General features: G+C 32.6%; 3 protein-coding genes and 1 pseudogene across 3 annotated transcripts; 3 read left to right on the top strand and 1 right to left on the bottom strand.

The window, feature by feature from the left end:
- The first annotated feature begins 3,218 nt into the window (after nt 1–3,218).
- On the top strand, nt 3,219–8,127 carry LOC133288306 (plastidial pyruvate kinase 2-like). The gene is made up of 12 exons (XM_061486033.1): nt 3,219–3,622; nt 3,756–4,043; nt 4,162–4,327; nt 4,549–4,683; nt 4,833–4,943; nt 5,021–5,109; nt 5,306–5,368; nt 5,725–5,900; nt 6,193–6,295; nt 6,416–6,564; nt 7,043–7,151; nt 7,720–8,127. The coding sequence occupies exons 1-12, from the start codon at nt 3,392–3,394 to the stop codon at nt 7,825–7,827; spliced, it is 1,728 nt and encodes a 575-aa protein (XP_061342017.1). The 5' UTR covers nt 3,219–3,391; the 3' UTR covers nt 7,828–8,127.
- Nucleotides 8,128–8,655: 528 nt separating this feature from the next.
- LOC133288328 (hevamine-A-like) lies at nt 8,656–9,558 on the bottom strand. The gene has a single exon (XM_061486058.1). It carries the CDS (start codon nt 9,556–9,558, stop codon nt 8,656–8,658), a length of 903 nt encoding a protein of 300 aa, XP_061342042.1.
- A 13,690-nt stretch (nt 9,559–23,248) lies between these two features.
- LOC133288336 (acidic endochitinase-like) lies at nt 23,249–24,251 on the top strand (annotated as a pseudogene).
- A 16,565-nt stretch (nt 24,252–40,816) lies between these two features.
- On the top strand, nt 40,817–41,812 carry LOC133288330 (acidic endochitinase-like). Its single transcript, XM_061486060.1, has one exon. It carries the CDS (start codon nt 40,817–40,819, stop codon nt 41,810–41,812), a length of 996 nt encoding a protein of 331 aa, XP_061342044.1.
- The last annotated feature ends 19,136 nt before the right edge of the window (nt 41,813–60,948 follow it).

The raw sequence follows: 60,948 nt of genomic DNA, 5'->3' as shown, positions 1-60,948 counted from the left end.
AAGAGCCAAAAATGGTTCAACAAAAATAATTTTAAGCATTGTTGTAAGACCCGATCCGACTCGGGCGGGTCGACTTGAGATTCGATGACCTGGTAGAGTAACCAGTTTGGGTTGCACTTTGGAGTTTGAACCGGCCATGCAATCAGCCCAGTACGACCCGGTCAGGTTTGGACGGAACCCGTTGGCCCTCTGGGTCTTGTGAACCGGTGCGGGTCAAATACTCAAAATTTTAAAAAAAATCAAACTCCCTTAAAAGAACATAGGCATGTCGTCTCACCAGCGAAATCCCTAACCTAAGCCATAAATGTAAAAAGAATAAAATTCATCTTTGTTCGTTTTCACAGGTCCGTCTTCTCACCTCTTCTGAAGAAAAATGTTGATTGCTTTAATATATGTTCAGATACATAAGCGTGAACGATTCTGAACTATCTATTACTTCATCGAGTCACAAGGAAACCCTCAAGAGGACCCTTTATTTCTTTGATTAACGGGAGGCCCTAGTTGTTGTTCTCTCTTTGAAATTCTTTATGAAATAGGTATCTTTTTCAACATTTATCTCTAGCCAAACTTAATGAAAATCATAAGAGAGTCAGCATTGCTCAGAGTATTATGTGAACTAGCAGGGTCCCAAAGTCCCAAAAAATTTTGTTCAGCTCTTCATATTGAGCAGTGAGCACAAAGCATGAGGCTGAAAAATCAACAAATATAATATAAGAAAATCAACAATTGAATATATTTTTTCTGCATGTCCTATAGAATTCGATATTAGTAACTACATTGGGGGATTACCAAAATTGGCATATTATTACCCATATACATGGACAAAGGTAGAATATTTTAGTCTTTTAGGTGGTGTTTGGTTGATGGGTTTTTGAAAAAACCTCGTGCAAATGAAGATAGCATTTTGAAAATCATGTGTTTGGTTCACAGAGGAATGGCTGAACACCCAGGCATTTATGATGCATATCAATTTCAAATTTGTGCCCTTTTGCTAGGCTTCTACACTGTTCAAAATGCATTGTATGAGGTGGTTTTTTTCAAAGAAAGATGGGTAAACCACATGGCCCCACAACAAATGAGACCATTATACCCTGTGATTATACCCTTTACCTCTTCATCTTCTTCACCTTCCCAACCAAAACCTTTGACAGGCCTAGATACTGGAGGTGGGTTTCTTGCCTCTCCCACAATTTTCATTACGTCCTCCACACTCTGAACATGAAAGCTAGAAGAACAACAAAGCAACACAACTAGTGATGAGTACATGTTTGATTATAAAATAAATACCACCTGCCAATCCCGTCCACAAACACACAAAAAAGAAGCTTCTGGTGACATGCAGCAGGCTAGAAAGATGATATATAAATAAATCAGATGCACGGAACTCTAAAGAACCTAGTCGATTTGGAGCAAATAGAGTACCTTTCCATCATATTCTCGCCTAGAAAGAACCTCTGGTGCTATGTAAGCCGGTGTTCCAAAAACAAGGGTATTTTCGTCGTAGCACATTATTTCCCCATCTATATTTTATGAAAAGCCAAAACATAGACTTTACAAAAGTTACCTAATTTTTCCGGTAAATTATTTTCATATCAAACAACTTTTTTTACATTTCCCTACCAAACTCACTTTTCAGCCATTTCCCTACTAATCTCATTTCCCTATTATTCATAAAAATTTCCCTTCAACCAAACATCACCTTAGTTTTCTTCAGTTTTTCTCTACCCTTGTTTGATATTTTCTCCAAATTTTTCTCTACCATTGTTTGATCACTTAATGTTTTTTCAGTAACTTACAAAAACTTATTTGTCATAGATCAATTAAAGAGTAAATATCATTTTTGGTCCTCAGCAAATTTAACGATGCCTGTTTTAGTCCCTAACAAATAAAAAAGCTATTCTTGATCCTTAAGAAATTCAAAATGGACCCATTTAGTTGAAATCGTGGTCCCTCACAAATTTAAAAAAAGACCCACATTAGTTCCTCAAAAAGACTAAAATAGGGCCATTTTGAATTTCTTAGGGACCACGAATAGCCTTTTTATTTGCTAGGGACTAAAACGGGCATCGTAAAATTTGCTGAGGACCGAAAAAAATATTTACTCTCAATTAAATTTGGACGAGTACGAGGATAATGATGCAGATGTACACAATGTGAAAATTACATACCAAAATGCAAGCAATGTTGGTCAAGATTTATATGAGTTTGGTGGAGAAAGAGAGGTAATTGACACAACTTTGGCACTATGGGCATAATGATAGCATGCAGTTTCATTTATTTGTTCTTATTTTGTGCAATTTACTGATTAAGTTTGAACTTGTAATAATGTGATATGGTATTTTTTGAGCTTATTTAATAGATCTTGTTTATCTGTTTTAGAATAGAGAATATTTTAAATTTATATATTTATTATAAAGATATCCAGATCAACCGGTCCGACCAGTGACCCAATAACCCAGTACTCCGACCGGGTCGATGCCCGGGTCGGGTCTGACAACAGTGATTTTAAGTTCAACTGCATCTTGGTTTTTAGTTTGAATCAAAAATGTAAACTTTTTTTTTTCTCGTTGAGTAATAAACTAATAATTATTACATTAGGAAAATATTTATGCAGTTAATGCAGATAAATTATCTGTGTTTATTCTCAAAACGACATCATTTTGAGATTGAAATATTAAAAATTAAATTATAAATACTATAATAACTCTGAAATAAATTAAAATTATAAAAATAGCATGATTTCCGACGTCATTTTGAGATTGAAATATTAAAACATTATAATTATAAATACTATAATAACTCTGAAATAAATTAAAATGATAAAAACCCATTCCAAAACGATGTCATATTACACTTACTTAAACTTAATACAAATAACTTATCTTGTGCAGAAAAAAGCGAATCCTTTATTACATACTCTTTTATGATGTTTTCGTACTGTTTGGTGTAAGCTCATTGCATTGGTAAACCATGGCAAATATTGACTCCAAGTCTCCAATGCTGTTAATGATGCAGACATAAAACGTAACTTACTTATATAAGGTATAGCTTTATCTGCAAAGCATGGAAAATGAGTATTGCCTTATTTTTTAGAGAGAGAAAAAATACCCAGAAGACTAAACTCCAAAACCAAAAACGACGTCGCAGGATGCATCCAACTACTTTCAACAGCGTAGTTTAAAGAGGAATTCATTTGTTGGTCCATTCGATACAAACGAAGAGAGTGTCTTGTGTTGTGTCTCTCCCACTTTATATTTGTCTCTTAACCTCCGCCCCAATATAACGGCGGTTTCTCCAAACCTTCAATTTCACTCTCTTTTCTTTCCTTCTATTCTTCACACCTCACCTCATTCTCTCTCATCACCTTTCAACTCTCTCTCTCTCTGCAGCAATGGCTCAGGTAGTAGCCACTCGATCCATCCACGCCTCCCTCTTGCACCCCACCACTGGATCTTCACACGACAGGGCTCAAACGTTGTTAAAGCCTGCAACTTTTGCTTCCAAAGTGTTCCTGCCACAGTGGAACAATACCCCCAAAGTCAGCTCCAGAAGCTGCCTCATCAATGCAAGGAAATCTGCACCCGCCAAAGTTGTCCCCGTCTCACCCGAGGATGATTCAAAGGTTCGTGCTTTTTGTTTCTCTTACTGCAATTTGAAATTTTGGGAAGGACCCAGATGCTAAAATTGAAGTATATGGTGGTTGCCAGGTATTGAGAAAATTGTTGTAACCCTTTTTTTCGTGTTGTGGTGAATAGATTGAGGAGGAGTTGCAGCACATGCGTGGTATGCAGCAACTTGGTGACACTTCTGTTGGAATGTGGTCCAAGCCCACAGTTATGAGAAAGACAAAGATAGTTTGTACCATTGGTCCTTCTACCAACACAAGGGAAATGATTTGGAAGCTAGCTGAGGCTGGGATGAATGTTGCCCGTTTGAATATGTCTCATGGAGACCATGCTTCTCATCAGAAAGTTATTGATTTGGTTAAAGAATATAATGCGCAAAACAAGGACAATGTAATTGCAATTATGCTTGACACCAAGGTAAATTCTTCCTTCAAGTATTCTTCAGTTTTTTCTAAAGCTACTTTCTTAATATTACATTTTCGTGATCACAGTTTTGTTTTTGTGTCAGCTGATAATTCATTTTCTGTGTTTTCAGGGTCCTGAGGTTAGGAGCGGGGATTTACCACAACCAATCATGTTAACAAGTGGGCAGGAATTCACTTTTACTATCAGGAGAGGTGTTGGAACTGCAGATTGTGTTAGCGTGAACTATGATGATTTTGTCAATGATGTGGAAGTGGGGGATATGCTTCTTGTTGATGGTATGGCAACCAACTGATCAGTTAAAATGTTCAAATTACTACCAACTTTATGTTGTATTCGTCGATTGATAAATCGGCAGATACGGGAGTAATTTTGTCAGTGATGATTTATTATTGCCTATTTATCTTAGAAAGAGTCAATACCAAGTCTTGGATATATGCTATTGCCTTTGGTGTTATGCTGTCTTTTGTGATCTTCTGTCTCGTGATGAATGATGTAGGTGGTATGATGTCTTTGGTGGTTAAGTCTAAGACAGAGGATTCTGTGAAATGTGAAGTTGTTGATGGAGGAGAACTCAAGTCAAGGAGACATTTGAATGTTAGAGGAAAAAGTGCAACACTGCCTTCCATCACTGGTTAGATTTTGGATTATTATTCCTATTATTGGCAATTTTTTATTAATTGTTTTATGGTTTCTGCATGCCACTTTGTGTCTGCTCGTCTGGGTGTGGATTGAGGTTATGGTGGTTTCCCAAGAACTAATATTCATATTGATTTCGTGCAGAGAAGGATTGGGACGACATTAAGTTTGGAGTGGATAACCAAGTTGACTTCTATGCTGTTTCCTTTGTTAAGGATGCACAAGTAGTTCATGAACTGAAGAATTATTTGAAAAGTAAATATTTAAGATACACATCTGATTAATTTTTCCTGTATTTATAAATATGATAAATTTCCCGCTCAATACTGCAGGCTGTGATGCTGATATACATGTCATCGTAAAAATTGAAAGTGCGGACTCTATACCAAACTTGCATTCAATTATTACAGCGTCTGATGGGGTGCTTACTTAATCCTTGCATTATTTCGTTATGGTTACTGCCTGATACTGGGGAAAAGGGATGATTTAGCGCATATTGTAAAATCAGAAATCTTTAATTTTGAATGTATTTTGCTTAGGGGTTATGGGTTAAGTTTGTGGCACACTTGTTTACTGATTGTTGATGTTGACCTCTCTACTTTTGCCATCTTGTTTAGGCTATGGTTGCAAGAGGAGATCTTGGTGCAGAGCTCCCTATTGAGGAGGTTCCACTTTTGCAGGTAAAGTCCTTTTAAACAGAACTGAGATTAATGGCAAAGATATTTATCAGTTGGTATTGCTACCTTAACTCGACATCAATTTCAGCTCATCTTAATTAAAAGACTCTGTCGGTATTTGTTATCTAAGTAATAATAAATGTCACAAGTAAGAAATCAGGAGAAGAATGTAGTTAATTAATGTTAAATCATAAACAAATTTAAGAATGAGATGACTAAAACAAAATCAAATTTTAATTAAATTTAAGTTCTATTATCTAATTTCAGTTGGATGTAAATTCTTCATAATTAAATTGCAACCAAATTCTACCTTAACTGGATAGAGCTCATCTTAACATCCATAATGCCTGCTAATGTAGGAAGAGATAATCAGGATATGCCGTAGCATGGGAAAGGCTGTTATTGTGGCAACAAATATGCTGGAAAGCATGATTGTTCACCCAACACCAACCAGAGCAGAGGTATCTGATATTGCAATTGCTGTACGAGAGGGTTCTGATGGAATAATGCTTTCTGGAGAAACTGCCCACGGAAAGTAAGTAAATAACACCCAGCCTCTGAAGTGTCCAATTACTTTGACAGATTGATATTTATCCTATTTGATTTTTTACAAAGGAAAGGAAATATGACAATCAAATTGGTAGCCTTAAAAGTTTATATTTTAAAGATGTGCATTGTTGACGGTATATAACTGTGATTTTGCATACTTGAGAATCAATATCTGGTTACTCATTAGTAACAGTAGAATCTTAGTGACTTAGAAGACAAATCGATAGCAAGAGTATTCACTGAATGTGACAATAATGATTAAATTTATTATAATGCAGGTTCCCACTAAAAGCTGTAAAAGTAATGCACACAGTAGCATTACGGACAGAAGCCACCATAGCTGGTGGTCAAATGCCACCTAATATTGGTCAAGTATTCAAGGTTGAAACTTTAAACTTGATGCGTTTCACTGCCATGCTAACTTTTTGTTTAATCATCGTGTTCTCCTCATTTAACTATTGGCACTGAAATGTGTGATTTATTTATTTTGGTTGTATGTAGAACCACATGAGCGAGATGTTTGCATGCCATGCAACCATGATGTCTAATACCCTAGGAACCTCAACTGTTGTCTTCACTAGATCGGGCTTCATGGCTATCCTGCTGAGCCATTATCGACCTTCAGGCACCATCTTTGCTTTTACAGATCAGTGAGTTCTTTTTTCCCTTTCTCTTATTGATAATAAAACTTTAAAAAAAAAAAAAAACAGAAGATACTAGATGAACATGAGACTAATTTAATCAGTAGCCAATTGCATGTGTGCCTAATTGCCTTTAAGAGATTCTTCTAAGATGTATTGGGTTATATTTTATGCATATTTTCTCTTAATTAGTTTTATCATTTTCTTGGTTGGATATCTATGCTTAGTAACAAATAAAACCGATTGATTAGTGATCGTATAAAATATGATTTCCAGAATCCTAAGGTTGGCAGATAAATCTAATGAATCAGCTACTTCAAATGTTCGTGACGATTTTTTTTTCAGAAGCTGTATAAAATAGCACTAAACCAATGAAACTGATTTCTTTTATTGAAGTATGTATTCAATTGATAACTAATTTGTATTTATCTGCCCTTAATATAACTAGGACAGCTTTGTTATCTATCTAATTTTATTGGCCATGCAGGAAGAGGATACGACAGAGGCTGGCTTTGTATCAAGGAGTCTGTCCAATTTACATGGAATTCTCTGATGATGCTGAAGACACTTTTACGAGAGCCTTGGATATGCTGCAGGTAATGTTTGGAGGATATCTTCAATGATTAAGATGTTACCTATAGAAGCCATAACCATAGTTGTTTAAATGGTTTTAAAATTCTAACACAGTTTTCCTCTCACCCTCATATTATCCATGCATGCAAAGGCAATACTTTGACCGCGGACCTTTATGCTTTATATGAACTACTTTCTGCTGGTATATAAGCAAATGCTTCATCTCGCACTTACTAAAAGAAATGTCGACTGATTCTATTAGAACTAAACCATTAGACTTCATATTTTTGCGTTATGCAAGTAGTGACTAGCAAGAGTTGGGTATCCAATTGCTTTTTAAAAGGATTGTTAAACTTGTATTGAAATTGGACTATAAAATTTGCTTGGTTAAGTTTGTGGTTATGAAACGAAATTATTGTCATACACACATGGAATCTGATGGCTAAATTTTGTTGCCCGGGATGCCAGTTATTTAATAGATTCTCTTGACGCCAAAATGCTTCACATAACTGCTTAAACAGAAACTTGTCCTAATATTCCCAGTTTCATTTTTAGTTTCTTCATAATCATACGTATTGTTTCCATACGCAGAAGCAAGGAATGGTTAAAGCAGGAGAAGAAGTAGCACTTGTACAAAGTGGCAGGAAACCCATATGGAGGTTCCAATCCACACACAATATCCAGGTCCGAACAGTGTAAACATAAAGAAAGGTGGAGAGTGGCCACGGATTAAGTTTCAGCCTTTCAGGACACACTGCATTTAATTTTACAAGAGCATGCTCCCCTTTGGTGGGTTGGTGCCCATTTTGCTTTTTGGTTGTTTGTTTGCTTCTTAGGTTTCAGCTTTTCTTCATTTATTGCCCTGTTCTTATTCTTATTCTTTTTTTTGTAAACTTTTCTATGGTTCTACATTTAGCACGGATAGATGTTAGTATATGTCATTGAAATTTTAATGTAAACGAACCTGTTACTGATAATGAGTAATTATGAACGAGTCTATTGAGGAAATTTTTTTCTATCTCTTCTTGCAACTTTCAGTGTCGACAATAATTAATTTTGAATATTATATTATCAATCTTAGGACTTTAAAAGATGAAATATAGTTTTTTATTTTCAGTTTTGAAACCTTACTCAATTTTTTTTATTTGATCTTCTAAACTCTAAGTCCATCGTAAAGGTTCAAAATCAAGACTAGCCGCTAATGAAGCTGGAGTCGCATAGAGAAAATAAGCTCTTTAGGTGTCCAACTTGTTTTAAAATACTTTTAACTGAGTTTAAAATAAGGACAAATTCTTTATATAATAAATTAATATTAAAGAGAATAAAACTACATTTGTTTTCCATTGTTTTTTTTTTTTTCTCTTTCAAACTTCTTGATTGTGCAATATTCATGTGCGCGCACGAAGCACAATTACAGGTAGCAACGCACTACTTTCCAAGGTGCAATATTATTATTTTTCTTAATTATTAATTTTAAAATCACAACTTGATAAAATGAAATCATTGATTAATAGAAAGTACGACTCTTCACACGCTGCTAATGATGGAAGTGCTATACCCATTCTGGCCATCAAAGAACCTTGACCACAGCATCACCCCTCCATACTTCGGTGACTTCTTGATCACCGGCAAGATTTGAGACGTCAACACATCAGCAGGGATGTAACCGCTGCCAGCCGCCGCCGGAGCTGCCGGCAAGCCCAAAAATATCTGGCTTGCAGGCACTGAAGTTGTCCACCGGTTCCATGAATTCACAAGGTTAGTTATGTTACCATTAGCATACGCACACGGAGGATTATTATAGAACTGAACCCAAACAAAGTCAAATAGCCCTGTGTTAAGGGCAGTGCCCAAGAATTCATCAGGAAAAGGACATTGAGGGGCAGCACCTAGGTACACCCTTCTTCCTTTACGGCTATATGACTTGAGAAAGCGTGCAAGGTGCTCCCAGTTTGCTGTGGAACCAAGTTCAATGTCAAAATCTATGCCATCTAACACAGCATCCCCTAATGGCCTTGAAGATGACTTGCCACCCAAGAAAGTGTTCCACAAGAATCTTGAAACGTTTCTAGCATCCTCAGGGGAAGATAAAGAGTAGCTTCCAATTCCACCACCAATAGAAAGCAACACTTTGATTCCTTTGCTTTGGCAATCCTTGATGTCTGCACTAAACTTTTGGCAAGAATTGGTTGCAGGGTTGCAGTGACCAGCAAGGTTCATTTCAGGGGTTTGGCCATTGCCAAACTTGTTGAGAAAAGCTATGTTTACATGAGTGTATAACCCAGTGGCACATGCTTCAGATAGGGTTCCCTCGTTTCCGTTTTGGCCCCAGTAGATGGCTATGCCACCAGCATGAGAGGTTCCAACAAGAGCGAGGAAGAGAAGGGGAAGGAGGAGAAGAGACAAAGCATTATGAGAGTTTTTTGCCATCTTTCTAAAAGTGGGTTCGGGTTTTCCCTTTGAAATGTTGTGTGAAGTGTTCCTTGCATTTGTGATATTTATAGGACCAAAAATTCACTAGTTTGAAGATTGGAACGAAGGTTCGTTGATGAAAGAGTGGAAAAGGTCAAAGAGCTTAATGGTTTTCAACAACTCTCTTTTATAAATACACTTTTTGGTCCTCAACGAATTTTACGATGTCGGTTTTAGTCCCTAACAAATAAAAAGTTATTCGTGATTTCTAAGAAATTCAAAATGGACCCATTTAGTTAAAATTGTGGTTCCTCACAAATTCAAAAAAGACCAACATTAGCCCCTCAACAGGACTAAAATGGGTCCATACGAATAGCTTTTTTTGTTTTGCTAGGTACTAAAGTAGGCATCGTGAAATTTGCTGACCCAAAATGGTATTTAGTCTTAAATTAATTCGTAGGGTACGTGCTGTCTATCCACTGTCATTGTCGCTACTTGAATTCGTCTATGTTTATCAACCAATTATAAGCCAAAAGTTGACAAGAGGGGTACCTATTGAAGCTCAAAAGAAGAATATTAATCTTGTTTTTGTGTTATGTTTTATAATAACATTTGTGAATTTTAATTGCTTTAAAACTGAAACCAGAACATTCAATTACATTTACATGACGCCATGAGTCACTTAATTAACTTATAATATATACAGTTAATTACGTAACAAGTCAGAAGAAGCATTCACTGCAAGCATGCCATATTCCCCTATTGTATTTCTGCCAAAATATATGCTGAACAACAAAAAAGGAGAAAATTTATAGAGCCCCTACACTTCTAGATACTCAAGCTGAACTCTACTTGGAGTTTTTAATGTGTTAAGGCACCATGTGATAAACAAATTCATTTCAGTTAAACTTTTTTCTGATCAAAGATGCATTGATCTGAATTAGATGCATTCAAGTTATTATAGCATCGATTAAACTAGTAAAAACATTCGCTCACGGTTTACTACTCTGGCCGTAACTAATTCTGGTTGAACCGATAAAAATTAAATGTATTTTTTAATATTAAATGATAAACTCATACAAATTCATAAAAAATTGATTAGATAAAATTTTAAATTTATGTACAAAATTATATTTTATGTTGTGCAAATAAGAGGTTGAATAATAGTAATTTATACTTGAACTTCTAAAGTTTGACATTTGGTTTTTATTTGATTAAATTTTTTTTGATTGAATTAAAAAAATAAAGAAAATCGTTTCTCCTTTAAGTTTGGGCCAATTTAATTAATTATTTGATCATTTAATTTTTCAAGATGAGTGGGATTATAAACTTGGTGAATTCGCTGACTTTTTCAATCAAACTGACCAGTCCAGTTTGTTATCACGAGTCTGTGATGCATTTATAACATAGCAATATATGTATTTTTGCTTTATAAATAACAATAAATACATGCATATTATAAATTTCAATTTATGAATGTGTATATATTATAAAACTTATTTTATGGATAGATTATCATGTATGCATGCATAAGGTACGTTATGAATCTGAATTTGCGATAATCAAAACCTAGAGTAGTGCTAAAGAATAGTAAAGAAAAATATTTGCGTTAGCTTAGGAATTGAACCAATTAGCTTTTTTTCAAATTAATTCAAATGTTTAAATAAGATTTGATAATGATGGGTGTGATATATTAATGAAGAAATCCGATAGATATTAATTGAGTCGATTTTGTGGATTAATTTATAAATGCGTTTGGTACAGGAGAAATTTTTATTTATTCGAGAATCTTGATTTTCAAAAATATGATTTTTACATTCAGTTTATAATAATACCCGAAAATTTAAATTTTAAATTAATTCAGTTTCCCGAGAATCTTCCAAAATTTCGCGTAACACACACGGCCTAACGGTGTAGAGATAATATATAATCGTCTTAAAACGTCAAAATAATAATCCAGTCCGCAATGTCTGCAAGAGAGTGCTTTGTAAATGGGAAAATGAAGTTAACTTGTCAACGTCTGACTTCCTCATCCTCGATTCCCATTTGGTGTCAAAACCGCGGCATGGTCAACTCAGTGTATTCATTATTTTAGAAAGGAAAACTTTCCTTTCTTTCTTTTTTTTCTTTTTTTTTTCCTCTTCAAAAAAGAAAGGAAAAATGCTATAAGTGTATATTCATCGTCATATGAGTTGAAAGAATCGGAATGTGGGTGTGAATTTATATAAAATGAAGTGAAAGTAAAAGTAATTAAAAAAAAATATTGTGCATGAATAAAATAATATATGTGCAGTGACATTATTCTTTAAAAAGGAGAAGTTTAGGGGAACAAGTTTACTGCAAGAACAAATTGAAAGGAGAAGTTTTGAAGATGTCAATTAGTTGACATCGACAGAGAGTAGTAGAAGTGGTCTTCCATAAATGGGTTTTTATCTTCTAAAGTAGTCTTCCATAAATGTTTGACCAAAGTTAGATAGAAGAACAAGATAAAGAGTAAGGAATTTCTGAGTTTGACAGGTTTTTTATATTCTAGAGATTAGATCATTTTAGTCTATATATGTTTTTTTTTTTTTTTTTTGATACATTAGTCAATGCTTTTTTTTTTAAAAAAAAGGTGGTATATCGTATACCGTTGAAAATAGGGATCTCATATCACCAAGACACTAACTATGTCTTCCGAGCCTCGAAGGCAATCGCGGCTTTAACCTCGTCATGAGAGTGTGCATGTTGATAAATGGGTTAGGGTAGCTTATACGAGTCTATGAGCTAATTTATATTAGGTGAAATTTGACTTATTACAAATAATCAAATAGAATAGATCTAGATTTTTTTTAAAATCTATTTAGAAAATAAGTCATAGGTTTTTTTTTATATGTCGGACCTATAAATTCACAGGTCACTTATATCATATTATTTATTTTAAATAAAATAAATAAAATTATTATTTTAATAATTTTAAATAATAAAATAATATTACTTTAGTTATTTTTTTAATTGTTGAATGTTTAATATGTTTAAACAGACTAAGAGACCTAGGTCTAGACTTTTATTTTTTAAATATAAGTAAGACCAGACTTGTAATTTGGGCCTACACAAACTAACAGGTCAGGCTAAACATAAGGTCTTTTACATAGACCTAGCATATTTAAGTCAAAGTTCAGCCTATTTACACTCTTAATCCTCACTGTACGTATATACTGCAGGAGAGAGAGAGAAATAGGAAACAAAATAGTGAAGTAAGCGTTGGAAATTTGCAAAGAGCGTCCAAATACAATGCATGTAACAAAATTTAGTTTCTGAACATTGAGTTCTGTTCAGAACGTTGAGTATTTTTTTTTATATACAACTAAAAATTCAACACATAACGTAATCTAAACTATCTAAACCGCTCAGCATTAGACAGAAGCAAAAGTCGCACACGTGGTTCGGTGATTTGTCGATGATCCATTTCATTTGTCACCTCTGAATTAATGAACCATCACCAGAATTAGCTTATTCCATCCTTACGAATTGGATTCATGTGGATGTCAAAGATGGATTTTCAGTTTTTATTATTATTTCTTAGAGGTTTCAGTTTATTGTAAGCTTAAGATAAGATAATGTACATTTTCCAAATATTCGCGCTTTAATATATGGTTGAAAGTCCGTCACTAGTGGGAGTACTGTTACTTTACTTTTAACGGGTAATCAATATTGGACGTTTATTCCCCTAGCTTCTATTATTGCATGAGTTACATTAATCGAGTATTTTTGCTTTCCCTTTCGAAGGTCATTGTACTAGAATTTGAGTTTTCCATTCAGCCCGCAGAGGTCTCACCAATGGTTTGCCTCTTGCTAGGATTAGGAAAATAGTTATTCTCCATACTATAGCAGGGATGGTTAAAGAATCTTGCGGTGTTACCAGTTTCCTTAAAATATTGGGAGCATATATGGATACACCTAACAATAATCCGTAATTCAAATGACTTTCACATTTGATATTCATCATCTGTAACCTGTAGAACGTGTTATTTTGTGAAAGTAAAATTTATGAATTTTTCCTTAAAATAATGAATTTTTTTGCAAGTTCTTGGCAAAAGAAGTGAAATAAATGACGAGAAAAAAATTATGTATGTAGCATAGTTTCAAGACATAATGTATTGGAAATTTAATGTGTGTGTTTTCTCCCAATATAATTATGATGAGAAACAAATTCATTACATGTTTGTAATATATATATTAATTTATTTTTTCATTTTTCTAATTACTTGTTTATTTATACTTACCCTTATTTATTTATGATATGAATTTAACATGTTTATATTACTGTAATTAATATAATTAGCTTTAAGGTAATACTTATCACCCAAATTAATCTCTATTATAAAAACTATGCTATTTTATTTTACTTTTTAACTTGAAAGAATAACACCTCATGAAAGAGGTCGTTAATATGAGATAAATCTGTCGCGATCGAGTCTACTTGTTTGCCTATTAAAATTTGGTGGATTCAATTTTGAAAATTATTCACTTAATTAATTTATTTTTTGCTTAGTCTGATTAATTAAACACAAGTTAAATGGATCGAATTCATTTAATCTTGGGCTGGCCCATTTATCCGTGATATTTTTGGGCAAAACTAACGTTAGCTTTTCTTTTTCTCGAACAATACTAGCAACTACAAAGGCAACCAGCGACCAAAAAAAAAACAAAAAATAGTAATAATTAATATTTAAAATATAACAAATAAACAAAATTTTTAAGGTATTTTTATTTAAAATTAAAAATAACAAAGAAAAATTGGAAATAAAATATTCAGAGCGTGAAACACGTTCTTCTAATTTATTTTATTTTTTGACCTAACTCAACTCTAATTATCTCTTTGAGGCGAGTTGGTTTTCTTTGGTATCCCCACAAATTTTGACTCTTTGAACTAGTTACAAGACTAATTTGAAGTACGGGGCGGGTCAGAGATGATGAAGATTTTTAAATTACTCCCAAAGATAACATGTAGGAATCGAATCGAGGCTCCTTTCTTTCCAATGACTTAACTCTCTTGTTACTAACTGAGCTACCATTATTTGGTACGTTATTTTATTTTTTACTTTAAAATATTTGAATAAAATTTACCCAAAAAAATTATTTGAGCACTTCCTAATTAAGATATTACCTGACAGGGTTAATATATACGTCATGATTCAATATTTCAATATTGTTAATTTTATGGGCTTAAAATTGAGTCGGCCATGTCTTAATTAACATTGGGATAAGAATTGGGTCAATTCTATACTTTGATGCAAATATATAGAGGAAAATAAAATCAACTAGCCTACCTTTAGTAGGTTAAGGGAACTACAAATATTTTCATTGAGTAAAATTTATTTTGGAAAATCATTTATTCAAGTGTGCCCCCTTGAGAGTGAGCTCTAATTGTTATAAGGGTGATATTAATTTCATGTTAAAGGAAATAAGTTATCTCAAGTCCTAGAGATAAATATGTAAGTCTCATTAATTACCTCAAAAAGAAAATAAAAAGCTGCACAGTTATCAAAATATGTGTAGAAAAAAAAATTAATCTCATATAACATGAGAGTAGTTTTTTCCTTATTATAAAATTATCATTTTTCTTTACAATATTGTTTAACCCAATCACATAATGTGAGTTAATAAATTATCGTATGCAAAAAAATTCACAATTCAACGTGTAAAACGCAAGTAATAAATTAATCCGAATAATATTCACAATTTCATGATTAATCATGCTGATCTCTATCCTCGAAACTCAATTAAAATGCAACCAGTGAGTCGCGATGGTATATTTTTCTTGTATATTCTTAAGATACAGACGTTGACTTTCTAGCCTAATACATTTGTCTGTTATATTATTGAAAGGAAATTCTAATTTCTACCTTATTTTTAAAGCATTCTGGTATTACAAATAAGATATATGACATGGTGCATTACTATTAATTATTTTCAATAAATGGTAACAGATTTATAAACATCAACATGTGAAAAAACTATCAATTTAATATATATTTATTTAAAAAAACCAATTAAACTTAAAAATTTAAACGATTAGGTGAATATTTTTTTATTATATTATTCATCTTTTATGCATTTTCATAAAGTAATTTTTTTTTTCGCTGAATGCATTCTGGGGGAGGGGGCTGAACCTTTAGCCATCACTGTTCCCCCGCACTCCGGATTAGTCCCATAGCCGGCTCAAAGAGTCGAAGCTCGTGGGGATACCGGAGGGAGCCAACTCGTCTCAAAGAGATAATTAGGGTTGGGTAACTCCAAAAAAAAAAAAAGTAATTTTTTTTTTAATATTATACTATTTTTTAACACACTCAAACCCACGAAAATATTTTTTGGGTTTATAATATGAGTAATACACAGATTTTTTTATGGTTATTTTATTAACTTGTGCTTAAATTAAAAAAAAAATTATTAAAAAAAAGTGATAAGGATCGAATTCTAAACTTCTTGAATAAAAAAAATTCTTGTATTATATTAAGGAATTAATTCTCTCAAAAACTCAAAATATCATGTAAAGATATTTTTTTATATTATATTTGTTAGATCGTATTTTTTCTAAACATGCTTGCATTTTCTCTGTTTGCCTTTGGGCCATTGAATAATCGGTTGTCTACTAAGGCCCATATGTTGACAATTGATAATTCACCTGCACATAGAAACGGTGTCGTTTTGTTTAGCTGAAAATGAATGATAAAATATCTCACCTACTCTCTTATCGTGTCACTGAGCATTTTATACGGATGTTAAAATCTTTTAGTCTCTCTCTCCTCTTTCTTTGTGTACAATTCGTTATCTCTGAAAAGGTTGGAACTTAGGGTTTGGAACGGAGGTTTGAGAGTGAGATTTGAGTGAGAAATATCGAGTATCTCATCTCGGTGTAGTTGAGAGTTTTGTTCCTGGTGGTGTGGCGCTTCATTTAATCGGTTTTTCTTTGGGAGTTGCTATCTTCCAAGATTGACGGTGGTTCTGATGTTGAACTCTCTGTGCTGTTGAAGAGTTCTGGAGACCGTGTAGCTGATTGCACTGGTTTGGTGGTGCTTGCTTGAAGACGGTGATATCTTGCCCTTTTTCTGTATAGTTCTTTTGTATCTTGTTGAAAAACCGTATGTAAATGTGCTGGCTCCATTTAGGTATTTTTGGTATCTCTCTGTAAATAGTGAGTAGGTGATGTGTTTACCTTTATTTTTATGCATGTTGTGTTTACTGTTTGCATATGTAAATATCTGAACATATCTGTACCTGCTATCTGTTCTGAATAAAGTGTATGCTAGAGGGTGTTTGACCCTCTCTGGCCAACTTGGATGTAGGAAATTCTTGTACAAAGAATTTCTGAACCAAGTATAAATTTCTTGTGTGTTGTTTCTTATGTTTTCTGTTTCTGTAAGTTCGATCAGTGGGCTGATTCTTGGTAGCTTTATACCGAGAATTATAACAAGTGGTATCAAGAGCTTAGGTTCTTGGTTCTTTTTCCCTTCTGGTTTGTCTCTGTTTCTGTTTCGTGGTCTTTGTCTATTTCCCTCTGGTCCTCGTGTTTTCTGTTGCTGGAAGCTGAAGAGGATGGGTATCACCAAGGTTGAGGTGGAGAAGTTTGATGGGAGGGGTGACTTTAACATGTGGAAGATCAAGATGATGGCTGTCTTGGTCCAACAGAAGTGTGAGGATGTTGTTGGTCCTGAAAAGGATCTTCCTAATTCCCTAACACCTAAGGAACTAAAAGACTTAATGGCTCTAGCTCATAGTCTAATTGTTGTAAATCTGTCTGATAGTGTCCTTAGGCGTGTATGTAAGATAACTAATCCTAGAGAGCTTTGGGAAAAGCTTAAGGCTCTCTATCAAACTAAATCTGCCCCAAACAAGATGTTTTTGAAGGAGAAATTTATTTCCTTCAAGATGGATCCTTCTAAGTGCTTGGAGGACAATCTTGATGAGTTTAACAAACTCACCTTAGATCTGGATAACGCTGGGGCAACTGCCTCAAATGAGGATCAAATTTTGATCCTCTTGAACTCTGTTCCAGATTCCTATAGGGGTGTAAAAGATGCTATAAAATACAGCAAAGGGGGAATGGACTTAGATGAGATAACTGAAGCTTTGAGAGCAAGGGAGGTTGAATTACTCTCCCATAAAAAGTCCCATGCTGAGGGGCTGGTTGTGAAGGGTAAAGGGAACAAGAAGGGGAAATTTAAAAATAAATGGAAGGGAAACAATAATGTATCCCAACCTAACCAGAACACACAAGGCAATAAAAATAAAGAGCAGCCAAAAGGTAAATTTACCTGCTGGTTGTGTCATAAAGAGGGGCATATCAAGAAGAACTGCCCTGAAAATAATAAGGGAGCTGCAAAGGCAGCAACTAAAACTGAGTATGCAAATTTACTTAGTGGGTGTGAGGGTGCTGAAGTCCTTATGGTGTCTAATAAGGGCTTTGAGGCTGAATGGGTTATGGATTCGGATTGCACTTTTCACATGACTCCTATGAAGGAGTGGCTTGCTGGTTTAAGGTTCCAAAAGGGTGGAAAGGTCCTTATGGGGAATGACCAGGTCTGTCAAATAGAAGGGATTGGGGCTGTCAAGTTTCTAATGGCTGATGGCAGCCATAAAATCCTCAAAGAAGTGAGGTATGTCCCTGACTTGAGGAGAAATTTAATTTCTCTAGGTATGCTTGACTCAAGTGGGCTGTTATTCAAGAGTGAGCAAGGTTCACTCACTGTTCTTAAGGGTAGTGAGATTTTAATGGAAGGAAGGTTAATTAATGGCCTGTACATATTACAAGGCCATGCTGTTTCATCCGAAAGCTGTATAACAGCAGCCAAGGATGATGAATCTGTTCTCTGGCATAAGAGAATGGGTCATATCAGCAACCAGGGTCTGTCTGAGTTATGTAAACAAGGTATTTTAAGTCCTAAGAAAGTAACTTGTGTTGATTTCTGTGAAAATTGCATTTTAGGGAAAACACACAAGTTACCATTTCCTAGTTCTTCAAATTTTTCTAAATCAGTCCTTGATTACATACACTCTGATTTGTGGGGATCTCCTAATGTTCCCCCTTCGCTCTCTGGTTGCCATTACTTCCTTTCTATTGTGGATTCATATTCTAGAAGAGTATGGACCATGTTCTTGAAGCAAAAGGATCAAGCCTTTGATAGCTTCAAGAATTGGAAGACCCTTGTAGAGAATGAAACTGATAAGAAAGTCAAGGTCCTAAGGACTGATAATGGGCTTGAGTTTTGCAATAATCAATTTTTTGATTTTTGCAATGAGCATGGTATTAAGAGGCACAGAACTTGTGCTGAAACACCCCAACAAAATGGGGTGGCTGAAAGGATGAATAGAACCATCCTAAATAAGGTCAGATGTATGCTGGCTGAATCTGGTCTCCCTAAATCTTTTTGGGCTGAGGCTGTTTCCACAGCCTGTTACCTTATAAATAGAAGCCCATCCACAGTTATAGGTCTTAAAACCCCTATGGAGCTTTGGTCTAGTAAGCCACCAAGTCTAGGACACTTAAAACCATTTGGTTGTCTTGCATACATGCATGTAAAACAAGATAAGTTGAGTCCTAGAGCTGTTAAATCTGTCTTTGTTGGTTATCCTTCAGGTGTTAAGGGATATAAGCTATGGCTCATAGCTGAAAGGAAGTGTGTCATAAGTAGAGATGTGATTTTCGAAGAAAACACATTCTATAAAGACATATCCAAACTGAGTGACAAAGAGCATCTACCTAGGACTGTTGAGTTGGAGGTGGAGCTGCCCAACAATACTGGGCAGCAACCTGATGTGGCTGAAAATGAACAACAGCACACTGTTGCCGAAGTTCAAGATGATGGGAATGACATTCCCATTGAGGAGCATGATGTGGAACTGGATAGAGATAATCTAGAGGATTATTTGCTATCTAGAGATAGGACTAGGAGGAATATAAGACCTCCAAGTCGTTTTGCACATGCAGATGTCATAGCATTTGCACTCCAAGTTGGAGATGTGCTGGAGTTTAATGAACCCAGCTCATACCAAGAGGCTATGAGGCTGGATTCTAAAATTCATTGGCTAAAAGCCATGAAGGAAGAGATGGAGTCTCTTGAGAAAAATAAGACTTGGGTTTTGGTGGAGCATCCTAAGAACAAGAAGGTGATTGGATGCAAATGGATTTTTAAAAGGAAGCCAGAAATCCCAGGTGTTGAAGCTGCCAGGTTTAAGGCAAGGGTTGTTGCTAAGGGTTTTTCACAAGTTGAGGGGGTTGATTACAATGAAATATTCTCCCCTGTTGTGAAACATGTTTCAATTAGGCTCATACTTTCAGTTGTTGCAATTCATGATTTAGAATTGGAACAATTGGATGTCAAGACTGCCTTCTTGCATGGCAGCCTTGATGAGCTCATATTCATGGAGCAACCCGAAGGATTTATAAAAAAGGGGGCTGAGAACAAAGTGTGCCTTTTGAAAAGGTCCCTTTATGGGTTAAAACAAGCCCCTAGGCAGTGGTATAAGAGGTTTGATGATTTTGTTTTGTCCAAAGGCTTTAATAGGAGTAGTTTTGATCATTGTGTGTACTTTAAACAACTGCATGATGACTGTTTTATCTACTTACTGATTTATGTTGATGACATGTTAATTGCATCTAAGGACAAAAATGAAATTAATAATCTGAAATCATTGTTGAAAAAGGAATTTGAGATGAAGTTCCTTGGTCCAGCCAAGAGGATACTTGGCATGGACATTACAAGGAAAAGAGATGAAAGGATATTGACTCTCTCTCAATCTGAGTATGTGAAAAAGGTCTTAAAGACCTTTGACATGTACCTGGCCAAACCTGTAAGTGTTCCCCTTGCTGGTCACTTCAGGTTAAAGGCTGTAGATGGTGATTTAGCCTCGGATGAGGCTTCTTTTATGTGCAATATTCCATATTCTAATGCTGTTGGATGCCTAATGTATGCCATGATAGGTTCTAGGCTTGATATTGCTTATGGTGTTAGTGTAGTAAGTAGATACATGAGTAAACCATCTAAGGAACATTGGAATGCTGTGAAATGGTTGCTTAGATACCTTAGTGGCTCTGTTGATTGCTGCATTCATTATACTGCTCAAAACTCAGTTAATTGTGATATTACTGGTTATTGTGATTCTGACTATGCTGCTGATCTTGATAAAAGAAGATCTCTAACTGGTTTTGTTTTTTGTGTGGGAGGAAATGTGGTGAGCTGGAAAGCAAGCTTGCAACACATTGTGGCACTCTCCACAACTGAAGCAGAGTATGTGGCTCTCACAGAAGCTGTCAAGGAGGCAATGTGGTTACATGGAATTGTCTCTGAGTTGGGTCTAGGTAATGACCCTCCTAAGGTATTCTCTGATTCTCAATCTGCCATACACTTGTCCAAAAATGGTGCATATCATGAAAGGACCAAGCATATAGATGTTAGGTTGCATTTCATAAGGGAAATAATTAGTAATGGTCAGGTTAGTGTGAATAAAATACCAACTGAAATTAATCCTGCAGATATTTTAACTAAGACTGTTCCTCTTAGTAAATTTAGGGAGGCTCTAAATTTGCTAAAAATAAAACCTCCCTAAATTACATGCATTGCATAGGCCTTGGGTTAAACGCCAGGAAAACTCTGGTGTGCACTTTATTCTGTTGTATGTTTAGCAAATAGGTGGAGATTTGTTAGATCGTATTTTTTCTAAACATGCTTGCATTTTCTCTGTTTGCCTTTGGGCCATTGAATAACCGGTTGTCTACTAAGGCCCATATGTTGACAATTGATAATTCACCTGCACATAGAAACGGTGTCGTTTTGTTTAGCTGAAAATGAATGATAAAATATCTCACCTACTCTCTTATCGTGTCACTGAGCATTTTATACGGATGTTAAAATCTTTTAGTCTCTCTCTCCTCTTTCTTTGTGTACAATTCGTTATCTCTGAAAAGGTTGGAACTTAGGGTTTGGAACGGAGGTTTGAGAGTGAGATTTGAGTGAGAAATATCGAGTATCTCATCTCGGTGTAGTTGAGAGTTTTGTTCCTGGTGGTGTGGCGCTTCATTTAATCGGTTTTTCTTTGGGAGTTGCTATCTTCCAAGATTGACGGTGGTTCTGATGTTGAACTCTCTGTGCTGTTGAAGAGTTCTGGAGACCGTGTAGCTGATTGCACTGGTTTGGTGGTGCTTGCTTGAAGACAGTGATATCTTGCCCTTTTTTCTGTATAGTTCTTTTGTATCTTGTTGAAAAACCGTATGTAAATGTGCTGGCTCCATTTAGGTATTTTTGGTATCTCTCTGTAAATAGTGAGTAGGTGATGTGTTTACCTTTATTTTTATGCATGCTGTGTTTACTGTTTGCATATGTAAATATCTGAACATATTTGTACCTGCTATATGTTCTGAATAAAGTGTATGCTAGAGGGTGTTTGACCCTCTCTGGCCAACTTGGATGTAGGAAATTCTTGTACAAAGAATTTCTGAACCAAGTATAAATTTCTTGTGTGTTGTTTCTTATGTTTTCTGTTTCTGTAAGTTCGATCAGTGGGCTGATTCTTGGTAGCTTTATACCGAGAATTATAACAATATTATTTCAAAACCTAATTAACTTAAATTGTATATTCTTTTTAGATATATCTCCTGATTCATCAATTATTCAACTAGTTCCGTTTGAATCCTGTCCAACTCATTGAAGAGTTTAGTACGTACATATTTCATTTTCATAGTTTAAAACAGTGGAGAGGAAAAAGGAATGTTCGTTAGTGATTCAGTTTATGTCATTAGAACGACTGCTTCAAAAACCTTTTTGTAAAACGTCGATTTTGGTGTGCTCTACTTTACTGGTTACACAGAGAAAAATGGACACCAAAAGCAGCACATGACAAAAAGGAAGATATGGAAAACCTCCAAAATGTTGAGAATCGTGTGAAGAGGTTGCAGCCGAAGCTAAACGTGTTCACTGGGATATATAAAATTATCAATCTGGCACTCGAATCAGCGGGTGACAAGCACGAAACTGATCTCCTGCCAAATGCCATAGTTTGAAAGGTCTCTGCTATCTGCACTAGGTAAGATTAATCGAAAGAATAAACTTTTAATTTAGTAGTTTTCATTTATTTATTCTAACCAAACAACGAAGTGCGCATGGTAGATTTTTAAATTTGGGAATTCCCTCTAATCTAGTACATGGGGGTTGGATCAACTACAATAAGGATTGCTGAATAAGACATGCCAATGCTTTATTTTATTTACTTTCACTTCCCCTCGAGTACTGCTGTAAACTAACGCCAGAAGCACAAGAACTTTGAATTTAGATAGATACTTTACTGTAAATCTTGTTTCCCTGCAATTTGCTTTGAATCTTCACCCTTTTAGCTTAATTTTGCACGTTTATCTTATGAAAAAGGTTCAGTAGACTAGAGAACGAGTGATAGCTTAGTTAGCACCTCCCTTGGTCTTTGATATTAGAGGGTTCTTGGACAATCTCTCTCTTTTTCCTCGTCCAGTAGGTATTTCCTTGGTTTTCGTCCAATAGAATATGAACCATGCATGGGAAAAGAATGCACGTTTTTATTTTTATACTCATTACATAATATTATCCGTCTAGAAAAATGTCTTGCCATCAATCTCATTCCCATTATAAATAGGTTGCTTCTCTTGCCCTTACTGTATCAAGCTAGCTAAACAAAGAAAAACCCAACATACCTCACAAACATGGCTTCCGAAAGGCGAGCATTGATCCTTAGTCTCTTATCCCTCTTCACATTCTCCTTCACCATCATGTCTTCAGAGGCATCCACCGGTGGGATTGCCATTTATTGGGGCCAAAACAATGGCGATGGCACCTTGACCACCACATGTGACACTGGAAACTACGAGATTGTGAACCTCGCTTTCCTTACTAGTTACTACCTTCGGTTATTACAGAACCCCAGCATGGAACTTCGCAGGCCATTGCGGCGACTGGAGCCCTTGTACCAAACTACAACCTGAAATAGAACACTGCCAGAACAAAGGTATCAAAGTGTTCCTTTCACTCGGAGGTGGAATTGGAGAGTACTCCCTCTGCTCACCCGAGGATGCAAAGAATTTTGTTGAGTAGCTCTAGGATAACTTCCTTAGTGGCAAATTTGGTCCACTAGGAAGTGTCACTTTGGATGGCATTGATTTTGACATCGAAAAAACAGAGTATTATTGGGAAGACCTTGATAGGGAACTAGATACTCTCAGACAACCCAAAAAATTCTACTTGTCTGCAGCCCCACAATGTCCTACTAACCCAATTTATTACCTCTGCAAAGCTATCAATACTGGCCTTTTCGATTATATATTTGTTCAGTTCTACAACAACCCTCCTTGTCAATATTCAGCGGGTAATCCTTCATCGCTTTTTCAAGCATGGGATGCTTGAACCTCGTTAGTTCTACCCAACAACTCGGTATTCTTCGGACTACCAGCAACGCTTGATGCAGCTCCAAGTGGGGGTTATATAAAACCAGAAGTGCTGATTTGTGATGTACTTCCCTACATAAAGAAGGCTTCCAACTATGGAGGAGTTATGCTTTGGGACAGATTCCGTGATGTTCAATCTCAATACAGCGATAAGATAAAGCCGTATGTTCCAAAAGATGTATTGCAATTCATGACAACAGTATCGGACGCAATACATGAGTGTGTGTCCGCAGCTCTGCACTGCTTCCTACCAAAACAATATTAGAATACAAGCATGGGCGTGCAGACTATATGCTTTGCATCCTATGTGTATGTGTGGAATAAATGACTTGTTAATTACCTTTGAGGTATATATCTAGTCAAGCTTTGTTTTCCTAGGTGCTATGCATATGTGGCCAATCAATGCGAATCAAAGCATGTTTGATCTCGTGTATTGGATTTCGCATTGAATAAAGGTTATGTATGTATGCATACAATGTACAAGGGTTCCATTGCTTGGTGGATCGAATGCCATGATATATTCAAGGTTTTATATAACTTTTTAGTTCTTTGTGATGGATGACAATAAGATTCAAATTATATTCTTACATATATCCTTTAGCGGACACTATCAACAGATACAAAGTAGTAAAATCACTTCTGTAAAGAGTATAATAGCGAGTAGTATATTCTTTGGAGGATACTTATAAGCAGCTTTTTGTTAGTACGTGAATCCTAAGATCAAGATCTTTCTCAAGGAATGGTTGATTTTAATTTCTTTTATATTCTAATCCTTAATTCTTGAACAGCAGAGTAATCAAGCCTTAAAACTGAAGTAAAGTCTAAACGAATTTAAAATTGTAATTGATTTGTTTTTACTAAAGTTAACTGAATTATTTATTCAACAAAGAACATCAATTACAAAACTCTGGAGTTCTTAAATCATGGATTTCCCTAAGGGGATGTTTGGTACGGGAGAAATTCTTTATTATTGGGAAAAAAATTTCCGAAATATGATGAGAAATTTTTTGGCCTGGGTAAGTTACAAAAAGGTGTTTTGTAGGCAAAAAAAATTTCGTGAAAGATGGGTTATTTTTACTAAGACTATGTTTGGTTGATGGTGAAATATTGATGAAAATATGTAGTGAAATTATGAAATTACCCATTATGTTAAAATATTGAAACTACGCTGTCGTGTTTAAGGCCACAAAATTTTTATCACATCTGTCGTGTTTCAGACAAGTTGTACTGGAAAGTAGACTTTTTCAGGGCATTTTTGTCTTCAAATTGTAAAACGTGTTTCTCCATTCATGGGATTAAAATAATACCATGGTTCAAATGACATTTTTTTTTTGCCATAGTCTAGTTCAAAACGATTTTCACGGGAAAAATAATATATCGGTATTTTTTAACTTCAACTCATACCAAACATGGTAAATATATTTTATCTAACACACTTTTCCAAGATTTCTATCAGACTCTCCATACCAAACACCCCCTGAAAGAAATTCGCATCCCTGCTTATTCCCACTGCTATAGCACTTTTATTGCAGAAATTGAACTAATAAAGCACTCACACTGGAATTTCCCATTTCCAGTGTTAAGACCCAAATCAAATTCCTTCCAAAGGTAACTTAATCAATTCTTTAAACGAAAATTCAAGTTCCTCCTTTAGTTATCCCTAACCAGAAGGGTTCGATTCACAAAACAAAACACCACTTGATTTCCAAATCACAATGCATGCAAAGAACGTTCAAGACTCTTTCCCAATATTTCTTGAAACTAAAAGAATTGCTAATCAAATGAAATAAAAGAGCTTAACAGTGTTCTGAAAATTAAGGGATTATCCACTCATCTCGAATTCCAGAAAAGAGAAAATTAGCAAACCATATTAACACAGGACAAAACTAAAAATTCTAAAATTGCTTCTACATGCATTACCAAATGAGAAAGGAAAAGAAAATTAGAGTACAGTGAAATACATACCATGTCTTCACGTCTTCACGAAAATAAAAGTTCCTAAACTAGAAATAGTTAGAGTTGCAAAATCAATACTTGCATGCAGTTGTTCCTTGGTCTCTCCCAGAAAGAGGCTTTGTCAATACTTTTTTCGTTCAAGATTTTTAGAGGTCAGTTACAACGAGCTTAACAAAAGGTTCAAGAAGGCTCAAAAGGAATTAACTTTCTAAACTAACAACTAAGAAGTCTTAAGTCTCCCTTCTTTTCTACTCAAAAACACCTATTTAACTAAAAAAAAAAAACTAAACATCTCAAAGATGCAATGCTTCCCATTCATTCAATGACTCTTCCCACGACTCAGATTCATTTCAAAAGGCATCTACCCACATGACCCTTTCCTGCATTAAAAAGATAGCAAAAAAATGAGTAAAATCTGCTTCATGTTTTTTTTAGAGGGCCACTTGCAATTGTGGGCTCATTTTCTCCACATTGGGCTCATTTAACCTGCACTTTGAGAGGTTAACAGCCTATTTCCATTAGAAAACACCTTGCAAAGTTAAGGAAAATTACAGCTAACACTTTTACCCTTATATATTTACAAAAATCCGATAATAAAAAGTTAATATCAATTAACTAAGAAGTAGCAAAATCAATATATATATATCACTCATCAATTTTTCATTATGTGTTTAATGATAGAAGAATGACATGTTTAATTTGACTAACAGATATGTTTCGCATGTACTACTGCAGATTTGTTCGTGACTTGTGCTGGAGAATTACTCGACTGCAACTAATGTTGGGATAGCGTCCCTCAAGGGGTAGTAACCACAGGAAGTCAAATGGAGCACATCATTAAGTGCTCGTCTTGGCCCATATTAGCTCCTTCACCCACATGTTGGTCCTGTTCTAAAGGGCCCTATGTATCATCACCTCAGCACTTATAGGTCGACCTACAGTCAACAGTGTTAGCAGAAGAATAAAAACACAAAAAACAAAGAGATGGAGAAAAAGAGAGAAACATGTATCACTTTTTAACGTTAAAAACCTCTCATAAGGTAAAAGAGTAAAAACTAGATACCTAGTCTAGAAAATCTTCCACGATAAGAATAATTGGTTATAACAATTCTTCCTTAGTAAGCACTAGAGATATACCCTCAAACTTCACCTAACAATGGTGATATTCAAAGTTTTTCTCTAAAAAAGTCTTTCATTTCAAACTTCTGTTAAGAGGAATACGCAAGCTAACTAACCATTCACCAATAATTTTATCCTTTTTATAGAGGGGGGTGACTCTTATCATCTTCCATAATCTTCTTTATTAATGGGGTTTGTTGCATTTATTGGGATGGTTATTCAAACACTGAGCCAAGCACCAATAAATGCTATACATGGTCAACCACTAAACATTGAATGAGGAACACCCCAACAACTAATACATGTGGAGTGTTATAGCTCCAACAACTTCAAGACAAGAAGTAATTTTGGAAAAAAGCGTGACTTCTTTACGGAAGGACTTAAAATGGTTAACATTAATTGCTTGTCAAGCAATGCAGGCCTTTCCCGTTGGATGAATATGAGAAGTCTGCTAAAAGAACAAATATTTGAAGGCTAAATAATGTTGTGGCGTATGATTATCAATGGGGTGAAGCTCAACGTGTCGCCAGGCTCAGCATTTGAGTGCTCGAAGTCTGGTTGGCATAGGGTTTGCTTTACTAACATGGATGATGAAACTGTATAAATTAAACTCAAAAGAATCCGAGTATTTAATTTGTTGGCAAAGGTGTCTAGGAATTTCAAAGTCCTCTACTATTATTACATATATGAAAGTGTTCTATAGCACTCAATACATTCGAGCAAAACATACTTAACGTGTAAATGATTCCACGGATATATATAGCAGAGGACGATACAGAGAAGCCCAGACCATTTCTGCATGAGTGTTTTCTCGTTAGATTCAGTGCGAATTGTAAAATCTCTATCTCCTCAAGCTTTTCATGGATGTGATAACCATTTTTTCCTTAATGTATGGTTGAATCTGTTTTGTAATTGCACTTTGTATATTTCTGTTAAAATATGTATTATGAAAGTTTCGGTGATGGAATCGTGTGGGTATAAATCGTAATATGGGGGTTGTTTCTTTATTTGTCGTGTTCCGTGCTTTACCTTTAGCTTGTTGCTCTTTAGGTGGTGTTTGGTTCAAGATTTCATAAAATTTTACCTATGCAAATCAAATTGGCAAAGTAAGAAAGTAATGTTTGTTAGAAGATTTTACAAAATTTTCCTAGGTACTGTATTTGCATAGCATTCCTTATTTGTTCATAGAAAGCAAGGCAAAGTTACTATTTAGAAAGACAACTTGAAGGTGGTATTTTACATTTAGCTAGCTAAATGGCAAAAGAGCAACCCACTAGTAGACTTAAATACCCTCATCTAAAGTGCCAATGTTTCACTTTTTTATGGGGTTATATTTGTAATTTGAAGTTATTTCCTCATCTATATTTTACCTCATACCAAACATAGACTTTATAAATCTTACCTAATTTGCCCGATAAATTTTTTTCTAACCAAACAACTTTTTTTATATTTTCCTACCAAACTCACTTTCCAACCATTTCTCTATCAATTACATTTTCCTAGTATTTAAAAAAAAATTCTCAACCAAACGCCCCCGTTAGTTCTTTATTCTTGAAAAATCGTCTCAAGTGCATGCTTAACGAACCTGAATTTTCTTTTATTCTTTACCATTTGCGATTTGGCAAGATGGGAATGACTAGAATGAATTTGTCATACCCTCAGTAATAAAAATTATATGATAATAAAATAGTAAACAATAATAAATCAAAGTTATGATTATATGTACCTTGTAGAACCATCACAAAACTAAAAAAAAGGAGGGAACTAGATGCTAAGATATTTCTCTTTACAACCTATTCTGGAAATAATAATTTTCTTGCAATGGAAATATAATGGTTCACAGGAACCCCAATACAAATAGACTAGAGAGGGAATCTAATCAGATACCAAAAAAAAGTTTGAGTCCACTGGCCCACCTATCATAGAAATCAGGGTCACACAAAAACCTACATTGTAGCCCAACTAAGCCTGATACCAACAGATGCTAAAAGCCCAACTCATCATCAAAATAATTGAAATTGGAATACTCATTAACTCGAGTAATTTTAAAACACAAAATTCATTAATTAATACTGTCCACATAAAGAATTTTTTTTAACATTCTCTCACTTGACCTATATTAATTAATTTAATATTATTTTAAAAATCATTTTGTTTTAAAAATGACTCTATTGGATTAATAATTAAATAATCATAGACATGGCCACGATTTTGAAAAGCAATATTCCAATTCAAATTCTAGCATCTAAAAACAATTCAATCCAAAATAACTCCATCATAAGAACATGGTGATCAATATACTGAAAATATCATAGCATATGACCTTCCACATTCACATCCAATGAGTATTACATATTCATAAATCATGAACCTAGTAATGTAATACATTTATTCTTATTGGTCCTCAATGTCATTTTTTAACAACATGAAATTACATTAGTGCAATTTCCAAGCAACATGAAATTACACTTCATGATGCAATTTCTCAACAACATGAAATCGCATCACTGCAATTTTTAAACAACATGAAATTGCTTTGCTTAAACAAACCAATATGTCATAGTACAACATGAGATCTCAATAGTGACAATTATATATCTTTAATTATGCTTCTCAATCAATAGAAGAAATTTTTTGATAACAAACTAATGATGATCAACAATCATAAAACTTAAACAGTTCTTATAAAAAAAATCAGTCTGCTTGCAGAATAACTAAAAGCAAAATAAATGAATATAGCTCCCACTAATCAAGGGAATGAAAAGAATCTAAGATACCCATATTCATCATATGTTCCTTGAACAATACGGGTTGCAATTCCTTTGTTAGTGAATTTGCCAGCATGAACTCTTTTATGATATTTTCAAAAGTAATGTCGCCATTTTTTACCAAGTCCTTGACTGTGTAGTATTTGATTTTCATGTGCTTTGATGTGTCGTTAACCTTATCACTCTTGGTGTAGAACGCAGCTGCAGTATTATCATAATAGATTACCATATGTTTGGATATAACATTCACTATCTGCAAATCAGAGATCAAATTTCTCAGCCAGACTGCCTGAATAGAAGCACCATAACAAGCCACAAACTCAGCATACATAGTAAAACTCATCATGAGAGTTTGCTTTGTGCTTTTCCATGAGATAGAACTACCAACCAACGTAAAAATGTATTCAGAAGTTGATTTTCTATCATCTGAGCAACCAACAAATTCAACATATGAATAACCAATCACCATGAGATCTTCTACTCCTATGTACACAAGCATGAAATCCTTTGTTCATTATAGATATCTCTTTACTTTCTTGGCTCCAACCGAGTGATCATGACATGCATTTGACAAATATCTTCCAAGAGCATTTACAACAAAAGCAATATCATGTTTGCTACATACCTATGTGTAGATGAGGCTTCCAACTATGCTATCATAGGAATAATTTTCATCGTTTCTTTTTCGATATTATTTTTAGGATATTGCTCCTTGCTTAATTTGTCTCCCTTTACAATTGGAGCTTCACCAGCTCTATAAGATTGCAAATTAAATCTCTTTAGCACATAGTTAATATAACTTCTTAGTAATAACCCTATAACCTTTTTGGATCAGTCATGATGAATCTCAATGCCCAGAACAAAAGAAGCATCACTAAGGTATTTCATTTAAAAAATTTCTAGAGAGAAATGCTTTCGTCTTATTCAACAAATCATTATCATTGCTAGCAAGCAAAATATCATCTACATAAAGTACCAAGAAGATATATTTACTCCCACTTACTTTCAAGCAGATGCATGGTCAAATTTATTCTCCTCAAAATCGTGTGATCTCATCACCTTGTCAAATTTTAAGTACCACTGACATGACTTTTGTTTAAGACTATAGATAGATTGCTGAAATTTACACATCATGTGCTCCTTGCCAACTTCTTTAAAACCTTTAAGATACTGTATATACACTTCCTCTTTAAGGATTTCATTGAGAAAGACTATTTTTACATCGATTTAATGAGGCTCTAGATCAAAATAAGCCACTAAGGTCATAATTATCCTGAACAAATCTTTACTAGACACTGGAAAAAAGGTTTTTGTGAAGTCAATACCTTCTATCTGTGGGTAGCCTTTCGCAACCAATCTTGCAAATATTATCTTTCTTTGTTTTGAAAACCCATTTTCAGCCGATAGGTTTATGCCCATAAGGTAAATCAACAAGTTCTCTTACCTGATTTGCAAATAAGGAATTCATTTCATCTTTCGTTGCTCTTAACCATTCATCTACTTGGTCACATTTCAGAGCCTCTTTATAGGTCATAGGATCAGTTATCTCGTCAACCTCACAATCATTCTCGCCGAGATAAAAAAATAAAAAATTAGTGATAGTAGGCCTTATTTCCGTGTTTGATCTTCTCAAGTGTACAATATGAACCTCTTCAGGTATCTGAGTAGTTTCATGTTCTGCGGTATAAGCTGGTTCATTAATAATAGGAGCTTTCATTCTCTGAGTCTCCCAAGTCAAATCATCATTCGAAGAAAACCCAGGAATATAAATAGTTTTAGATGATTCTTTTATTTCATAAGAGTGTGAAGAAGTCATATCAACAACATCAAACTCCAAAAATTTTGCCACTATTGATTAAACCATTCTGGTGCCACGGGAAGGACAACCTCAAACTCAAAGATGATTTAAACTGGGCTTTCTACCTGTCCATACAAAACATGTCTTTGGCACTATCTTAGTAGGCACATAATTCAGAATATTTTGCCGCTATTTTAATTGCCTCGCCCCAAAAAACTCAAGTAGATTTGATCAATTCATCATTCTTCTTTTCAACTCCATAAGGGTAATTGCGTCAATCACTCTCCATCATTATCGCCACCACCACCACCATCATTCCAACATGATGACCACCACCATCATCGCCATACCACCAGTGTTGTCATCACCGCCACCACCACGATGCCACCGTCACCATCACCACCACCTCCTTCAATCGCCATCATCACCACTATCACTATCGCCATGCCACTATCACCACCTCCACCACCAACACCACTACCATCACTGTCATCACCACCGCCACCATCATTGCAGCCACTACTGTCACCATCACTACCACCGTCACTGCCTTCACCAACCACCACTACTATCGTCGCAGCCACTGTCGTGGCACAACCAATATGTCATCACCACCATCATCACTACCGTCACAACGACATCTCCACCGCCACTATCATCATTACTGCCACAACCACCACCACTGTCACCAACCACCACTATCATCGTCGTAGTCACTGTTGTCACCACCATCGCCACGCCACCACTACCGCTACTACCACACTATCACCACCACTGTCACCAACCACCATCACCATTGTCGTATTCACTGTCATCACCACCACTATTACCATCACCATCACCGCAGCACTGCTGTCACCATCACCATCAGGCCATCACCACCACCACTACGCCACCGCATCCACCACCACGTCACCACTGCCGCCACTACCACCACACCATATGAAAAGGAAAGTGATGATCTGAAAAAAAATTATGCTTAACAAAAATTATTTTTTATTAATTATTTTTTGTGTTATCAAACGCAATTCTCATTCTCGGAATAAAAATAGAACCTGTTATTAAACACATTTTTTTCTCAAAAATAATTCCAAGGCATAAAAATAGATTTTTTTTTTTTAGAAACAGTGTCCGGGAACAAAATGGTTGTCATACACATCCTTAGTTTTGTCGACTACCCCAATGAAACTATTTGATATTTTTTAAAAACATTTATTGAGTTCTGCAAATCCCCTTAGAAAACTTGTTAATATTATTTTAAGGATTAAGGGATCTAGATGGCTGAGATCGCGCCACATGTCTGGATCGTCAATTCCCTAAAGGGATCTCCGCAAAACTTGAAACAGTATATAAAAAATAAAAAGTAAATAAGTTACTTTAGGGTGTGTTTGGTTTAGGGATTTTGATGAGATACATAGACATCTGAGAAGTGGGATTATTGAGTGCCCATGTTTGGTTTAAGCGTTTTGAAAATATGCCTACCTAAACAGAAAAGCCACCTTAACCATTTGCATGTCTATCTGATGAAAATAGCTAGCAAAATTTTCCCATTTGCAATGTGGTATTATATGTTATCTACCTAAATCATTACAATGGGCAACAATTGGATGACGAGCCTACCCTCCTATTATCATGAATAAACAAGAACCATCGAGAGTACAATCTTGTATCAAGAAGTGAATCTTTTGGAAGGTGAAGTGGAGCTCTGAGAAACAGAGGACAATGGAGTGAGGGATAACCAAGCCATGTTCTCGAATTTCGTGGAGGAATATAAGAAGAATGCCAATTTGGCGCATTGTTTCTCTTGCATTTCGTCGTTGGGTGGTGAACGATTCGTGTTGGAAAGTGCATATATTCTGTGAGAGAGTGATGAGAGAAGCGAGAAGGGTAACCGGAGATATACCTTCGCAAGGATGAACCGCCAGAAATGTTAGAATCCGGCGATCTCTGTGGTTGGAAATATGAGTCATTGATGTAAAAGAGAACACACACCAAAATTTTCCCATTTACAATTTTTTTATTTTCCCAATTTTTTTAAAAACAAGGATATTTTTATAATTGTCACTTATTTCTCCATCTATATTTTACCTCAAACTAAACATAGACTTTATAAATCTTACCTAATTTGTCCAGTAAATTTTTTTCTAACCAAACAACTTTTTTTACATTTTCCTACCAAACTTACCTTCCAACCATTTTCCTATCAATTACATTTTTCTAGTATTCAAAAAATTTCTCCTCAACCAAACGCCCCCTGTCCGTGAAACTCAGTCTGCTGAACTAAATGCCCCTTACCAGAAGTTAACTTTGGTGGCATACCAACCTTATAAAATACACCTCATATATGAGGTCGTTAATATGAGATAAATCATTTTAGTCTATTTGTTTACCTATTAAAATTAATTCATTTATTTCTTGCTTAGTCTGATCATGACACAAGTTAAATGGGTCAAATTCATTTAATCTTGGGCTGGCCCATTTATCGGTGATCTTTGCGGGCAAAACTAAGTTTTACAAAAGGAAACGTTATTTTTTTCTTTTTCTCGAACAATTTTAGCTAGCTACTTAGGCTACCAGCCAAAATAAAGACCTCAATCGTGTAATATTTAAGAAAAAAAGAAAAAACTAATCAATATTTAAGGGTCTATCATGTAACATCTCGTGTGCAATCGGTGTATTAACATCAATTATGGCATCCCATGTGTAACATGTTTCTTCTATCACACAAAATAAAGTTATCTCTTACAATCTCAAAATTAGATCTTTTTTAGGGTTAGAGAATTAACAGACGATGTTTTAGTAAAATTTATATAATAAAAAAGGGGACATGATATACTTATCACATTTACAACTAACCTAATCACCGTTGATTTTCGTCAACTTAACGGTTATAATTGATTAGAAATTAATAATTAATTAATAAATGTGACTCAATATCAAATACTCTTCCTTAGTTCACTCAACCAATGGCGAGCCACCTTATCTCTAGGTAGAGCCTTGGCCCTAGCCTGCTGTCTAAATTAGAAGTTTTTTATATGGTTGGCTTCCTCCATAGCTGCTGGCTTTGGCCCTGGCTTCCTCTATAATTGACTGATTTTTGGCCCGGGCTTTCTGATATTTTTGGCTCAACCATTGCACTCAACACTTAAAACGACATAATTTTGAAGTTGGATGAGATAATTTTATTTCTTGTGATACAAGAAAAATATTTTTTCCAATATTTACTGGGAAAAATATTTCTCCTATTGTAAGAAATAAAGTTATCTTATGCTTCTATAACCCAAAATGACATCATTTTAGGATTTAGAATTAAAAAATGAAGGATATTTTGAAAATTTCACATTCTTTTTTGTATAATTAATTTTATTAAAATTTCTTTTATTTTTGGGCTTTAATGTTTCTAGAGTGAAAGCAAGTAAGTTATCTACATTCATTCTCAAAATAACATCGTTTTGGGTTGAAAAATTAAAAATTATAATAATAAAGACTATTATAATCTTGAAATACCCCAAAATGATGTTATTTTGGGACAAATAGAGATAAATTATCTGCATTCACTGTAGAAAAATGAACCCTTGTTTTTAATCATAAAATCTAAAATGACATCAATTTAGAATTGCAGGAGATAACTTGTGTTACGAGAAATATTAATCACATATAAGAGAGAGAAATAATAAAATTAGTTGAGATTCTTTTTTTTGTATATCAAATTAGTTGAGATTCTGATCTAATAATGTCGGAAAGTGATAGCGAAAGGTAGAGAGTAAAATAGGTAGATAGAATAACATATATCTGTGAAATATAACGAAAACTATAAGGTATTTTTATTTAAAATTTACAAATTAAAATTAAAAATAACAAACAGAAACTGGAAATAAAATATTCAGAGCGTGAAACACGTTCTTCTATTTTTATACTTTAAAATAACTGCACAAAATTTACAGACAAAAAAGAGAATATTTGAGCTCTTTCTAATTAAGATATTACCTCACAGCGTTAATATACGCGTTGTGTTAATTTTAACATGATTCAATATTTTAACAGAGGAAGGATATGGTAACAACTAATTAATGTTATTACCAATCAATTTTACTGTTAGATCGACTATGTGGATCTAATGGTTATATTTATTTCTTTTTTTGTATGATTATGATTCTCCATATTTAATACTTTATATTTATTCTTACTTTTGTATGGTTATGGTTTTCCATATTTAATGTTTTCACATTAAATATGGGAAATCATAATCATACAAAGATGAAAATAAATATAACCGTTGGATTAATATAATCGATCTAACGATAAAATTGATTGGTAATAATATTAATTGTTTGTTATAATATTCTACTCCATTTTAATATTGTTAATTTTATGGACTTGTGTCTTAATTAACATAGGGATCAGAACTGGGTCAATTTTATATTTTGATGTAAATATCTAGAGGAAAATAAAATCAATTAACCTACCTTTATTATGTAAATAAGGGAACTACTAATATTTTCATTAAGTAAAATCTATTTTTGAAAATTATTTATTCAAGTGTGCCTCCTTAAGATCAGTGTTTTAAAACCCCACCCCACCCCTCAGGTTAACCCGGGTCAACCCCCCTCTTAGGGTTGGGGTCACAAGTTGAACCCTATATGCATATTGATCCATCCGACCCCCAAAACTCGGCCGTGTTTCAGTGACTCCCGGGTTAGAGGGGTCAAAGAGGGTCACTGCATGTTTTTTTTTCTTAAAATTTTTTCCATGAAACAACATCGTTTCATTCAAAAAATAAAGTAAAAATGCTTGCAAACCTAATTCTAATCATTCTCTTCTCTCTCAGCAACCTAGACATCTTCAATCTTCACCTCGCTGCCGTGAATCTTCTTAAAAAGGTAAGAATTTTACTCATTCAAATGAATTTTGTACTTTGGTATCTTGATACTTTAATTAGGTTATGTAATATTTACTTGTGGTTGTAATTGGTGAATTATATTAAGTATATTTTGAATTTTTGATGATTGGTGATTTGTTTTTTAATATTTTCATATAGGATATATATATTTATATTTTTTAATATATAAAACCGGGTCAGCGTAGTGATCCCGTGACCCCCGGTTAAACCCGTGACTCCGTTACCCTTGACCTCGGTCGGGTCGATGGCCAAGACGGGTTTTTAAACACTGCTTTAAGAGTGAGCTTTCTTTTTCTTTTTTCTTTTGTATAAGAGTGAGCTCTAATTATTATAAAATCATCGCTTTTCTTTATAATATTGTATAACCCAATTACATAATGTGAGTTAATAAATTATGAGTTCGATTTTTCTGCCGTTGCTGCAGACAAGTTTTTTGCAGTAAGCGCAATACGACGTCGTTCTGGGATGAAAATCATGGTATTTTTGTAATTTTAATTTATTTCAGAGTTATTATAATCTTTATAATTATAATTTTTTAATCTTTCAATCCCAAAACAAGGTCGTTTTAGAAATAAATACAGATAATTTATATGCAGTAACTGCAGAAATATTTTTCTGATAAATTATCATGTAATTAAATGTAATTTCACAATTTAACGTGTAAAACGTACGCAGGTAATAAATTAATCCGAATCATGATGATCTCTATCCTAGAAACTCAATTAAAATGCAACCCGTGAGATTACCAAAAAAAAATAAAAAAAATGCAACCCGTGAATCGCGATGGTATATTTTTCTTGAATATTCTTAGGATACAAACGTTGACTTTCTAGCCTCATACATTTGTCTGGTTATATACTTCTATTATTGAAAGGAAATTATAATTTTTAATAAGAGATATGAGATATGGTTTTTTTTATCTTTTTGCCCCTCATTAATTATTTAATAATTATTTTGTTCCTTATTAAACATTTTCTATCAATATGTCCCTTTTAATCGATTAAATTTTTGACTTAATCGATTAAAGTGGGGCAGATTGGTAGATAATTCTGAATAAGGGGCAAAATGGTTATTAAATAATTAATGAGGAGCAAAAGAGTGAAAAAATCTATGACAGTGGGCATTATTAATTATTTTTGGAGGTATTTTGATTAGTTTATCATTTTGTGACTAGTTCGATTTAGGACGAATACTTATATTAAGGTTTTAAGCTCTTCCTAAAGACGGTATTATTAATTTTTTAATAAATAGTAACAAATTTATAATTATCAACATGTGAATAAATTGTCAGTTTAATTTAAAAAACTAATTAAACTTAAAAATTTAAACAGTCAGTGAATATATTTTTATTATTTTATAATATATTATTCAAATTTTATACGAATTTTTTAAATATTTTATTTAATATTATATTATTCCTTAACACACTTTAACATACGGGTTTTTATTGTTCTTTTATTACTTTATGCTTAAAGTTAATTTTTTATTGAAAAAATAAGGTGATAAGATTGAAGAGTAAAAATATTATCATGTAAAATTTTGTATATATTATATTATTCCAAAACTTAATTAATTTAAATTATATATTTTTTTGGTTAGAAATAAATATAGGGATAGGATATTGTAACAATCTAGTAAGATTATTACTAATTAATTTCACCGTTAGATTGGTTATTTTGATCCAACGGTCCTGATTTAATCCTTATATATCCTCTCTCTCTCCCTTTCTATCTCTGACCATACTGTCCGTCGTTGTCGCCCCGCCGCACTATTTTCCTGCTCTGCGTCTTTCATCACAGTTTGGGATTTTTTTTATTTTTTTTTTTTGTAAATAGTTTGGGATTTTTTTACTTCATAGATCTCTATATCATATGGGAAGAATTAATAATGGTTTAAGATATGTGTATCGCATTTTGGTTCTTTGGGAAAAAATGATTTCAGAGTCTTCTAAGGGGTTGGTGACAGTGGCTCAGTTTCATGCGTGATTTGGTGAATATAAACTTTACAAGCTTTTGGTAAAATATCTACAATTGCCCATAAAAATTGTATATATTAATTGAAAACCTAAATATAAATAAATAAATAAATAGAAAGAAGGTATTCATAAGTGAATTAGATAATCCTACAATTTGGCTGCTAGACAATCTGTTTCTTCATTTGCTAGCCTAACCATTGAAGTGCATTGGAAGCAACAGATTTTTTAGTTCTGAAAGAAGATTATGTTGTCTTGAAGGCTTTGGTTTCATTCATAGCATCTGGATCCACTATCCTGAGAATGACGTGAGAAGTATAGTCACAGAAAGAAGGCTATGGGCAGCGGCGGCGGCAAAGATTATAGTCAGAGAGAGAAGAGAGAGTATGTAAAGATCAAATCAAGACCGTCGGATCAAAATAACCAATCTAACAATGAAATTGATTGGTAGTAACATTGGTAGTAATCCTACTTATCTCATAAATATAGGCTTTTTGACCCTTATAATCCTTTATTATTAATTAATTACCGATTTGACCTTGATTATAAACTATTTCAAAAATTTAACCCCCTCAGAAAACATAACACCAATCTGCCCCTGTTTGACCGTTGACCACCAAGCCTACCCGGGTACACCCCTCTGTACCCGGGTATTTTTTGAAAATTTTTGTTTACCCGGGTAGGGAGGCGTGTACCCGGGTATTGTTCTTCGTACCTGAAAAATTGCTTGAATTATTTACCCGATTAGAGAAGGGTGTACCCGGATAAGATGATAAATTATTTAAGCACAATAAAATAATGCATAATTTTGTACACCACTTTTTTTATGAGTATTGTTTAGGAGCTTTGTCAGTGGAAAACCCACGGTCTTTACTCGCAAAATTACGAAAGGAAATTATTGAAAACTTCCAAAATGTTAAAGGGATTGCGGTGGAAAGCTAAACGTGGTCCAAGGATACCAAATCATCAAACTGCAAATCAGCGGCTCACAACCACGAAACTCTCCTGACAAAACACATGCTAAAAGGAAAAGGTCTATTCCCCCCGTGGGTAGAGTTATACTAAGGCGATAAAAGAAGAAACTTTAAATATACAAGTAAATAGCTAGTTGTTTGAAAAATAAAATAAAATCAATTTGTGTTGTATCGGATTCAAACGTCCATTTATTCATTTGCTAGCAAGTATTTTTATCATATGAATATTTTAAATTTAAGTAAATCATAAAATAATATTTAAAAACAAATTTAAGGTAAAAAATTAAAAATTATGAAAAATATGCATAATTAATTCAAGTAAAGTATAAATACTATATGATTAAGAAAAAAATATCTGAAAATTGTAAAAAATTATATTTTATTAAAATTTAGAAATTTTAGAATTAATGAAAACATACATTTTCAATTAAAATAAAATGTATTAATAAATCTAATCATTCTTAAGAATATATTTTTTATTTTAATAGATAAAGTTGGATTTAGTAAAACGAAACAAGCCAGATATAGTTTTTAAATTTGTAAACCTCCTAGAATGCTCTTATCGCAATCAAAGTATATCAATTTTATAACATTGTGGAAGGACTACGATAAAGATAAGTTAATAAGACAAAATGGAACGATTCACTAAGATAGGGACTAGGTAATTATAAGACATGCCAATGTTTTGTTTCAATTTACTTTTTCTATCTCTCGGGTACCGTACCCTGGAACTTTGAATTTGGCGATGGGGTTAATTTCGATATTTTTTAAAAATATATTGTATTATTTTTTTATAAAAAAAAATACAACTTTTATGAAATTATAATCTTTATTTTTTTAAGAATTATTTTTATTATAATCTAATACAACATACAAAAAATAAGATCCACTAAAAAAAACAAATTTTACTCATTTTTTATATGTTTATCTCATGCAACATGATAAACATACTTTTTTGGTTAGTAAAATTGGGTTATAAAAGTGTAAGGCTATATAAAATCATCCTTCTTATAAATATATTAGATTATATTTATATGGTTTTTATTATTTATATATAATTTAAAAAAAATTACACACTTAAACTCCAATTTTATACAATAATCTAAATAAGCAAATGTATTCTTAACTAGTTTGCAAGAATTTTTTTAGAAAGTTAGGCAACGATGTATAAACCTTGTAAAAAAACTACACTCCAACTTTTATTTTTCAAATAAGTATGGTATAAGTACAAGTAATATTTTGATGTACAAAAATGATTTCTCCCATTATAAGTAGGTTGCTTCTCTTGCCTTTATTGTCATCAAGCTAGCTAAACAAAGACAACCCCAACATACCTCTCAAACATGGCTTCCGAAAGGCAAGCATTCATCCTTATTCTCTTGTCCCTCTTCACATTCTCCTTCACCATCAAGTCTTCACAGGCATCCACTGGTGGGATCGCCATCTATTGGGGCCAAAACAATGGCGATGGCAACTTGACCGCCACATGTGACACTGAAAACTACGAGATTGTGATCCTCGCTTTCCTTACTACCTTCGGTTGTGACAGAACCCCAATATGGAACTTCGCAGGCCATTGTGGCGACTGGAGCCCTTGTACCAAACTACAACCCGAAATAGAACACTGCCAGAATAAAGGTGTCAAAGTGTTCCTTTCACTCGGAGGTGGAGTTGGAGACTACTCCCTCTGCTCACCCGAGGATGCAAAGAATGTTGCCGAGTACCTCTATGATAACTTCCTCAGTGGCAAATTTGGTCCACTAGGAAGTGTCACTTTGGATGGCATTGATTTTGACATCGAAAAAACAGAGAATTACTGGGATGACCTTGCAAGGGAACTAGATACTCTCAGACAACCCAAAAAATTCTACTTGTCTGCAGCCCCACAATGTCCTACTAACCCAATTTACTACCTTGGCACAGCTATCAAAACTGGCCTTTTCGATTATATATTTGTTCAGTTCTACAACAACCCTCCTTGTCAATATTCAGATGGCAATACTGCATTGCTTTTAAATTCATGGGACGCTTGGACCTCCTTAGTTCTACCCAATAATTCGGTATTCATGGGCTTACCAGCAGCGCCTGATGCAGCTCCAAGTGGGGGTTTTATAAAACCAGAAGTGCTGATTTCTGATGTACTTCCCTACATAAAGAAGGCTTCCAACTATGGAGGAATCATGCTTTGGGACAGATTCCGTGATGTTCAATGTCAATACAGTGATAAGATAAAGGAGTATGTACCAAAAGATGTATTGCAATTTGTGACAGCAGTTTCAGACGCAATATATGACTGTGTGTCCGCAGCTCTGCGCCGCTTCCTACCAAAACCATATTAGAATATGGGCATGGGCGTGCAGACTATACACTTTGCAGCCTATGTGTATGTGTGGAATAAACGACTGGTTAATTATATACCTTTGTGGTTTATAGCTAGTCAAGCTTTGATTTCCTAGGTGTTATGTATATGTAACCAATCAACGCGAATCAAAGCATGTTTCGTCTCATGTAATTAACCAGCCAACCTTCTTACGATGACAACACATGGCCGTAATATAAATAGGTTACAAAGAGACCTAGCCAGATACCTAAAAAGAGAATTTGTGTTTACCGGATCCATTGTCATGTAAACCAGCATTATGCTAAAATCTACTATACCTAAACTCGTCGCGATCATAATGGACTAATCAAAATAGTTAAAATTGAAATATTCATTAACTCGATTAATTTTAAAATATAAAATTAAGTAATTAATATTGCCCGCATAAATAAAAATTTCTAAAATTGAGATCATCTAGCCAACCAGCTCTTTCATGATCTATTGCGAGTTTTTTGCTAGTTTTGGATTCATTTGTATTTGGCTTACATGCTGCTGGTTGCTGTTTTTTATTTGTTTCATATGGGTTTGATAAAATGCATAGTTTATTTTATCAGAAATTTTCGTTTACATGCTCCTTATATTTTGTGCTGGACTATTAGTGCTTTCCCTCTATTCGTAAGAGTTGAGTATGCTTTGATCTCCTATATGTTGATTTCGGGTATTCCCAATGGTAGATTCTTGGGTTGGTTGTGAGAACATGGTCTTGGATCCTGTTTTGGACTGCACTCTGAATTTTGGTGGTGCTGACTTGATCCATAATTTTGATAAATATACTTTGCTGGTTTGTTGTTTACTTCGAGTCTTTATTTTCAACTTTAGTGCAGAAAATGTATGGGCTTATAGGACATGGAGTTTGTGTTTATTTGCTCCTACATGCCAAACAAGTTAATGATGATTCTCAGCATTTATTTGAAACTGGACAAATTGGTGTGTTTATAAAGAGAGATTGTTTTTGCTGGAATATACGGATCAGAAGGAGTATATGACATTCCACTCTCCCCTCCAAAAAATTAGATGGCTTTTTTTTCTGATTTCAGTTCTGTTTTTAGATTTAGGAACATTCTTGTTTCTGTTTTGAGATAGTTTGTTTCCGTTTGTTTGGGCTTAAAGCCTTATTGTTTACCAAAAGAGAGAGAGAGAGAGAGAGAGAGATTGTTTTGAGCGGGTAAAAATAAATATTTTATAAAATTAATGTGTTTCCAATTTTCTCGTGTTAAGATTAGATTCAACTAAATGAATCTGGATGTTATGTGATTTGATTTATCTTTTTCAATACAATATTTTCTTTTAATATTGATTGAATTATTCTATGTATAATGCTTGTATGGTTTTCCGTTTGAGGATTGATTTTGAGTTCATATATGACAATAGAAATATTAATATATGAACTGGATTTAATAATTTCATCATTTTTTTATGATTCTAGAAATAGAAATATGAAAATGTACAATCTTGATAATTCTCTATTTGTAATGCTAAGTCTTTTAAGAGATGCTAAGACGTCGGGTTTCTTAAAATGTAGTTAAGGTTAGGATACTAAGATATTGAGTTTTAACAAATTATGTTGAATTAAATGACGATATTAAAAGGAGAATTGATTTATAATTTAAATTAAGTTACATAAGTAAAAGTTAGTGGAAGTCAAAACCCTAACTACTTATTCTTGATAACTCCTTACACTCTTAATTTTGTTCTTATTCGCATTTTTTATTATTCTTATTTTAAATTAATTTATTTTTTGTTGCTTTTATTTTAATTACTTTTAGATATTATTTGCATATTCAATTTTATTATTTAAATTTATCCAACTTAAATGAAATAGTAAATTAGTGATTGAAATATTAATCCTCTTAGAAATCATACTCTTTTATTAATTTATTATTTATGTGATCGGGACAATTATCAGGTAAGCAACAACTGTAGTGAATTTGTCTCAAATAAAGCACAACTTCACCCTGCTTGGAAGAACTCTTGATTGCAGGAATACCTGAGAAGTTAGGACATTAGGTTCGCTGGTTTCACGTTCTAATTAATGGGATTGTTACTTGTTAGTGTTCCCACACTGGTGAATTGCAATGGAGGATTGTTACATAATTGAACTTACATATAAGATTGAAGCGTGAAACATGTACAGACACAATTATTATAGGGATATATCTATTGCGTAACAGAGATTTTTAGTTTTTTCCTACAGACACTAAGTTAGTTGGGGTCCATTGGTTTTTAGTTCTCTCTCTTGCTTTCACTTTTTCTCTCTTCTAAATTGTGTATGCAGTAAAAACTAAAAATTTTTGTTACATGATGCGTATACGGGTTTAGTGACGGGTTCACTGAGTGTACAATAAGATGAATTCATATAAAAAAGTACCCTTTTTATTTTAACATCTAAACTATTTTTTAAAGAGATTATTATTTATTATGTTATAAGAGATGATTTTATCTTTTTTACACATATAAAAGTAGGGAATTGTTTTTATTATGTAACATAACCTAAAAACATCTTCCTACACACACAAATTTATATGGGACCCACTTTAAATTTTTTCTCTTTTTCCTATTCTCTTTCCTCTTTTTGTGAGAGTAGAAAATTTGCTTTTAGGTTATGTTACATAACAAAAGCAATTCCCATAAAAGTATATAAGACCTTTGTATAGCTATATGAAAAGGAAAAATAAAAAAAGATAACATATTTCTCGCACACTTTTATATATATATATATAGAAAATAATTTTATTTTTTAACAACATAAAAAATATTAAACATTTTTTAATTGCATCCAAGATTCCAAATACGAAAATGCTTTACTTAAAAAAAAATCATGCATAATTTTATTTTATTTTTTAAGGACGATCCAAATAAACACTATCAATCTATCATTGTCATTTGTACACGACTTTTTATATTAGTACTGTTTAGGTGCTTTGTCAGTGGAAAAGCCACGTCCTTTACTCGCAAAATTACAAAAGAAACTTCCGAAATGTTGAAGGGATCATTGCACTTGAAAGCTAAACGTGGTATGGCATATCATCCATCAGCTTTTTTTACTCATAAGTTGAATTATATAATATTCATCAGATTAATTCTTTTCACAAGTCACATGTCACTCTACATATGTTTGTGCAAAAAAATGAAGTATGTCTGCCACGAACTGCGCCTGAAAATTTCTAAAATACTTCCATAATAAGTGCATCTCACTAATGAAATTAGGCTGATATATATATATATATATATATATATATATATATATTGGAGAGAAAAATAATAATTTTAATATTATAATTATATATTTTTAAAATATATAATTATAATATTAATATTATACTCAATGATCCGTGCTCCTGTAATAGCAAAGAAGCTTGCCGTATGAAGAAGTGCGGACTTAAATATGTATGAAAATAACACGGCGTCTTGCAGAATTCAATGCGTAAGAGGCGCTCGCTGATTTTTTCAAAAATCACAAAATAATGTACGATTTAAAAGCATATTGTTAAAAAGATCGGATTGATCAATCATTTAGAAAATTAAACATAAATTGTTACACATTTTGCTTTACATAGGTGAAAAACTCCAAATCTTCAATCTGCGACCGCAAATCAGCGGCTCACAAGCGCGAAACTCTCTTGAGAAAACACGTTATCCTCCTATTAAGAAAATGTATATTCCAGGCTGCCATCAGTGGAAAAATATTTACCATACTACGAACCGATCATTCAATACATTTTTTTATTAAAAAATAGAAAAAATTAACATATTTTTATTATCGTTACTTTTATTATTATTTCTTTCCATATCTTTCTTTTTTCTATTTTTGATAAGGAATACTTAGCAAAAATCTACTCCTTCGATTGGGGTAGACTCGGTAGAGTTCTGAACCCGATAAAAGCGTTAAAAGAAGAAACATCTAGTTGTTTGAAGAAAAAAAAAATCAATTTGTGTTGTGTCAGATTCAAAAGACGTTTTAGTCATTTAGCAGCAAGTATCTTTTATTATATGAATATTTTAAATTTAAGTAAAATATAAATTATAATGAAAAATAATATTTATAACAAAAATATTCAAAAATATGAAAAATTTAATTCAAGTAAAATATAAAAAATACTGGCTATAAATATATATATATATATATATATATATATATATAAACTACTGTTTAAGAAAAATATCTAAAATTGTAAAAAAAATGCATAATTAATTAAACTAAAATTATATTTAGAAAGTTAACAATTTCATAATAACATATTTTTTAATTAAAATAAAATGATTTAATAAATTTAATTATTCTTAAAAAATATATTTTATTTTAATATAAACATGGATTTAGTACGACGAAAGAGAGAATTTTTAAATTTATGGGATGCTATTATCTCAATCAAAATATATCAATTTTATAACATGGAGGAAGGGTCCACTACGATATGGACAAGTGAATAAGACACAATGGTAGGGTTCACTACCATAGGGACTAGGTAATAAGACATGCTAATGTTTTAATTTTATTTTATTTTACATATAGAGGTGGCAAAGTAGGCTGTCCGCTCCCGCCCCGCTCCACCTCGTCATTAATCCGCTAAAAAATAAGCCAGCCCACCCCGTCCCATTCCGTCAAAAAATGAGCCAGCCGCCCCGTTTTTGGAAGTGGGCTGAAAAACTTAGCCCGCCTCGCCTCGTTTGGCGGGTTGGGCGGGTTGGCTCGCCAGCCCGAGCCTATTTTACACTGTCCGCCTCGGCCAGCCTATGCCCGCCATCAACCCGCCAAAAAATGAGCTCACTCCGCCCCGCTTTTGAGATGGGTTGAAAAACTCAGCCCGTCCCGCTCCGTTTGGAGGGTTGACCCGCCGAGCTGAGCCCGTTTTGCCAGCTATAGGTACCGTACCTAGGAACTTTGAATTTGGAAATGAGGTGCATTTCGATTTTTGTTCAAAATATATATTATTTAGAGAAAAGTCATATTTATAAAGATGAGATAAGTTATATTTATAAATTTTTTATTTAAACTTTTTTACAAATTAGATTATATATTTTTGGAAATACATTTTAAATCAAGTTTATTCTCAGAAATACATAGTATAATTTATAAAGTTTATAATAATTTTTTTAAAAAATATAACTCTCTCGAATAAAAATAACTTATCTTAAAATAATTTTATCTTAATATACATTCTACAATTCTGATCCGTCAATAACTAAACTTTGGATCCAGTCTGCGAATAATGTACGTACTCAATGTAATCGGACCACTCAATTGAATTCAATCACCACACTGATTTTAGTTTGAGTTTACTGTAATTCTTGTTTCCTACTTATTTTCCTGTAATTCAATTTGAATATTCGCCCTTTAACTCTACTTTGATCATTTAAAGGGTTTAGTCGACGGCGACCCGTATTTCACTATTTCCTATAATTTACCATATTTCCTGTAATTTATTAAGTCTTATATACTTTTTATTTTTTCTTGAGAAAATTTTATTTTCACTTACTGTGATTTTTTTGGAGTTACCCAATCCTAATTATCTCTTTGAGACGAGTTGGCTCCCTCCGGTATCCCCACGAGCTTCGACTCTTTGAGCCGGCTATGGGACTAATCCGGAATGCGGAGGAACAGTGATGGCTAAAGGTTCAGCCCCCTCCCCAAGAATGCATTCAGCGGGAATCGAACACATATCCAACCCTACTAACTCGTCCCTTAAACTCGTGATTTTGTAATTTGTCATTTGATCTATTGTAATTTTAAACTCGTCCCTTAAACTCAATGAAATAATTTATCATTTAATCCTCTATAATTTTAATTTTTATTTACACTCTTTGTAGTAACAAAAAATTTCATTTAGATCCCTTGTGGTTTAAAAAATAATTTTTTTTAAAAAGTATTCAAAATAAATTTTTTCTCTCTTTTATTTTATATTCTCATGTAATACATTTAGGTTTTAGAAATTATTTCAAGTTATTTATTCTGAAATAAATTTATAAACTATCTTAATCTTTTTATTTATTTTAAAAATATATTTGAAATTAAAAAATATTATTTAAGATAAATTAAATTTGTATTATCCAAATAAGATATTTACTTTTTTTAGATAACGTTATAACGATATCAGGTAAACCATAGATAAAATAAAATAATATTTGATTTGAATTTATTTTCTTGATAAAAATAAGTGAATTTTTTTTAAAATTTATTTTTATTTTTTAAACCCTAAATACATTAGGTGAAGATATAAAATAAAAAAGAGGAAAAATTTATTTAAAACATTTATTTTTAAATTTTTTATTTTGTAATCATAAGGGGTTTAAATGAAAAAAATTCTAACCACAAAGTGTCTAAGTGAAAATTTGAAGTCACCGGAGGTAAGATGATAAATTATTTAAGCACAATAAATTTAATTGCTAAGTTTAAAATTACATAAGGGCAAAACAATAAATCACAATTATAATGGATAAAAATGAAATTTCCCCCTTTTTTCTTCTATGTTAGTTGATTAGCTAAGTTTAAAATTACATAAGGGCAAAACAATAAATCACAATTATAATGGATAAAAATGAAATTTTCCCTTTTTTCTTCTATGTTTGTTGATTATAAAATATTTGTAATAATCTATAAAACATAGCTTTATATATAAATCCGCCTTTTCTCAGGTAAACAAACCCCTTTTAATAAAATGTTCGTTTTCATTAAAAAATATTTTTGAAATATTTTTTATTAATAAGATATTTTGCTAAAAAAACTGATGTATTGTTTTAAAAATTACAGAAAATTAGAATATTATTCCATAAATATTTAAAAAAAAATAAATATATTTAATAGAATTGTTGTTTTTGTTTAAAAAAAAAAGGAATTGTTGTTTTTAGTAAGATCTGAAATTGAAAGCGACTTGTGGCTTTCTGAGCCTCGTATAATCTTTGACACGACGTCTATTTTCTACGTGTACCTTCTTCGCAGAAAGAATTGAAGAGACTCGTTAATAAAATAACGAAAAATCGACGCAAACTTAAAAAAAAAAAAAAAAAAAAAGTTTACGATCCTTATGATCTATGTAGCACCGATACGACACGACACTTCGACACGTCAATCCTAAAAAATTATGGATTTCGACACGTTAGGACACGTTTTAATATTGAATAATATTTTTAATTTAGATAGTGTATATTTCATTTAATATTTAATAATTTAACAAAAAAATAAAACTAAATTAATAATACTCATCAACACGTTATAAAGATGGAAGATTTAATAAAAAATAAGAACTGGGATGGGAGAGATATATAATATCAGATAGAGAGATCAAATCATATTAGAGAGAGATCAGAGACAAGGAAATACAACAAGAGCGTGATAAGAATTGACAACAATGATGCTGAGATGATCTCTTATCTAGAGAAAAGAAGATAAAAAAATGAAATTAGTGAAGCTTTATTAATATATTTAATTTTTTTTTAAAATAAAAAAATAAAAAAAATTACGAAAATATCATTTGACCGTGTTGGACACGGTTAAATTTGCGTGAAACGTGTCGGAAAAAATTGACCGCATGTCCGACACCGTATCAAAATGTGTCAGATATGACTATTCTTATTTTTACAAGTGTCTGTACTTCCTTCCTTATGGTTATCAGTTATGACATTGAACATGTATTAATCTGTGGCTAGAAAGTTCCTCGCACCAAAAACGTGCCGTGCCTAGAAATTTTTAAAAATTCCAGACATTGCTCTCAGTGCTCTGCTGTGGGCCCGTGACTTTCGACCTACTGTGCTCGACGATAGCTTAAAAATTTTAACCATTCTAAAAAAAAAAAGGGAAAAAGAAAAGATAGGTTCTGTTCTATTACAATATTTTAGTTTTCAGAACAAAAAAATAAAGATTTTTTTTAGTTTTCAAAATAAAAAAATAAAAAAACTCTTTTTGGTAAGATCTGTTTTATAAAAATGTTTTGAAAATTATAATTATTTTTTTGTTTTTAGAATCAAATTTAGAGAACATGTCTAACTTGATTTTGTTTAATGTTTTGATTTTTAACTTTGAAAATAAAAAAAAAAACACAGAAAAAAACTGTTTCCATAATTATTCTACAAAACAGATTTAAGAACAAAAAAAATCAAAACACAATCAAACAAACCCATAATTGCTTACGCGTTTTGTGATATTAATTTTTAATAAAAATATAATAATATATTATTGCACTTAACTTAATTATAAAAAAAAGTTAAAAAGGAAGATGATATGTAATTAAAAATAATACACACATTTTTATTAAATCCAGAATCCCAAATATTTAAATAATTTTACCTAAAATATATCTTATATAAATCCACTAGATCTTACAGCATCGGGCTATTGTGAGGAAATGCCGAGAAAGAAATAGATTAATTTTTTTTTTATAAATTCATTAAAAAAAACGTTAGTTAATCACGGGTGCAGTGGTGTTAATGCCTCTTCCTGTGTGGGCCACATACACTGCATTGCGACCGAGACCCATGAAATGTAAGCTTCATGTTTTATTGTATTTGATAAAATTGGATCATAAAAGTGTATAAGGCTACATAAAACCATCCTTCTTATAAATATATTACTTTATATTTACATAGTTTATATTATTTATATATAATTTTCAAAAATTACACACGTAAACTCTAATTTTATAACATAATCTAAATGAGCAAGTGTATCCTTAACTAGTTTGCAAGAAATTTTTAGAAAGTTAGGTAAAGATGTATAAACCTTGTAAAAAATATGAGTGCATTTTATAAGTTTTATATGGCAAAATAATTCATGGAAAAAGTATTTGTTATTTTAGATAAAATGATGTCATTTTGATATATATTTGGTGATTTTTTATATTCTATTTCCTCCCTAAAATTAAAAATATATGGAAAATGATATTATTTCATCTAAAATGACACACAATTATATTATTTAAAATGATAAATATTTTTCCTATAATTCATCTTAATAATAAATTATTTTATCTTGCTCATTAAAAATCATTCAAACATATAATCACCAAACAACTATTAATTTTATTTTTAAGCTTTTTTTTAAACATTAACTTAAAAGTAATTTTCAAATTAAAAAATAAAGGTACCAAATACGCTCTTTAGTATTGCTAGGTAGGTAATGTGTTTAAATTTGCTTATTAAGGAAAGTGTGTGGACACTAAAGAAGATTTAGAATTTTTTTTAAAACATCACCCTCACTTTTTGATTACTTAATACGTTCTTGAATTAACCCATTATATATTTAAAATAATTTATAATAATACTTTATTAAGAAAATTTAAAAAATTTAGAATTTTTTAGGAGATTAAATTTTTTTATAATTAATGTCTTATTAGGAAAATTTTTAAAAAAAATTGTCTAAAAATTAAGTCAAACCAAGCATGCGATAACTCGAATATTTAGTGGTTAATTTTTTTTTTTCTTTTTTTAACCTTTTATGAATGCAAATTCTATGTTAAAGTAATTTTTTTCAAATTTATAATGCAAACCATTTATTCATAAACACAATTTCTAAACTTAAATTAAACTTATTTAAGAATTTATAAATTTTGTGCAGACTATATATATGCTTTGCAGCCTATGTGTATGTGTGGAATAAACGACTGGTTAATTACCTTTGTGGTATATATCTAGTCAAGCTTTGATTTCCTAGGTGTTATGTATATGTAACCAATCAACGCGAATCAAAGCATGTTTTATCTCAAGTACTGTGTTTCGCTTTGAATTAAGGTTATCTATTTATACATGTAAAAGGGTTCCATATCTTGGTAGATCGAATGCCATGATATAGTCAAGGTTCTATATAACTTCTTAGTCCTTTGTGATGGATGACAATAACCCCTTCCAATTCCAACTATGCTCTTACATGTATCCTCTAGAGCGGACGCTATCAAAGGCTACAAAGTAAAAAGTAGTTAAAACACTACCTATTAAACCCCAACTAGTAAGTATAGTAGTGAGGTACAAGCAATGCTGGCCTTTTCTGTTAGATGAAAATGAGAAGTCTGCGAAAAGAACAAACATGTGAAGACTAGATGATGATGTGGCCTGTGATTATCAATGAGGTGAAGCTCAACATGTCGCCAGGCTCAGCATTCGAGTGCTCGGAGTCGGGTTGGTATAGGGTTTGCTTTACTAACATGGATGATGAAAATGTAGAAATTGCACTAAAAAGAATCCGAGTATTTGTTGGCAAAGGTGTCTAGGAATTTCAAAGTCTTCTACTATTGTTACATATATGAAAGTGTTCCATAGCACTCAATATGTAGGAACAAAACCTACTTAACGTGTAAATGATTCCAAAAATATATATAGCAGAGGACGATATAGAGAAGCCCAGACCATTTCTGCATAAAAGTTTTTCTGATTAGATTCAGTGAGAACTTGTAAAATCCCCATCCGCTCATGCTTTTCATGTATGTGATAACCACTTTTTCCTCAATGTATGGTTGAATCTGTTCTGTAATTGCACTTTGTGTTTTTCTGTTGAATATGAAAGTTTCGATGATGGAATCGTGTGGGTATAATCAAATCTGGGCATTGTTTCTTTATTTGAAGATTTTATATGCTTCCTGAACTTTTTACTTTTTTTAATTTGGCAAGATGGGAATGACTAGACTACTCTGTTGCATTTGTGTCTTTATCTTGATATGTTGGGATGTTTTATAATGAATTTGGCATACCATGCGATCATCTAGCAAACCTGCTCTTTCGTGATCTATTGTGAGTTTTTCGCTACTTTTGAGTTCATTTGTATTTGGCTTACATGCTGCCGTTTGCCGTTGTTTATTTGGTTTCGTATGGATTTGATAAAATGCAGAGTTTATTTCACCAGAAATTTTCCCATATGTGATGGGCTATTAGTGCTTTCCCTGGATGGCCGAGAGATGAGTATGTTTTGACCTATATCTTGATTTTGGGTATTCCCAATGGTAGATTCTTGGGTTGGTTGTGAGAACATGGTCTTGGATCCGGTTTTGGACTGCACTCTGGATTTTGGTGCTGCTGATTTGATCCATAATTTTGGTAAATATACTTTGCTGGTTTGTTGCTTACTTGGGGTCTTTATTTGCAACTTTAGTGCAGAAAATTTATGGGCTTTTGATATGGTCACTTGGAGTTCTGTCAATCTTTTCTTGACAAAGATATTTAATTTGGTGCCTGTGCTTATTTATGGGACATGGCCCTTGGGTGTTTATTTGCTTCTACATACCAACCAATCAGGGGGTTAATGATGTTTCTAAGCCTTTGCTTGAAACTGGAAAGACTTGGTGTGTTTATAAAGAGACATTGTTCTGAGGGGGTAAAAATAAATATTTTATAAAGCCCAAACGACTATGATACTTATTAGTATGTTAACTTCAAACTAATTAAACACTGCCCTTAATAGCATTACGGTATCACTGTGGATGGCATTGAATCTGCCTCAAATTAAGCATGACTCCACCCTACTTGGAAGAACTCGATAGGAGGAAGAACATGAGAAGTTAGCACAACAGCAGAATAAAACCTAAGCCGCTGGTAGCCCCAAGAAGTATTTGGTTAGCTGGCACTTAGTCTCGCTGGTTTCATGATAATTGAACCTACATATATTCCGTTTAATATATATATATATATATATATGAAAAAACATTTCTACAGTCATTTTAGATAAGGTTATCTACAGTTATCAAACAAGCAAAAAATACGACGTTTTGATTAATAAATGATGTTTCTGTAATTTTAAATGAATTAATGAACGGTGTTTCAGTAATTTATATATGATAAAAAAACAAACAAAATTACGGTAACATCCTTAATTAATTCTCCTAAAATTACCAAAACACCCTTCAGTAATCAAAACGACATAGTTTTTGGAGTAGCTGTAGATAATCTTATTTTAAATGGCTGTAGAATTGTTTACCTCATATATATATATATATATATATAGGGGTGTAAATGGGTCAGGCTAGGCCGGGCTTTGGCTTTCCTGGCCTAAGCCTATGTAAAAAAATATTCAGCCTATCTGGCCTATTAGACTATTAAAGGCTTTGTTTATAGGCCAGGCCTGACCTATTTTTAAAAATTAGAAAGCCTTATATGGCCTACAGGCCTTGTAGGCCTTCCACTGCAGATATTGAGCAAAAAAAATAATTGTATAGAGCAAAGAAAGTTCCATTCATGCATGCACTAATACTTCTTATAAGAAATAAAAAATGACAAACAAGAGTCAACATAGTACTCTAGCTCTGTAATGTATATCAGAGGGGAATTAAAGTCAAAGAAATAAGAAAAATAAGAAATAAATACAATTACTGGGTCCACCAAAGACGAAACTTAGAGACGAAAGTGAGAAGTCACTTAGAAGCGGCGGTGCACAAAAGGAATTAGGGTTGATATTTTGCCACCTAGAATAAATATATTATTTTATTTTAAAAAATTAAATAGGCCAGCCTACAAGGCTTTAGGCCAGGCTTGACAAAGTTGGCCTATTTGTTAAAAAAGTTTTCTGGTAAGCCTGAGCCTACTCTACTTCTCAGAAAGGCCAAGCTAGGCTGGGCTGTAGTCTAGGCCAGGCTAGCCTGACCCATTTACACCAGTATATATATAGGGATACGATCATTTCACAACGGCGTCAAAATTTGAAATTTGACATCAAATTCTAACCTTTGATTTCCGTCAATCAACAGTTATCATTTATTGGGAATTAATATTAATTAATAAGTTTGATTCCCAATAAATGATAACTGTTGATTGATGAAAATCAACGGATAGGATTTAGTGTCAAATTTCAAAATTTGACACCGGTATGAAAATATCTACCCCATATATATACATGGGGTTATCATTTCTCAAGCTGCTTGAGATAATTTTATCTCCGGCTATTAAATCATAACAGTACAAATACGGATCAATGGTGATAAAGAAAGAGAGAGAAAAAGGGAATCATAACTATTAAAAGGTGAATCAATTAATATAAAGAAATAAATAAACAAAACGACATTGTTTTGAGGTGACCGGAGATAAACTTATCTCAAGCTGCTGGAGAAATATTTATATATATATATATATATATGTTCGCTTTTTCTACCGTCAACGTAGATAACATATCTACATTGAGCCCGAAACGACGTAGTTTTGAGGCAAAAATCAAGGTATTTTTGTAATTATAATTTTTTAATTTTTTAACCCAAAACGACGTCGTTTTGGATGGAAATGTAGATAACTTATCTACATTCACTTTAGAAATATTAAAACCATATATATATATATATATGGTAAAATTATTTTTGCAGTCGCTTTACGTACAACAACGATAGGTGTATGGTTATGGTTCTCCACATTTAATGCTTTCATGCTTTGTATGGTTATGATTTCTCGCATTTAATGCTTTCAAATATATATATATATATATATATATATATATAGCAAGTATTTGATTGATGCACGTACAGCAGCCGCAGAAATATAACATCCTATATATATGTGGTAAAATCATTTCTGCAGCCGCTTTAGGTACAACAACAACAAGTATATATATGACAAGTATTTGATTGCTGCACGTACAACAGCTGCAGAAATGTGAATTCATATATATATATATTTTATGTATATGTATATATAATATAGGCTTATCATTTCTCAAGTTGCTTGAGATAACTTTATCTCTGGCTATTAAATCATAACCGTACAAAGATGGATTAATGATGATAAAGGAAGAGAGAGAAAAAGGAAATCATAACCATTCAAAAATTAATCAATAAATATAAGGAAATAAATAAACAAACGAAAACGAAACTACCAAGGGGAACTGTCTTCTTTGGAAGTTTACTGGAAATGTATGACCCGATGGGCTAATCGTCATTCTAGGGATTAACATAGTATCTCCTATATTGTTTCTTTTAAGAACAATTGCCTTAACAACATGATTCCCCAACTTTGTAATAAGTAATCTCGTACCGTTGCATAAACCTCTTGATTGATCAATATTTCTTAATAGCATCACCGGTACTTTAACCTTCAAAGTTAATTTATGATCAGGAATCCCCGAACATGAGAATGTATTTAAGATATCAAGGGAGATTTCGTCATCCTCAAGAGATGAATTATCGTCTTGTTTCAAAATTTTAAAATTCAATTTTTAAAAGAAATTCTTTTCCCACCATCCATATTTAAATTCAAAATTTCAAACAATTTCAAGTTTTGAATTTCAGATCAGACGATCAATTCCAACATAAAAAGCAATTAAAACACCTGATTATCCCATTAAAATTTCGAATTTCAAAACCATATTTATTAATTAATTATTGTTTTATGTCTGCCACCACAAATGGTCATTTAATTATTCGATTTACAAATTAAAATTGAATTTTTAAAAGAAATTCTTTTCCCACCATCCATATTTAAATTCAAAATTTTAAACCATTTCAAATTTCGCGTTTTAGATCAGATGACCAATTCCAACATAAAAAGCAATTAAAACAGCTGATTTCTTTTTGAATACCAATGTGATGGGCAGTGGGACATTCAATGCCTTGTCTGCCACCACAAATGGTCATTAAATTATTCGATTTAAAAAATTAAAATTTGATTTTTAAAAGAATTTTTTTTTCCACCATGCATATTTAAATTCAAAATTTTTAACCATTTCAAATTTCGAATTTTAGATCAGATGACGCATTCCAACATAAAAAACAATTAAATCAGCTGATTTCTTTTTTGATACCAATGTGATGGGCAGTGGGACATTCAATGTCTTATCTGCCACCACAAAGGGTCATTTAATTATTCGATTTAAAGATTAAAATTTAATTTTTAAAAGAATTTCTTTTCCCACCATCCATATTTAAATTCAAAATTTTAAACCATTTCAAATTTTGAATTTCAGATCAGACGACCAATTCCAACATAAAAAGAAATTAAAACACTTGATTATCCAATTAAAATTTCGAATTTCAAAATCATATTTTTTAATTAATTATTCTTTTATATCTGCCACCACAAATGGTCATTTAATTATTCAATTTAAAAATTAAAATTCGATTTTTAAAAGAAATTCTTTTCCCACCATCCATATTTAAATTCAAAATTTTAAACCATTTCAAATTTCGAATTTCAGATCAGACGACCAATTCCAACATAAAAAGCAATTAAAACACCTGATTATCTAATTTATTTTGTCTGTCAGCTCTCTTGATTCTTGATTGTTATGATATTTGAATCAAATATATAACAAAGATAATGTCTTTGTTATATCATTATTGTGTATATATTATTTAAAAAATAACTATAACGAAATTGTGAATTGAATGACGATCATGTCTTCAACAATTGTGAAATTTGTTTTTGTTTCTATTGATCTCCATGAATAGATATCGTGAATGCATGTCCGTGAAAAGAGTTTTCTTTTTATTGAATTTAAAATTTCGAATTTCAGATTGTGCAAAATAAATACATAATTTCGAAATTTAATTGATAAACAATTTAAAATTTTGAATTTTAGATGAGATGACCAATTCCAACATAAAAAGCAATTAAAACAGCTGATTTTTTTTTGGATACCAATGTGATGGGCAGTGAGACATTCAATGCCTTGTCTACAACTATTATTCGATTTAAAAATTAAAATTCAATTTTTAAAAGAGTTTTTTTTTTCCAATTTACCCAATAAAGAAAGTTTGTATATAACCAAATTGTAGAATTAAACAGGGAGTGACACTTGGCAAAACTTTCCAGCAATGAACTCTCCTTTATATATATATATATATAAATGTGGTTTACATTTCTGCCGCTGCTGTACGTGCAGCAATCAAATACTTGCCATATATATATATATATATATACTTGAAAGCATTAAATGGGGGAATCATAACCATACAAAGGATGAAAACATTAAATGTGAGAAATCATAATCATACACTTGTCGTTGTTGTACGTAAAGCGGCTGCAAAAATGATTTTACCTCTCTCTCTCTCTATATATATATATATATATATATGTGTGTGTGTAGGGTAATACTTTTCTTATGTTGGATAAGAGAAGTATTATCTTCTACTCAAATAATAAATAAGAGAGAAAAAAAAGTTAGAGGTGAGAAAAAAAAATTCTTGTGGATCCATTTTAAAAATGTGAGTGTAGGAGATAATATTTCTCTTATGTAACATAAAAAAAGTAATTCCCACATATATATATATATATATATATATATATATATATATATATATTTCCATTTAGTTATACGTTTGGATATCAAATCAAATAAAAAAAGACAAACTATTTTATCCAACAATGAGCCTCAAATGATTAGATTTCTCTACTGTGCTCTTTGATTGTCAATACTTTCATCAGTGGGCTTAAAGTCCACATCAATAATTCCCAACGCAAATTTAATATGTTGTATGCACTTTTTGTAGATCATAGTGTTAGCATTTTGACAGTGACATTATTATTATTAAGACAAAGCTAATTGATTGACACACATAATACAATAAATTAGTCATGAGCAATATAAAAATGGAAATAATTATAATAATTATCTAAAACTTATCCTTTTTTCGCAAATAAATTTTATAAATTATATATCTCCAAAATTCTAACATAACATCACATACAATTTTTAAAAATTTATCCCCTTCTACACAAATAAACTAATATTATCAATTACATATTTCCATCAATAAAATTTTATCTTCATGTAATTTACAAATTATTATATATTAAAAATCTTATTTGGACAGATAATTAACATATAATAATTATTAAAAAAATATTAGCTCATAAACCAAACATGCTCAGACAACACGAAACTCTTTTTGAACATGTGTTTCTAGAATATGTGTGTGTGTGTGTGTGGGGGGGATATCAAATAATAATTTTTCAAGTTATGAATGATGCATATGATTATAAAATACCAAATAATTAAAGTTGTGATTGTGCTTATCTCATTGGCCATCACAAAGCCAAAGAAAATGAGGGAACAAATCTTCCTCTCTCTATCCCTTATTCCAAAAATGGTAGCCTTTTTATGATGATAGTATGATGGTTTATGGGACTTAACCTCTCTCTATCATGTTTTGGACTGCACTCTGAATTTTGGTGCTGTTGAATTGATCAATAACTTTGGTAAATATACTTTGCTGGTTTCATGTTCTAATTAATTGGGTAGTTAGTGTTCCCACACTAGTGAATTGCAAGGGAGGATTGTTACGTAATTGAACTTACATATAAGATTGAAGCGTGAAACATTTACTGACACAATTATTATATTTATTTCTCTTATGTCACATAAAAAAAATTGGGCAAATTACACAAAACCACCCTCAACTTGTGTGGTTTTTCAAAAAATCACCCTAAACTTTCAATTGAAATATTTAACTTCCTTCCACTATAACATTCAAACAATTAAACATATTTAATAATTTAAAGACAAAAGTATCATTCTCTTCAACCCAACACCAATAAGAGTTACAGATTCCCAAGATCTTGTTTTTATCATCTAACGGTCACCGCGGCCTTTTGCCAATGTCGCCGACTGGACAAAGGAAATGACTTTTATGATTTTTGATTCTTTGATTATTCACGATTTTTCATTTCTATTTGCAAAGGGTGTTGTGGCCATGGTAGCCCCAGCAATCCCATGAACTATTGACTTTTTTTTGTCCCCATATTTTTTAATAACAAAAATTAATAAAAAATATTATTCTCTAATAAAAAAAATTGTTAATATGCAATATATTGTTCTATCACGTATCCTTGTCATAGAAAAAGAAAGAAAATGAAAGAATTATAAAACAAAATTGATGAATAGGATCCATTCAAGTACTTGGAGATTCAACTTGTGTATTTGCAAAATATTGGATACAAAAATGTAGAATGCAGCATGAAAAAATACTGAATTTTTTTTTTTTGGCAATGATCCCCGTTACAGAAATGTACAAATGTTTTATCTTCAAGAAAAATCAAGAAAACAATTTTTAATGTATTTGATTTGATTATTGATCAACAATAATGGGTGGATTTATATAAAACAAATTCAAATATTGGCCATGACAATATCAACGATCTGCGGTGACCAAAGGCAGGGAGAGAATAATGGTGGCAATAAATTCGAGGGAGGGATAAAATTGTCTTAAAATGGTTGAACATGCTTAATTGCTTCAATGTTATACTATAAAGGGTTAATTGTTTGAATCAAAAGTGCAGGGTGGTATTTTGAAAAACCTCATAAGTTGAGGGTGGTTATGTGTAATTTTCCCAAAGAAATTTTATCTCTTACTCTTACTTTGATTTTCGTGTTCTTTTTTTTTTTTTTTTTTTAAAGTGGATCCCACCATTTATTGTGAGAATAGGAAAAAAATTTATTTTATATAACATAAGAAAAATAAAACCCCAATTTATATTGGGCAAATACGAGTCTCTTATTGCCTATGATGCACCGACACTGACACAGGGCACGGGACGCGACACGACACACCGACACATTAATTTTAAAAAATGTCATATTTTGACACTTTGGGACACGTTTTGATATTAAATAATATTTTTAATATATATAATATAATTTTTATTTAATACATATAACAGCCCATAATAAGTCATATAAACAATCAAATATTCAAATTTCATAATATAAATATAAACAAAAATATTTTTTCGTATCTTGTTAATTTTTCATGTTAAATTTCATAATAGAAAAAATTAATTTATAAATTTTTTTATGTTTAGTTAATAAAATAAAGGGAAAATGTCACCAATACTCATGTAGTTTGCTTCAGAATCACTTATGTCATTGTGATTTTTTTTCTATCACATATGCCCCTGTGGTTTTTTATTTTTTACAAAGCACAGGGGCATATGTGATAAAAAAAACCACAAGAACATAGGTGATTCTGAAGCAAACCACAGGGACATTGGTGAACTTTTTCCTAAAATAATATAGGATACCAATAAATAAATAAATAAAATTTAGACCTAAAAAAAGGATACAAAAATAAAATAAAATAAAATTTAGACCTAAAAAAAAAGTGTCAGAAATGTGTCAGAACATTGACCGCGTGTCTCAACATGTTGACTTCACGTCGAACGCGTGTCAGTATAATACCAACACGCACAAATTTAAAAAAAATG

This window comes from Gastrolobium bilobum, unplaced genomic scaffold (assembly GCF_033153095.1).
Source record: "Gastrolobium bilobum isolate Gb01-03AN ecotype WA unplaced genomic scaffold, APGP_CSIRO_Gbil_v1 utg2831, whole genome shotgun sequence".
Classification (NCBI taxonomy): Eukaryota; Viridiplantae; Streptophyta; class Magnoliopsida; order Fabales; family Fabaceae; genus Gastrolobium; species Gastrolobium bilobum.
The sequence above is the reverse complement of the archived record's forward strand: the minus strand, read 5'-3'. Positions and strand labels throughout refer to the sequence as shown.

What these genes read in the sequence shown, in the direction of transcription:
- LOC133288306 (XM_061486033.1), top strand. Translation starts at nt 3,392, where the DNA reads ATGGCTCAGGTAGTAGCCACTCGATCCATCCACGCCTCCCTCTTGCAC. An exon ending in AGGAGGTTCCACTTTTGCAG is followed by an intron (nt 5,369 to 5,724) that starts GTAAAGTCCTTT and finishes CTGCTAATGTAG; the next exon opens with GAAGAGATAATCAGGATATG. An exon ending in GAGCCTTGGATATGCTGCAG is followed by an intron (nt 7,152 to 7,719) that starts GTAATGTTTGGA and finishes TTCCATACGCAG; the next exon opens with AAGCAAGGAATGGTTAAAGC.
- LOC133288328 (XM_061486058.1), bottom strand. Translation starts at nt 9,558, where the DNA reads ATGGCAAAAAACTCTCATAATGCTTTGTCTCTTCTCCTCCTTCCCCTT.
- LOC133288330 (XM_061486060.1), top strand. Translation starts at nt 40,817, where the DNA reads ATGGCTTCCGAAAGGCAAGCATTCATCCTTATTCTCTTGTCCCTCTTC.